The 72,089-nt window shown below is 32.9% G+C and overlaps 4 protein-coding genes across 4 annotated transcripts; all 4 read right to left on the bottom strand.

Annotated features, from left to right (window-relative positions):
- Window positions 1–20,919: 20,919 nt before the first annotated feature.
- LOC144549346 (uncharacterized) lies at window positions 20,920–26,100 on the bottom strand. The gene is made up of 3 exons (XM_078298054.1): window positions 25,975–26,100; window positions 23,615–24,412; window positions 20,920–21,534 (listed from the first exon to the last, which is right to left on the bottom strand). The coding sequence occupies exons 1-3, from the start codon at window positions 26,098–26,100 to the stop codon at window positions 20,920–20,922; spliced, it is 1,539 nt and encodes a 512-aa protein (XP_078154180.1).
- Window positions 26,101–44,044: 17,944 nt separating this feature from the next.
- Window positions 44,045–70,581, bottom strand: LOC144549436 (uncharacterized). The gene is made up of 3 exons (XM_078298172.1): window positions 70,413–70,581; window positions 47,126–47,992; window positions 44,045–44,843 (listed from the first exon to the last, which is right to left on the bottom strand). Exons 1-3 carry the CDS (start codon window positions 70,533–70,535, stop codon window positions 44,220–44,222), a joined length of 1,614 nt encoding a protein of 537 aa, XP_078154298.1. The 5' UTR covers window positions 70,536–70,581; the 3' UTR covers window positions 44,045–44,219.
- LOC144549437 (uncharacterized) lies at window positions 58,802–66,181 on the bottom strand. Its single transcript, XM_078298173.1, has 9 exons — window positions 65,835–66,181; window positions 64,553–65,276; window positions 60,484–60,631; window positions 60,265–60,409; window positions 59,831–60,166; window positions 59,614–59,721; window positions 59,391–59,529; window positions 59,107–59,309; window positions 58,802–59,025 (listed from the first exon to the last, which is right to left on the bottom strand). The coding sequence occupies exons 3-9, from the start codon at window positions 60,627–60,629 to the stop codon at window positions 58,888–58,890; spliced, it is 1,215 nt and encodes a 404-aa protein (XP_078154299.1). The 5' UTR covers window positions 60,630–60,631; window positions 64,553–65,276; window positions 65,835–66,181; the 3' UTR covers window positions 58,802–58,887.
- Window positions 60,739–63,298, bottom strand: LOC144549627 (uncharacterized). The gene is made up of 3 exons (XM_078298400.1): window positions 62,031–63,298; window positions 61,626–61,940; window positions 60,739–61,547 (listed from the first exon to the last, which is right to left on the bottom strand). The coding sequence occupies exons 1-3, from the start codon at window positions 63,281–63,283 to the stop codon at window positions 60,746–60,748; spliced, it is 2,370 nt and encodes a 789-aa protein (XP_078154526.1). The 5' UTR covers window positions 63,284–63,298; the 3' UTR covers window positions 60,739–60,745.
- Window positions 70,582–72,089: the final 1,508 nt, after the last annotated feature.

Here is a 72,089-nt window from a genome sequence, read left to right as displayed (position 1 = left end):
TATTGCTTGTATAATTAGAATGTTACTTTATAATAGAGTTTAATGAACTGAGCATGAGTATACCCTAACTCGCTCAAACTCAGTTCATTAACAGTCCTAACTCAATTGTATATCGGTCCTTGAACGATTTTTTTTAAAGAAATCAATGTTTAAAAATTAGAGTCACTCCCTAGCTAAATTAAAACTTTGCAGCTGTCCTATATATTGTTATCATTTTTATAAGTATTATGAAATAAAATTATACTACATTATATTATTTAGTCTTCAATCTCAATTTTCAATTTTTCTAGTTCCACCTCAGCATATGCAGAACTTAATAATAATTCGTTGGTCATTTTTATAGTAATGTTTATTGTATGTGATCTCATATCTTACATGCCCCACTCAAGAAAGAAGGATATTAAATACCATCACCTCACAATTTTAAATGTATCTCTTTTATTACTAAGCAAATTATATTTATTTTTTATTAGCTACTTAATTTTCATAATTTTTATCCCTTATATATAATCAGGTTAGTAAATTTATGTTTCGTTCTAATTTTTATTAGCAACCAACACTGACTGTTTTAAAAAAAAACTTTTTAAAAACAATCAGTGTTAGCTACCAACACTGACTCTTCTGAAGCCGTCGGTGATTGTAACTCAAAAGTGCATTGCAGTGAATTTTATTTCGCAGGTTTGTAACTCAAAATTTCGAACAGCCGCGACTTGTAATTTTGATTTTCCTTCTAAAAACCGCGAAGCATATATACAATATTCATCTTCCCTGTGCTCTCCGCCTCAGCTTCCTCAAGAAATCTTCCCTTGCAATTTCAATTTCGTGTAGAAAATTCATCTAGAAGAGTGCTATTGTCACGACATTAGGCTCAAGCCCTTAAAATTTCATATATATCGTGTAGAAAATTCATTGCCCTCTCATTTTCACCTTTCTTGCACAGCCCATCTAAAAGATTTTTATAGGTTACGACATGAGGCTCGTGCCCTTAAGACAACATTTAACATAGAAAATCCGGTGCCTTCTCAATTTCACCTTTCTTGCACAACCCATATCATGATCAGCACTTGGTTATGTAGCTCCAAATCTGGTATTTACATTTTTCTTGATACTTTTTATAACTATGCGACATTATTCTTAATTTTTTTTGAAATTAATGCTTCAATGTACATTGAATTATGAGCTAGTTCCTCATTGTAGTCAATCAGGCCAGAGGAACTATTACTCTTAAAATTGTCACTTGTCCATAATTTGTTTCAATTGAGGAATTTTTTTTTTTTTTTGAAAGTCAGCTGGCAATATATTGATAAAAAATTAATTGAGGAAATTTGCCCAGCCAACAATGAATGTTTCTTAATTTTGTCAAACCTTTACTGATACTATTCCAGCTCCTTTATACTTAACCTGACTGTGTTTGTGTTGAAATCCCCTGTGGTAAAATTTCGTTACTGTGATTCTACAGTAAGATGTGTTGCATAAAATTGAATTCTTATTCTTTAAAGACCTCCAAGCATGAATGAATTCTGGCAGAATTGAGGTGTGAATACTCGTACAGGTACCACGCGAATGGACACACCAAATAACAACTCTCCTGTTCTTTTTATTCGGAATATGGTCGCTTTGGGAAGGATTTACTGAAGATGGGTATGGTTATGCTAAATTTTATTATAAATTGAGACAAGAGATTTTGAAGTACTGAATTTGCATGTCTTAAGGATGATGATGAGTTGGCAGAAGTGGAAGCCAAACTTGTATAAATCTTCTTTTACTTTTTAGCATGTTTGATTAGTTTTAGCACTCTAAGTAAATTTTGATACCTTGGATCGATCTTACAATCTCAGTATAGGTGTTGCAGCACCTACCAGTGACATATATATAATGAGCTTTCAGTCATTGAACATATGCTACAACAAATGAGAAAATTGTTGAAGTGCCACAGAAGATCTGGAGTATACCAGAATGGAAGGTGGTACGAAATATTTGGAAGGCAAGCTGGTGCGCAATATTTGGAAGACAAGCTGGAGATTAATCTTTGTTGTATACGATTATTATTTGTTGCATTATAATATTGGGTAATTATAATATCCCTCATCTATCCATCTCCCATTTCATCCCCCAACTAACTCCCATTTCATCCCCCAACTAACTTTCTATTTTAACTATAACTATAACTACTATTTCTAACAACCTTTATTTCTTTCCTCTTTCTCCCTTTCTCTTCCACCTCTATTTTCCTCTTTCACATCCATCTTCTTCTCCCACCTCCGCCTCCGCCTCCCACCTCCCTCTCTCACCTTCACCTCACCTCACCTCCGCCTCTACCTCCCTCTCCCACCTCCGCATCCCACCTCCTCCTCCACCTCCGTTTTTCCATTGATAAGCTCCCCTCCCTCTCCCACCTCGAAATGATAAATACAATAAGCTCCCTCCCTCTTACACTTTCGCCTCGGTTTTTTACCTCTATGCCTGCTGCTCTTGCTCTAGCGAACGTTCTGCCGGAGATCATCCATCACTCCATCCCAATCAAGCACGCCTCTGCCAGGAATGAATACTTCAACGTGTATGAATGAATACTTCAATGTGTTTGAATGAATACTAGAGCACGTCTCTACCGGGTCAGATCCGTCACTGTCGATCGTATCAAAATAATTTTGTATATGTATATGCAATTAATTTGTTTCATGTTTATGTTCTCCTTCCTCATGAAGTAGTGAGTTTTGCAAAGAACAAAGCTTTATTAATGGTGAATTAGGCCACTGCGTATTAAATAAATGACATAAAAACAAATTTTGAAAAAAAAATAGAGATATATGAATGAATACTTGATGTCTTAGATATGAATACTTCAATGTGTATAAATGAATACTTAATATCTTATGTATGAATACTTGCGTGACAAGATATTAATACTTGTACAACAGACAACTCGAAAGTATGTCATCATGGATCTCATTTGAAAGATAAAATTGTGTAGAAAACGTTCGTGGTTTTAGATTTGCAAAATTCTTCCCAGATCGTCAGAAATATTGGTTAGATTGAACGGAGAAAAAAAACCCACCTCTAAAAACATGTAAAAAATGGATGAGTGGTGTATCCAGTTTTTATATTTACACTTACACGATGAGGATTAATACTTTCTCGATAAGAGATGAATACTTGTGCAACGGACAACTCGAAAGTATGTCATCATGGATCTCATTTGAAAGATAAAATTGTGTAGAAAATGTTCGTGGTTTTAGATTTGCAAAATTCCTCATAGAAGATAAAATTATGTCAAAAACATTTATGGTTTTAGATTTGTAAAATTCCTCACCGATCGTTAGAAATATTGATTAGATTGAACGAAGAAAAAAAATCTCACCTCTAAAAACATGTCCATTTTTAAAAAAAAAAATACCTGATATATTATTAGGTATGAATACTTGATGTGTTATAGATGAATACTTGATGCATTATAGATGAATACTTGCGCGCGCCAGTTGTAAAATCTTTCAAATATTATGTGGTCCCCAAATAGTAAGTGGTCCCCCTAGGTAGTTAGTAGTTATTGAAGTAGTTAATGACTGGGGGATGGAATGGGGGATTGTTACGGGGGGATAGCTAGATGCTCCCTATAATATTATGTAAACATAGAATTAGTCAAGCTAAGTTTGGAAAATAGAATAAGGCAGATTGTTGCCTTCCTACGTATGACTCCTCTATATATTGATATATCTCCTGTAAGCAATGTACACAAGAATTATTATTTCATTAAATAAAATTGGGAGGGAAGAGAGTTTCATGGGAGAGCTGTGTTCTTTATCTTTATTCCGTTAAATTAACAAAAATAGTTACCCTTTTGTATATGATATGATGTGAGACAACCATGATGGACCTCAGATTCGCTTTTTGTCTCGAGATGGTCCCCATCCTTCCACCTTTTTTTAATATAAAATTGAACTAGATGCTCAGTGAGCATATTTCTGAATTCTGTGACGGTAAATATGTAACTTCTGAATTGTGTGAGCATATTTTTGAATTCTGTAATGGGATGCAACAATGAAAAGATGCTTCAATTTTTTCTAGAAAATATATTGGTTAAGGATGGAATAGTTAAAATTGCCGATTTGGGGCTAGCAAGTGAACTTTACTCGGAGCCTCCTTATACTGAATATGTCTCTACGAGATGGTAAGTTCATAATTTTGTTTCACTAAATGCTTTAAAGTTTGACCCTTGAAATTCTACTGGTACCTCAAAAACCCCAAATGACCTTCTGTGACAGATCAGCCAGTGCAGGCTGATTAGAAGTCCAAACCAAAAATTCACATGAACAGTCAGATAGATAACTCAAAAACACACACTTTAGACCCAAATTTTACATCCATAGCATTTTTCTATGATTTACTAGCTATTTTTAAAGTTTGCTTTCTGAATCTCCAAAAAAATGCTGCTTTCTGCATCATTTATCAATCTGCCCCTGCATTCAAACAAAAACAGTCAGTGTTGGCACCAACAGTGACTGTTTTTAGAAAAACAGTCAGTGTTTTTAAAAGCTAGCACAGTTCGAACTGTAATAAGCCCGGGATTTTTCATGTCCTTGTATTGAGGAAAATTCTTGCGGACAATCCATCTTTGAATAAAAATGGCTTCCGAGATGCACAGTTTTTACGAAAATAAACAAGGTAACAGTTGTGCTTAGTTCAAACTTATAAAATGGCGCTTGGTACCTTTAGACCAAAATTAAATTGATAGTCCAAAACTGTTATTATTTGTTATATTAATTAACTTCATTTATGCATTGTGTATATTTTGTAAGATATTTAATAATTAAGTTTAATTGTTTAAATTGAATTTATAGATGCAATAAATTTTTATCGTTGTAATTCATAAAATATAAAAATAGGATTGGAATTTATTTGGTAAGACGTTCGTTGTATAGTGCTTAAAAGTTTGTTAATGATGGAATGGAAAACCTAGCTAATACAATGTAAATTACTAATTAATTGTTTCATCAAAAAATTGTAATGCGTGTTTATTAGAATGAACATATTCTATTTAATAAGTATGATTAGTAATTTACATGATTAGTGAAATTTAGACAATTTTGCATCAAATTTTGACTTTAATTTTAGAAAATATTTTGTAATGAAAATTATATTAGTAATATTTATACAATAATTAATGTTATAACATGTTTATTGCTTAATTAAATGATTTTAACACATTATATTATATAGCATTACATGCATATTGCATATATGACTCACATCTTCTATGCATGAACATGAAACATAAACTCTTGTTTCGTGAGTTAATGAAGACGCACGGGAATATGTCGTCCTTGGGTCGATCGGAAATTTATGTGGGTTGAATTTTAGTTAAAAGTAATAATATATGTATTATGAAAATTTTGTAAGATATTTAACAATTATGTTTATTTTTCATATTTTTGTTTATTTCACTTTCCATTCTAATTTAAAAATTTTTCCTTAATTGTTTTTTTTAATATAATAATTAAAAATATACTATTTTGGTTTGAACATTTCATTGAACACATGTAATACATTAATTTATTAATAAAATCAAGTTAACACTTCAAATATTTCAAGTTTTTAGAAATACGAATTTAATAATTACAAGAAAAAATGCAAGAAAATGGAGAATCTTAAAGATATCATAGAATATAAACAAAATATGGTTAAATCTTAAAATTGTAAAATAATAAATTAACAAAATTAGATCATAGATATAAATACAATATGAAATTAATTAATAAATAATCACTAAACATACTGATGCAATAAAAGAGATCACTATTTCCAAAAAATCTTACCAAAAATCTTAAGCAAAAATCTTACCAAAAAAATGTGATTTCCAAACCATACAATAGTTGAAAAAAATCACCGACTGATTTTACAAAAACAGTCAGTGTTGCTGAAGGACAAACAGGCAAGGAGGTTTTGCTAAAGGACGCTATCTGTGGGAGCGGATTTGGTTTATGACTTGGGGTTTAGTTAGTCTCCTTTTGGACTCGCTCATTTTCTGTGACCTAAGAAGTACTGATACTGATGCTGTCATATCCTGACTTCAAAAAATTTAAAAAATATGATTCTATATTTTTTTTATTAAGGATAGTTCTACATGAGAAGGTTATCAAACTACTGATGCGGTGCCAAAGCTCATGACACTGAAGAAAATTTGATTCTATTTATATACATATGCAAAATCTGTTTTATTTATGTGGCTTTTTTATGTGGCTTTAGTAGCCATATTAGATGATGCTTGGAAACATGTGGAGTCAAATTAATGATGTTTAGTAGCTTATTTTATGTTACTCTTTATATTTTACAACTTATTTAGTAGAAATAACTTAAATTAATTCATTTAATGGAGTAAGATGTTGAAAAATAATGGGTCTACAGGTGGAGCAAGTTAACTCACTTCTTACTTCATCTTTCTCTTTGTACTTTACTTCTCGTTTGATAACGGAAATATAAAGTAAGAAATTTACTCTAACTCTTACTCTATAATTAAACATGACCACAGAGTATAAGTATAAGAGATCATTTGCACCTATTTTAATTTTTTTTAATATGATTTTTTTTATATATAGTGAGGATTAATCGCCCGGTTAATATATAATTTTACATGAGAAGAGGTATCAAACTATTGGCACCAAAGCTCGTGATGCAGAAGATGTGACACTTTGCTTTGTCCTAACGTGAAAGAATTTGCATTTTCAATTCTGCTAACATTGAGATTGTTTACTTTTAAATCTGAATAAAGATTAGAGGTACAATAATCTAACTATTTAATATTCAAAATTCATCTAGATTTCTAACCTGTGACTTTGTAATTTATCCTTTTAAATTAATAATCTACATAAAATATCTTGTCGTCAGCTTCCAATTAATAGTAATAGAGGTTAAATCTTAAAATTGTAAAATAATAAACAAAATTAGATCATAGATATAAACACAATATGAAATTAATTAATAAATAATCACTAAACATACTAATGCAATAAAAGAGATCACTATTTCCAAAAAATCTTACCAAAAATCTTATGCAAAAATCTTACCAACAAACGATTTCCAAACCATACAATAGTTGAAAAAAAATCACTGACTGTTTTTGTAAAAACAGTCAGTGTTGGCAGCTAACACTGACTGTATTAAAAAGATTTGGAGCCGTCGGTGATTTTGAATAAGTGATTTTGGATCAGCGCCGCTGTGAATTTTATTTCGCAGGTTTGTAACTCAGATTTCGATCAGTCGAAGATTTCCCTCTGTGCCAAATAAAAATCTTGATCCGCTCCAAATCCTCCCGCCTCCTCTCCTCTCCTTTCCTTTCCGACCCAAACCCTTCCTGCGTCCTCTCCTCTCCTTTCCGATCACCTCTAGACCAAAACCCTTCCCGCCTCTATGCTCAATCCCCGCCTGTCCGCCTCTCCGCCTCGACCTTACTCCTTCCTCTCCGCCTCTTTGACCTTAAGGCTGCAGCAGCGTGACTTCGGCTGGTGACCACACCGTTCCCTCTTCTCCACTCTGGCGGTACTCTCTATCCGTCTGTGGAGCTCCGTAAGTCAAGGAAAGTCTCATCTCTCTCTCTCTCTCTATCACTTTCTGGTACGTACTAAGGCTTGAATTTAATTGGGAATTTTGCAAGATTCTTGAACATTAATGGCGGTCATACCTTTCATCACCCATTGCATTGTATCTTTCTCTATCTCGTTTTATTTCGCTTTTTGTGGTTCGTAACACTCTCATGACCACGCGTCAACACAGTGAAGAGAGAAGAGAGACGCACGCCTGATCGACCGTCGAATACGGATCAAATGGTTGAGAAAGAGCCAGCACTGAATGAACAGTGTAAAACCCATCCAAAGTTATATATATAAAATAGAGTGAGTCTATGGTAATACGCATATTACGGTCTTAGGTGTAATACGAAATCTGAGCTCTTGAATTTTCATCAAAATTCGTGCTGTGAACTTACGCTGGATCAAACACTAACGGAGCGACTCCGTTGAAGTTTGAAATGGTCCGTCTTCTCATTTTCTCTCCAGCGCGAAACTCTCCTCTTGCTCGCACCATCTAGGTTTTCTCTCTTCTCCTGCACTCCATTGCTTTCGTCTCTCTCTCGACCCCCCTCCGCCCCTCCGCCTCTCTCATAATGGAATCAAACTCCATTGCTTCTGCCTCTCTCAGAATTGCTTCCCAAATTTGGTCCGTTCAATTTGCCTTTGCATTTCTCCCTCAGAATGGAATCGTGTCGTCACGCTCTCTCCCTCAGAATGAGAAAGATAGCATGGTCAATTAAGCCTAATTTGCTAAATGAATGTATGTGTTGTCTCAAAATAGAATGTGGTTAACTACAAAGAACGTTCTGTTTACAATATATTTTGTTGTAATTTAAATTGCTTGCTGTCTCTTTAATTTTGGAGATTTGATGGATATATATTACAAGCTATTTTAGTTGTGAAGTACAAATGGAGATTTTCTCTAATTTGGAAATATTCATTTGTTGGGATGTTTGCTCATATTTGTTTCCAATGTGTATATTTGTTTGTTTCCAGTGTGTAATTTTGAAACTTCTTTTACTTGTATATACAGCTCATAAGAGTTCAAAACATTCACACAGTTCATAAATTTTGCTCCACATGTCTTAGTTTTCCAAAAAGTGATACATACCTTCTCATATATATTTTTACAAAAACACACACACACCTACATATCAAACTTTATAACTCTACAATTGTTTTTTGGTTCTTATATGGCTCATAGGCCCTTGTACAAATCATCCATCGGTTAACAAAATGTCTTTGCATGCTCTCTTTTCTCTCAGAAAATAAGAATTGATACAACCCATTGCAAAGCATCCAAATGCAACCCAGGGGCTAAGCATTGATACGTATCGGTATCGGCCTACCCCGATCCAATCCTGAGCCAATCCTCACGTAGCAAATCATAAAGAAAACGAAAAAAAAACCCGATCCTGAGCCGATACCGATCCAATACTCGGATCCTGATACCAATAATTCCTACTATGGCTCTAATCGTTGTCTGCTGCCTTGCTGTAAAAAAACAGAAAGAAAGAAAGAAAAAATTAACAACAAACAAATAAATTTAACAACAACAAACAAATATATACCATCAGGTCAAAATTTAACAACAATAAACAAATAAATATATCACCTGGTATCCGCACCATGCAAGTACCGATTATGCAGGAACAGCTGAGAGAAGTCCCTTGTTGCAAGAGATTAATGTAAAAGGTGCACAAGCATGATCAGGTACCTCATAATTGAGTGATACGGTATCTCTGAGAGCTGATTCGACCTCATCCACTCGATCATCATCAAACCTGGAATCACAATCACCTACTCGTGATGAGCTTGCATTGGCCGAGAACTCCCTTGTCACAAGAGATTCAGATGACCTAGGCAACCAATAAAATTTAGGAAAGCTAGAAAACTCAATTAGAGACAAGGATTTGAATAAACAATCAACAAATAAGAAAAAATAGTTTTGAAAATACACAAGAAATGCACAAATTAATAGTCTCTCTATAAGGCCATGACACACCATCCCATAAAGGGTCTTCACCTTCCACTATCTTGTGCCTATCCAAAATAGTTGAACTTTAGAACTGCTATTGTATTGGTACAATCCATTTCTGTACCTTGACAGAACTTAATTTGTTCAAAATTCCAAATAAACACAGTAGAAGGAACCAAATTTGGGAAAAGCAAAATGAACACAGACTAGTTTTTCAGGTTGCTCTGGTAAATGTCTTCTTTGATGAAAGCTCACCTAAAAGTTCGTATTACACAGTAGCTTGGTGTTAAACCAAAATTTGCTTGTTTGCCCCAAAATTAATAGTTTCCAGCAATAGAGTGAGAGAGAGAAAGGTGAAGAGGGATCGATGGCAATTACCAAATCAGGAATTACAAGATGAGGAGGCTGTAGCGCGTCGAGCAGCCTTTCGACATAGGGAGTGGGACAGAAAGGGAGCCGTTGCGGACCTCGGGACCTCGACTGTCGGAATAGATTCAGTGAGGGAGTGTCGGCGAGATTCCAGTTGAACGCGCGCGAGAGAGCGTGACGACACGATTCCATTCTGAGGGAGAAATGCAAAGGCAAATTGAACGGACCAAATTTGGGAAGCAATTCTGAGAGAGGCAGAAGCAATGGAGTTTGATTCCATTATGAGAGAGGCGGAGGGGCGGAGGGGGGTTGAGAGAGAGACGAAAGCAATGGAGTGCAGGAGAAGAGAGAAAACCTAGATGGTGCGAGCAAGAGGAGAGTTTCGCGCTGGAGAGAAAATGAGAAGACGGACCATTTCAAACTTCAACGGAGTCGCTCCATTAGTGTTTGATCCAACGTAAGTTCACAGCACGAATTTTGATGAAAATTCAAGAGCTCAGATTTCGTATTACACCTAAGACCGTAATATGCGTATTACCATAGACTCACTCTATAAAATAGATTACTGATGTTCTTGTCTTTTCGGCATAAATTTTGTCTACTCTGGTGTACTTTAATTATAATATTAATGGAATTGTTATTTAAGTGTGTTTCTAACTAGGAAGCAAGCAAACATTTGCTCCCTCTCCTCTCTCTAGGCGTCTCACCGACAGTCTCCCTATAGGTAAGTACCTTCGGCCTCCTATTAGAAGCCCTAGGAGCTCGAAATTGGGAGTTTTCACGCCTCCAACTGTGAGTTCAGGTATATAAACTTGCACTGTCATTTTGGGTAATGTTAGTTCACCTAAAAAATTTAAGCAGTGGATCGCTATTATCTGAATCACTTTTTTGCATTTTGTACTTTGGGAAAAGGGAAAATAGTCATACCAATATTTATACAAAACTCAATGACATAATTGTTAAATTTGTGTTAAAAGAGTTCTGATTTCTATCTGTTCCCTTTATTTGGGTGGTTTTCACCATTATATCTTGGTAAAAAAGTCATGAGAGCTAAAATTAACAAGGCTTGATTTTTGAGGGTAAATTGAAATGGAAATAGGTGTGGGGAGTAGTTGGATATGTGAAATCCAACAAGGCGGCTGGGAAATTGACTATACCAAAATGGCTTTGACATGTTCTATTTTCTAAATTGATATAATAAGGAAACATGCATGCGGCATTTCGATCACCAATCACGCGGAGTTGTATGAAGAATTAAGAATGTGAACAGATTTGCTTCACTTCATATTGTTATTATTTTCTTGCATGCATGTAATTAGTTAGAAGAATTGTTGCTTCCCCTACCAACTTTGTTGTGTTATGATTTAGATTGTATTAATTTTAAATGTTTCACCTCAAGTTATTTTGTTTGTTATGAAAGAAAAAAAATACAGAAATCTGGACTGTTACTTAATAGTTACCAATAAGGCGCTTAATGTGTAATTAATACAAGTGGACCCTTTGTAAGCAAAGTGTAATTTTGTTACTAATTAAACAAGAAGTCAATTTGATACTAAACCAAGTTAATCTTTTCCTCTCTGATTCTGTTTCAGGTCAAGAAGCAATTTGTAATCCTCATTTCAAAACTGTCATATGTAAGAGATGAAGCTCCTTATCAACTTTTGCAATAAGTGATCCTATAGGAGGTATTACTCTGCACCTATTTCATTTTTATCTATGTGTCATTATATCAGTAAATGGATATATGTTTTGGCACCTTGCCATGTGCATATAAAGCTTCTCAATATTAATGGGCTGAATTGCATAATATACTTTTCAGAATCAGTTGCAGGATGAGAGAAATTCATGTCCAATTTATTGATTTTCATAGGCATGAGATAAATTTGAGAGATTTTGGTTGGCTTTTTTTTGAATTATTGGTATATTTGTTAATAAGACCAATCTTTTCAATTTGTAGGGTTTTATAGGGGAGATTAAAAGAAGTTCAAAGTATAGCCGGATAGCCCACTGTGGTACATTTCTTTATCAATTTTTTTTATTTTTCATAAATCTGAAATTTAGAACTTAAGAGCACAGGAACAAATTCGCAAAATTAGCATATTAGAAAGTTTCCAAACCCGACCCCTATCTATGTTAGATCGTTAAAAATATATATACATATGACTATATATGTTTTGCATAAAGTGGTGATGAATCTCATATCAAAGAGACCTAACATGCATGCAGACAGTAGGTCTGAAATTTTATTGGTTTTAGGATCAGAGCTGATGCAATTTCTTAAAAAAAAAAAAAAAATTCTCTGTCTTAGAACTATGCTGTCTTCACAAACTATGGTATTGCATCAATGTTTAAATTAGGTATCAGTAGCCATTAGTGCTTACTTAAAGCTTGAATTCTTATATTTCTTTCAATTTCATAACTTGATTCATATTTGTTTGGATAAATATTAGCAATGTCTGTTTAAGTTATGTAAGGTTAGTTTTTTTTTTTTTTTCTTCTTACAATGCTTTTATTTTTTTGCTTAGAATGTCTGTTTCTCTTTAATTTATGTAAGGTTAGTTTTATCAAATTAGAAGAGCTGTTGTTTAAGTTAGTCCTTTAATTTACCATGTTTTAATGTAATCCTATGTTGAATCTGTTATTTCTCAAGTAAGGGTTAAGTAAATCAAGCAGGACTAGTTATGATAGTTAAACAAATTATGAAAATTTGGAAGCCTTAGATAATAATTCTTTTATGTACTAAAACTAATTTTCTTGCAATTTTCTTCTCTTTTGCTGATGATGTAATTTCCATAATTTGTCAAAGAAGTCAAAGAAGTCAAAGAAGTCATGTATTTGATTTAGACAAGTGATCATATCTGTTTAAACAAACATATATACTCTTTTAGATATTTGAATAATAAATCTGGAAGTTCAACATGCAAGAAGAGTATAAAAATGTTTAACAAGCCGAACCATGACATACCTAGCACTGTTGTCAAGTTTGTTCTTTAAAAAACTTGTAGAAGTTATTTTTTATACGATGATTTTCTGATCTATGGGACGTTAGCACCTTTTCTGATAATTTTTATTTACTTTTGAGCACATAAAATAATTTGTTAAATATATGGTGCTTATTTGCAGTTTAGTTTAGGGCCTTGTCAGACCAATTCTACCATATGCTAGAGCATCACAAATTTGTCAGAGAACAAGTTATCAATCAGGTTAATTAATGTTATTGCATTGCATTTATTGTGTTCAATTACTAAGGTACCACCTGATATATAGCTGTTTTAGGAACCAATATTTACTTTGAAAGTTTGGTAGGAACTGTTTAAGGAACCAATATTTACAAAGATTTTCTTCAACAGCCACCTCTCTTCCTATTTTAATTATCAACAATAAAAGAATATTAATCTTAGTTATCTGGTGTCTTAATTTGTCAACAATGCAGCGAGAACATTATATGGAAGACCTTTAGCCCAACAACAATCAACAGCGGTTGCGGTGCAGAGTTTGAGGTTGCTGTGATTGCTCTGTTTCACCTCTTAATAACCCGAACCGACAAGGTGTGGGCCCTACGCGAGGCCTTCTATCGTCAGAATCTCTCCATTGTTACCAACCTCCTCGCCACTTGTAAACTATTTACTACAAATGCAATGTTATTAATTTCAAATGCATATTTTGTTACTATGTGTTATGTAAATTTTGCTATATATAGTGTGGTTTTTTGTAAATGAATATGTTATGTTATTAAATTGCGTTGTCTTTTGTTTATGTTGTCTACGTTATTTGCATGATATTTTATTTAATGTCAATGAATGTCGTATATTAATATATATGGCTAGCAAAAATATGGAAGCTAGTCCCGATACAATTAGAGCCATGCCAAAAATTTTACGCCAACAACGACTGTTTTTAGGATGTACACTGACTGTTTTTTAACCATCAGTGTAAGGTACCTACAGTGACTATTTTTAAAAAACAGTCAGTATAGATACCCTACACTGACTGTTTCTAAAAACAGTCACTGTAGGTATCCTACACTGACTGTTTTTAGAAACAGTGTAGGGTACCTACAGTGACTGTTTTTAAAAACAGTCAGTGTAGGGTAACCTTCACTGACGCCGCTATAACAGTCGGTGTAGGGGTATTTAAACAGTCAGTGAAGGGGTTTTTTGTACTAGTGTAGGGTATTCTTAATTTCACCAAACCACTCAACTCTAAAACCTATTGGATTAGGTTCAAAAGACGAATTCAAACCGTTGAAATCCTTCTACCTTATGAGTGATACATCTACATGCAAAAAAAATTAAATTAAAAATTAATTTTGTATAGCGTCAGGTGGTCAAAAGGCGTCTAAAAAATGAATGCATTAAAATTAATTTATAAACCTTCTAATTTTGTCCACTTGACGCTAGTTAACAAATTTTATCAAGAAAAACACTAGCTAGTTAACTAATCTTATCAAGAAATAATTTTATAAAGTGTTTGTTAATTTAAGCATACCTCATCAGTTTTAAGTTGCCTTGCGGAAAGTTCGAATGGTGTACACCCTTCATTGTTTTTGGCATCGATACCCATCTTCTTTTTCCAAATAGCTTCCATGATTGACTTGTGGCCCTTCATTGATGCAATGTGCAACGGTGTATTTCCTTCATTATCAATTTGTGCCATCATTTGTCGCATATCAATGTTGCCCATGCATGCAGATACATGAACCGGAAACATTCCATCTGAAAATGGAATGCATGCCAGAGTATGGTCAACTTCTAACATTTCTTTTACCATCCTTGTATAATTCTTCATTATAGCTATGTATAATGGGCATAGCATTTCGTTGTTGACCCTTTGTGCTAGTATTGGATCCCACTCCAATTAACTGGGCATAATTCGGAGGCCATTTCACTTTCAGATTTAACACTTTGGGAGGATGGCATGGGCCAATTAGTATCACGCTTAGCTTGAATTGCACTTTTTTGGCGGAGGAGGATATTGTTGGGGAAGGTTTTATTGTGCATGTTAAGAAGAAGGGTTTGTCTACAGTACGTGTAGCAAAGTATATTTTTTTTTATCTGCAATCTAAATTTGCTATCTAGTATTTTAATGTGCGGTCAAGATTTAGTGTTTGCGCTATTCCACAAAATAAAAAAATAAAAAATTAATAAAAGATTTTGGAAAATATTTTTCCCCTTACGATTTTTTTTAGTGTGCAGTCAAGATTTTTAATTGATTAATTTTTCTTTTCTTTCAAGTTTAAGTTCCAGATTTTGTTGAATTTGATACCGAACTTCTTCAACAGGAGCCAATTTGATTTTTCACTATTTATTTTGTATGCTTATTTAAATAATTTATTTCAATTGGTCTTCTTTCTTTTTGGTCTGCCTTAGGATTTGACTGTATGAATTTTTTAACTTTGGTCTGACTAGTGTTTGTCAGAAATTTTCTGGTTAATTCGCATATAATTTTTCATTAATTCTTTGTAATTGATGTAATTGGACATCGTTCTATTCTTAGCTGTGCACTTGCATTTTGTTCTCAGACGAACAAATTTTCAAAGAGCAATATTCTAATTGGATATTGCGAGCTAAATCTCACTGAAATACTTAGCCAGGTTAGTTTTTGCTTCCTTTGTTGATTGGAACTGTCCTTGTATCTACTGGCTGGTATGGGTTGTCTACTGACAATTGTGTGTTTGAATTTCCCCCCTTAACTCGCGGTTAATGCTTACAGTAAAGTTCTATTAAGAATTTAATTCAAAATTTCTTTGAAGAAATCATTGACATGTTTAATTGGAGTTGTTACCCAATTAAATGTGTTAATCTCTAACAGACTCATGAAAGCCTTTTTCAAGCAATCTATGGAAAGAGAGGAGGTAGAGGTTGCGATCCGCTAGCGTGTCACGACCTTGTTTCCGAAAAATTCACGAGAAACGGAAATGAGATAGAGTAGAAGGGATTGTATCATTCGAATGATTAACACAGAGAAGGCAATTAGACATGTTACGTTGTATTCAGATTGAGTTGGATTCGTATGAAAGACTTATGTTATCTGATTTTGGTATCTATTTTAGGTATTAGGTATTTTTTTGTTTCTATGGAATTCTCCACTATTTTTCGAAGAGTTGGGTTCGCATGAGTTAGATATCACATCATTGTTGGATTTTGGGTCGAGTCCGATTGGATTTGGATCAGTTTATGTAAAATTGACCTGCTCTAAATTCATTATAAAATATAAGAGAATTAATTATCTGAATTGCTTGACGTGTGAAAAAAAAAATAACTTTATATAAATTTAGAGACGCAGTTGACTTACTTTTTATATTGGGATGCAAATATCAACTTTATATAAAAATGTGGGTCCCAACTGTCATCGATTTGCTGGGAAGAGGCTTTCATTTTAATAAATACCTTTTGCCTGGAGTTTGATGGTCCTTTTGGTGCCCTTTCAAAACTTCTGTTTAAAATTGAATTCCTTTAAAGCATTTACTTCTTCTTTTGTGTTTACTGTCTCTTTGGGCCTCAGAATTTTTGCTTCCAAGTCCAATATTTTCTTTAACAAAATTCAAGCCTTTCAACGCGGCCCATTAAAAAATTACAAATACAAATGTATAAAAGTAATGTGCAATCAATATAAAATATAAAAGCAAATAGCCTCACCTCACACAGGATACACAAAAGGAAATAGATCACGCCTACGGGCTTACCCATCAAAAAAAAAAAAAAAAAAGGAAATAGATCTGCTGTTATTGTTGAGATATAACATGAACCTGCGATTCCAATCTCATCCGTTGATATTGATTGAGATTGGAATCGCCGGTTAATTAGAAAGATGTCAACGGATGGGATTGAAATTGCAGGTTCATGTTATTCCTCAAGAATAACAGCAGATTTGTTTTCTACACAAAAAGGCAATCAATATTACTAACATTGCCTAGCAAGCTAACTTTGTGCAGCAAGCAACTTTCTTTGTGGAGAATTCTAGCTAAGGGTCTAACGAATTCATATCTTCTGCATTAACTCAAATTTTGAGTTAAAATATAGACCGTCCGATTGAGATCTGTACTAATATTAAAGGGCCCCGTGTGTTATAGGCTTGGGCCGGATTGGCCCGAATTCTGATCGTACGGTTCAGAAATTAACTCAAACGGTACGTTAATGCAGAGGATACGTGTCCAGGGTCTAACCCCATAACTTTTCTGGTCCAACCTATAAACATGTCCTTGGACTTGAACATGCCGGGTAAGCGGCCTGAAACGGTCATAAACAGGAACTGTGCATGACTAGCCGATGTTTTAAACTCGACAGAGCTCTCTGAAACAGAGTCTAGGTCTACAGTTTGCTCCAAAAGCACCTCAATTTTCTTGGATTTCAGCCATTTCATTGCCTTTGTGAACCAGAGTCACCTTTTTTATGGGGGAAGTCGGTTACCATCTCGTAGCTAGTTCAATCACCAAAGGACATGTTTATAGGTTTTAGATCAGAGTTGAAGACGGTCACAATTTTTTTCTAACATAGGCACTTTAACTTCAAAAAAAATGACAATGCTTTTCAAGATGTATGAATAAGCAAATATTATTCCAGCTTACCTTCATATATATACCTTGTGCATCATCTTTTCTATCCGGAAAGGAAAGGAGACTGTGGATTGATGTTTTTTCTAATAAGCAAATTAAGGAGAGTACTATATATGGGAAAGGTAACTTGGCCTACACACTGTTTATGGAGAAAAAAAAAATAGTATGTAGATGGAGAATTAACTGAGTAAATTATATATAACTCTAAATAAATTATAGAACAAAGCAAAATCACTATATTAGTTAGCTCTTGAAAAAAAAGTAAATGATGCTCTTTATTTTTTATTTTTAATTTTCAAAAACATTAAAAATATGGTTTAAGCATCCATGGTTAAATTTTTTGTTGACTTTGTAATATTTTGTAATATTGATACTCATTTTTGAATATTAATTATTATAAAATAAAATTTTCTAATGACGAAATTAACTGACTTTAGAATTAGAAACTTCAATAAAATTTTTGAGACCCTAAACTATATTTTTTATTTTTACAATTATGACTTCATCGACTTGCTGGGTGTCTCGATCGAGACTTTAGTCCAGACACCAAGCCCTTCATCTCTTCGCGACCTTTAAGAATCGTGGTTAAACGTTCAAATTAGAGTTTCATACTAAAAGTTTTAATCGTTTAATGTTTGAAAATAATGTATCTATGTTTTATTGCAAAAATAATCATAATGCACAATGTTTTAGATCCTGATTAATTCCAATACAACTAGTGCATGCATTGATATTGCATTGCAAAAACATCAATAAAGCGTTGATGCAAAAAAAAAAGTACTTTTAAAAAAAACATCGATGAGAAAAATCACCAATATATATTTTGTTACTAATTTAAAATATTTTTGTCGAGCATAATAGAATTTTTTTTTTTTTTGTATTGGATTTATGATTTTTCGCGCGCAATGATCTTACTCGTCTAGTATTTACACATTTTCGTAAGGATAAAGTAAAAATTAAACTGTTCTTTCTAATCACTTAAAAATAAATATATTAAAATTTGTGCAATATTATTAGTTCTCAAATAACACAAAATTTGATTCAAAATGTGACTTATAATCCAAGACATTTTGGACGTAATTGTTATTTCGATTAATATTAGTGACACAACAAGGTTATATTTTTTTTAAATATTAACAATTGTTATTTTTATTGTTAATATTTTTAAATAAGTTTGTGTCAATATTATTACTATATTTAAATAAGTTTGTTGTCAATATTATTATTATTATTATTATTATTATTATTTTTAAATAGTATGTTACATTTATACTTAGGGCTGCACAAAAAATTTGTATTTCGTGATTCGATTCGAAAAAAGTGCGCAATTAATTCGATTCGAAATTAGTTTGTTATGAAACAAATCAAATTAAACAGTTTGGTTCGAATCTTATTCAAATAAAACTCAAACTGGGTATAATTCGTTCAACATTTATTCGCAAACTATTTAGGTTCTAATCTCAAATAATGCAACTAATAGATTCAATCATCAATCCTTAATAATGCAGGACCAAACTTATATTAGAGCACAAATTTGTTAATATTATGGTAACCTATAATAGGAAAATGTTTCAGCAACGTAACAAATTAATAATGGAATAAGTTTCATTTGACTAGGTCTCTATGACGTGATTCTAATTAATCCAGCAACGTAAAACATAAGAGAATCTTGAGCTGGCCCATAATTTATCAGTGTGAATTCATAAAAAGTAAAAGAAAGTGTGCTATCAGTTCTAAATATTTTTATTATTATTTGGGTCCTTGCGATATATATAGAATTATGGGATTCAACTCCTCTTCAATACTGTAGATGATGGCCTCACTTTACAGTTTGAGATTAAATCTCATCACTTTGAGATTCGGGCTAGCATAAGGTATTGAGCTTTGAGATGCATGCCAAGTTAAAAAGAACAGTTCAGATTCATTAATTGTAAAAGATTCTCTTGTGCAGTATTGGAGAGGATGTGAATTCCTTCAGAGATCATGCATGAAGGTTGAATCAACAATTTGGGATTCTGGATTGAGCATGAGGGCAAAGTATTAATTGGAATTCGGATCTCAAAATTTGATACTTTGACTTTGAAATCGGACCGTCGTCCGATAAATTTTGACCCGAATATTAAATAAACCTACAAATTACAAGTCGGACAAAATTAATTAGTTCAAATTTTTGATTGAATAATCCAAATTCAAACTCATATTTGAGTTATTTTAGAGAATCCGGACTCATTCCATCCAAGAGCAGGGAATCACATACACTCAAGTAATTCACACAATTTGATTTTTGATTCAGATCATTTGTTTATGATTGAATTAATATTAAAAGAGTCCGTAAAGTTTCAAAATTAACCGAATTGATCGAAACTATTTCTACAATGATTGTCAAGGTTTCTACAATTTCTAATTTATGACAAGGTTTAAAAAAAAATGAATTGTCTTTTTTTTTTTTTAAAAAAAACTTTGACATTTCTAACATTAAAATGATTGTCTTTTAATTTTTGATTGTCGAAACTATATTGAGAGAGTTTATTGTTTAGTACTTCACGTTATTTTTTGTACCCAAAAATTTAAAAAATAAAAAGAAAATTGTTATTATATCACGGTAAAGATCAGAATTATCATTGTAGCAAAAGGAAAAATAAAGTTATGAAGCATGGTCACATTGTTTTTTTTTTCTTTTTTAATAAGGGAAATAAATATAGCGAATAAGTACATCCTGCTGTTTCGATCCGTTTTCGTATCATTTAAAAAAAAATCAAGATATAATCCATTACTCAATGTTATTTTCACATATTTTTAAACTAACATAATTGAAATAAAATACTTGCGTTTAAATCGAATATGACATTGAAAATCCAATGATACTTAATTGCTTGCATGTATGCTTTGTATGTTGTAGTTCTCATGATCATAGTAACAATACACGTGAGAAATTCGCAAATTATTCGCGTTTTATTTGTTTTTTTATGTTTCCGAAACAAATTGCGAATAAAATGCAAAAAAAAAAAACGTATAATACGTTTTATTCCCGAATAAAATGTAAATCATGAATTATTTGCGAGAAAAATGCAAAAAACAAATTAAATTTTATAATTTTTGTTTTATTCTTTGTTGTATCGAATCATTCCGAATCACAAAACTTTGACTCTGCCAAACCGAATCTGAACTATTATTTATCGTTATGAAGAATGGAGCCCGTACATATTGGCGATAACTAATATCTAGAAAGACAATTAATTTTCCAATGTAAAATAACAAAAGCTTCTGTAAAAATCCGGCTCATACAGGGACAAATTCAGTAAAAAATAACAAAAAAAAAACATCAATTATGAGAAAATCTAATTAAGTGAAGTAGTACAAATGTTCCGTTATATGTCATAAATAAAACAACATAAAGGAAAAAAAAAAAAATTGCATGATGAGCCCGACATGGATAGAGAATGGAAATGAAAAATAAACTACAGTAAAGCCAGGCAGAAAATGAGCAGGAAAGGAAATGTAAATAGTAGAAGGCCACAAATGCCCGAACATGTGTTTAGTCTAGGACTTATGGATTTCAGAATATCTGGTCCACAGTTAGTAGTCAAAAGTATCCCGAGAGGAGACCCAGTAATCAAAGTGATAACAAGGATTAGAACAGCAATAGGATAGCAAATTGGAGCAAGCGTCACATACATTCCCAATCCAAATGCCACAACCATACTACTCGCTGCCAATAGAAGAAATGTTGTTGCAAAGTCAAGGCAAGCGCGAACGCTTTTAGATTCCCAAAGAAGCACCGATAAACTTGCAAATCCTTGTATAAATGCAAAGGTGTTTGCTAGAATAAATGCCCGAAACATATATTTCTTCCCTAAAACTGGTGTACCGTTGTTTTGGTCATAACCTCCCGGAACTGTGAAAGTGGCAGCAAATGCTACAGTTGTAATAAGTACGGAGCCCAGTCCGAGAACTTGAATTTTCTCCCATTTATCTTTTTTCAATGCTGGATTCATTACATCGTCAAACCACTCTCGAGTAAACTTAGAACCATTATGGGCCACGTGCCAATTAATGTCAATATTGTCAGTATCCTGTAAGAGACAAAAAAAAATGTCTGTTATAAGATTATTAACCAAAAGAGCATTCATTTACCAGTACCAGCAGTTCTAATGAACAATGATTAGAAGCATGTCTTCATCATCAATATATATACATATAGGTATATGCACATATACACACACCTGTATACACACATGTACATAGGGTGTGATGTACTCACCAAGAGGGATTGGTGAATGGTGAACACCTCCAAAAGTCTATTGCATTGTCTTCAAATGACGAATCTAAACCGTTAAAATTCATCTACTTCATTAATTAGCGATGCATGTACATGAAACTTTTTGATGTTTCAGATTCATTTAGTACAATGTTAAGCGGTAAAAAAAAATAATAATATGAAAATGAATATAAAACAACTTATAAAATAACTTAAAAAATGAATTTTAACCGATTAACTTTGTACTAAATGAATCCAACATATATATACATACATACATACATACATACATACATACATACATACATACATACATACATACATATTGCGTGTATGTTGGTGGGGGGAGGGGGGGTATTGGGTGATACTCCAATAAACTTAAAACTTTTAGAAAATCCATATTAATCAATTCATAGAACGATTGCAATCTTCAGAATAAGTAGATAAAATATAGGCAGGACCGGTAGAACGATTGCAATCTTCAGAATAAGTAGATAAAATATAGGCAGGACCGGTACAATTCACACGTGTCTAGCTAGCTCTAAATTATCACAATTAAATTTAATATATTTGTTACCAATAAAGCCAAAAATTGAATATTTATGTTAAATTGGCATGGATAATCGAACAGTTGAGATCAGTTAGAATATTTTTTATTAAACAATGGTGTACTACAAGTAAAAATTCATATACATTCGACTTTTCAAAATCCTAACGGTCAATCCGAACTGTTCATTTTGTTCTCCATATTAATATGTGTTTGGAGACCAGATTTTACATTTTTTGAAATATTTTTACTATTTTTTTAGATCTATTGAAAATTGTTGTTTTCAGTATAGATATGTATGGATGTATATCATAGATATGTATGTATGTATATACATACATAGATATATATATAGAGTCCGGCTAATTTGCTGCCGGCAGCATTTTAGCCGGAGGTGCTACCACTGTATTTTTAATTTTTTGATGTCCAAACAACAAATCCAAACCGTTAGATATTTAATCTATATTATAATCTGGACTTGGCTACGGTGCTATGGATAGCTAAGAGGCCTCCCGTGCTACGGCTCAATATTCGACTTTTCAAAATTCTAACGGTCGATCCGAACCGTTCATCTTGTTCTCCATATTAATATGTGCTTGGAGACCAAATTTTACATTTTTTGGAAATTTTTTACTATTTTTTTAGATTTATTGAAAATCGCTGTTTTTCAGACAAATCTGGACCATAAAAAACAGCGATATTCAATAAATCTAAAAAAATAGTAAAAAATTTCCAAAAAATGTAAAATTTGGTCTCCAAGCACATATTAATATGGAGAACAAGATGAACGGTTCGGATCGACCGTTAGGATTCTGAAAAGTCGAATATTGAGCCGTAGCACGGGAGGCCTCTTAGCTACCCATAGCATATTAGCCAAATCCATTATAATATAGTTGGAGACCAAATTTTATATTTTTTGGAATTTTTTTACTATTTATTAAGCTAGTTTCAAAACCGCTGATTTCAGTAAATTTCTGCAGCATTGAAATCAGCGGTTTTCAAACCAGCTTAATAAATAGTAAAAAAATTTAAAAAATGTAAAATTTGGTCTCCAAGTAGATTATAATATAAATTAAACATCTAACGGTTTGGATTTGTCGTTTGGACATTAGAAAATAAGAAAAGCTCCGGTAACACCTCCGGCTGAAATGCTACCAATAGCAATTTAGCCGTGCCATGTGTGTGTGTGTGTGTGTGTGTAGTACGTATTTGGCGGCACAATTCAGTCGCCTTGCATCGATGTTGCCTCGGATCGAAAGTTTGTGTGCTTGGTAGTTCAATAGTTGGTAGGAACACACAAGTTAACAATTTTTATCAAGAAATAAAGTGTTTTTTAAAGTAAGCATACCTCATTAGTTTCCAGTTGTTGCCTCCAGGAAAGTTGGAATGGTGTTAACCCTTCATTGTTTCGGATTTCTTCGGCCTCAATACCCATCTTATTTTCCCAAATAGTTTCCATGATTGACTTGTGTCCCTTCATTGCTGCAATGTGCAACGGTGTATTTCCTTCATTATCCGTTGCATTATTCATTTGTTTTATCATTTGTCCCATATCGGTGACTTCAAATAAAACCATAAAACAAATTGTTCGGTTCTTTTCCGCAGCAATATGAAAAAAATTTCTTCCACGTGGATCCAACAATTTAGCACAATTAGGGTACTGGATTATGAAATCTATTACCAGCTCAATGTTGCCCATGGATGCAGACACATGAACCGGAAACATTCCATCTGAAAATGGAATGCATGCCAGAGTATGGTCAACTTCTAACATGAGCTTCCGGACGACATGCACATGACCATGTTTGGTAGCAACGTGAAAGGGTGTATCTCCATTTTCATCTATTTCTTTCATAGCATCCTTCACAATAACAGGATCAAGTTCATTGAGTTTGCACATGAACTCCCCATTTCCGACCTTCGCAGCACAGTGCAGGGGAGTTTCTGACATCTTGTTGTGTGCATTCAACAAGGACCTATCTCTTTGGAAAACCTTCAAAGCGAGCACGTTGTGCCCGTGAGTAACAAGTACGTGAAGAACCGTGTCTCCAAAACCAGTTGCACTTTGGAGTTCAGTATTTATTTGTTCACTTTGGAGTTCAGTATTTATTTGTTCGGGAGAAGAATGAGTGGCCTCTATTGTCATCTGATTAAAAACCATTGTAAAATTTCATTAAAGCATCGAAATTGAACATATTTGAAATATAACGTCTTCTTAGATTGAGAAAACAAGATAGTGGAGCTAATTAAGGACTCATCTATTGCTGATCTCATAATTAATTAAGTTGGGTAACATTCCAATTAAAAAGCTAATCCACATGACAATTACTGAGCTTAGGAGCATTAAAACCAATTATCCCTATATAAAAACAACAACCAACCCATTGTACGCTTTTCGAAAAGTACTCATTCACCAAAAGTTTTAAGAATAACTCCTCTTAAATCACAAAATACTGTGAAAAAGTCAGCTGTACAAGACACAGACACATCGGATCATAACGACAGCTTTCAATGTACACCTAATTTATTAGTAAGATTGTTAGTAGATATTTAAAGCTATTAATCTTTAGAAAAAGCAATTGTAGCTTTTTAATTACATGTAATTGATAGATATGTTATATGTGTAAAGTGACTAGAAAAAATATTTAGAAGCTTTAATTTAGAACGTATACATGGTTGTGTTATGAAAAAGCAAGATGAAAGTACCTAATAGACATACTGCATGAGTATCGATCATAAAATGAAAACTTCCATTGCTGGCATCATAAATTTAGACATAACAAATTTGACAATAATGATATTTGAACATGCATACGCATTAGTAAGGAACAGTGTTCTAAATAGCACGCTATAGTGTTTTCAGACCTTAACGTTAAGCTATGGGATAAAAGTGCGCTATTTCAGCTACAACCGTTATAGCGGTCCATATTATAGCTTAGCACACATTATGCTACATAGGCTTTTATTCTAAGGCCCAAACTGAAAATTATAAATAATTTATGACATGATTCTTAGATTATTTTAAATAAAAAATAATTAGTTTATGTCATGATGCTTTGTTTATTTTGAATAAAAATAAAAAAATAAACGATTTATGATATTACTAGAGATATTTTGAGAGAAATTTGAATTTTGCACTAGTTCAATATGAATATAAAATATTTCAGTGATACTAAATTATTTTACTTGTACAAATCGATTCATATTTTTTTTTCCATTGCTAATTAAAATTCGTTTGGGAAATGTTCTTAGTCAAACAAAGAATCAAGTAATATTTTGTACAACATAGGCCATCTTTGTCTACTTGATAACTTGCATGGGCACATCTAATTTCTTTCCAAAACCTTTTCGATTAACTATGAAAAATCCAAAATTGGTTCAATTGAACTACCAAAACGGTGTAATTTTTCTCTAGAAGCAAGAGATTAAGTGAAAACTTCAATTTTGTCAGTTTTATGTAGAAAATTCGTCCAACCGGGAAAACTCAAAAAAAAAATTGACTCGTCTCCGGCCGATTCCGTTCTGATTCGGGTAGTCGCCAGAGATAGGCAAGTATGTTTTTCAGGAATAGGCAAGTCGGAATTATAACCAGATTCAAAAAAACAAGAAATTTCTAGATATAAGCATTTGCTTACCCCTGTACAATGTTACCTTCGCCACTGTTGCAGACACCACATAACAAGAAATAGTTTGAGAAATATTAATTACCTGAATTTGATCCGTTGTTGGTTCTTCATGCTGTAGTCCGAGACGTGGTATTAATAGATTGTTGTTGCCTTCTATTGCTGCCATGAAAAGATCAACTGGCATAACTGGGCGTAATTCAGAGGCCATTTCGCTTTTAGATATAATGTTTTGGGAGGATGTAATGAAGCAATTAGTATCACGCTTAGCTAGTTTGAATTACACTTTTTTTTGCGGACGAGGATAGATTGTTGGGTGAAGAATTTATTGTGCCGTGCTATATTTATATGGAAGCAGCTAACAGTCCCCCAACTCCAGTCCCCCAAAAATCCCCGGAGATTTTCAACTAATTCTGTAAACATCAATACTAAATCCTGTAAACTAATTCAACAAATCCTGTAAACATAAAAATGCGTGAAAACTGTTAAAAACGCGTGAAAGCGGTTGAAAACGCGTGACAGCTGTCGAAAACGCGTGACAGCTGTTGGGGACCACCTTCTGTGAACATACACATAATATCCTGTAAACATACACATATTATCCTGTAAACATACACATATTATCCTATAAACATACACATATAATTCTGTAAACATACATAGTGTACTTAAAATTATAGCAGTTGAAATCACTAGTGGAAAATATGGAATCAGGATCGGTTATATACACATATCAGTAACGGAATCCAACCGATCCTGATGAAGGCGATACTGATACTATCAGGATCGGTTTTATATTTTTTAAAGAACCGTTCCAAATAGAAACTAATAGGATCGGTTTTTTCATAAAACCGATCTTAATAGTAGTTATCTAGATCAGTTTTTGAATAAAAACCGATCCAGATAGGAACTATTAAGATCAGTTTTTATATAAAAACCGTTCTTGATAATATTTTCGAATATTTTTTTTTATTAAAAATTTCATATCTATATCAGTTTTTGAATAAAAACCGATCCAGAAAGGAACTATTAAGATCAGTTTTTATATAAAAACCGTTCTTGATAATATTTTCGAATATTTTCTTTTATTAAAAATTTCATATCTAGATCAGTTTTTGAATAAAAACCGATCCAGATAGGAACTATTAAGATCAGTTTTTATATAAAAACCGTTCTTGATAATATTTTCGAATATTTTTTTTTATTAAAAATTTCATATCTAGATCAGTTTTTAAATAAAAACCGATCCAGATACGAACTATCAAGATCAGTTTTTATATAAAACCGATCCTGATACTTTTTTTTTGTTGGAATGAGGATCTGAAATCTGGATCGGTTTTTAAAAAAATAACCGATCATAATAGTAGTAATCTGGATCGGTTGTTTAAAATAACCGATCCTGATGTTTTATTGAAGCTAAAAAAAATATTTTTATTTATTTAACCAGCTTCCATATATATTTTGCTGGCCAGCATCCTAAATATATTTTTTTTTGCACAGTAAGAAACAATAATCAAATATCATATACACATCATAAATTAAATATCATACACATCTTAAATTATTACAAAAAATTCATGTTCATACAAAGTTTTGTGAAGCATTACATATTATAACAAGAAATTTAAATCCAAAAAAAATTAATTAACAAACATACAAGTGACTAATTGAGCTATTTCTTCAATTAACACACATTTATGCAATTAATGTAAAGCACAACAATAAAAAAATCAATAATTACCTCTTTTGCAATCACATCACTTGAGATTAAAAAAGATCCTAAAAATAAAAACAAATGTAACAATTAGATGGAAAAACATTTTACAATAAAAAATACAAAAAAATGTGTTTTTAAAGCATAATAATGAGAAAATTATATAAAGTTAATACCGTAATAGTTGATCGGCCGAGCCGGAGGTGCGAGAGGCTCGGCTTTGAGAGGAAGAGACGGAGAGAAAGAGAGAGAGAGACACGGAGGAGAGGGAGAGACGGAGACAGAGAGAGAGACACAAAGAGTACAGAGGGAGAGACGGAGACAGTGAGAGAGACGCTAAGTTGAAAATGAGAGGCGCGGAATGAAAATAAGAAGAACCCTAAGCAGGTTATATAGGGAGTTATCATTAGGATCGGTTGTTTATAAAAAACCGATCCTAATAGTATCAGGATCGGTTTTTTATAAAAAACCGATCCTAATACTAATTTTTTTTTGGCGGGACTAACTTTGAAAAAAATAGTATCAGGATCGGTTTTTTATATAAAAACCGATCTTGATAAATTTTTTTTTCAAAATGGGTTCTGCAAAAAAAAAAAAAAAATCAGGATCGGTTTTTTATAAAAAACCGATCCAGATACTATCAGGATCGGTTTTTTATAAAAAACCGATCCAGATACTATCAGGAACGGTTTTATTGCTAAAAACCGTTCTTGATAATTTTTTTTTTTTTTTTTTTTTTTTTTTTTTTTTTTTGCTGCAGAACCAACTTTGAAAAAAAATAGTATCAAGATCGGTTTTTTATAAAAAACCGATCCTGATACTATATATAAGAAAGATCACTGCGGTAAACCCCACTCATATTGATGGTCTATCAACCATCAAACGGCTACCATTTATTTTCTTTTCTGTTGATAATGCATGTACACAGATAAATATTAAGAAAAATGTGAAAAATATCAAATTTATTTATTTGTGTTTGTTTGGCCAAATCAACTCTACTATGATCAATTTTGTACAATTTTATTATTATTAATGGCATCAAATTGTTAAATGGAATGCAGACCGTTCATTTCTGCATGATCATCCAACGGTGGGTCTGTAATTAAATGACATGTAATAATTTTTAAAATGATCAAGATATAACATGGAACATTAATAACGTAAAAGTGCCGAAGGCCCGACAACTGTAAGTTTTGATCCAACGTAAATTATTTACGGCCGTGCGATGTTGCTATATTGTTTTGCTTTGATGAACTAGTACACGAATCCCGAATTGTATCAAATTTTATAATGGTGAAATTAATATGACATTCTTTCATTTTAACGGTTCCGATCGACCAAATGCTAATATTCGTATTCGTTCCTTCACAACCCCACACAACAAGGGTTCAAGTCCTATGTATATTATTATATGGCACAAGTCATTGATGCATCATGCATGATTGTATAAAAAAATTCAATAGTCAAAATGACTTCAAAATGAAATATCAATGTCAAATAACTAATTATATTATCACATAAATTTTAATAATGTAAATTACATTAATTTTCATCAAAAAATATTTATAATTGAACCATATGCCATATACAACAACCATATATATATTCTATTAATCACCACACTAATTACATATACAACAACCATATAATTGAACCATATGCCATATACAAAAAAATAGTATTAGAATTGGTTATTTGAAATAACTGATTCTAATACTATTTTATTTTCAAAGTTGTTCTTAAAAAAAAAAAAAAAAAAAAAAATATTATCAAGAACGGTTTTTAGCAATAAAACCGTTCCTGATAGTATTTGGATCGGTTTTATTGCTAAAAACCGATCCAGATGCTATTTTCTGATATATATTTCATTTGTTATATGTATTTAAGTTATCTGAGATATATATATATAACCAGAGATTATTTAAAAAAAAATAAACAACTTGTTTGTGTTTGTATAATTGTTTGTTTAATTATTTATTTGTTATTTATAAATTAATACCATAAAATTAATTGCTTAATTGATGTCATGAACAAATGGAAACGAATTCATATTACCTGAGATAACAAAATATATATGGTTAGACCAAGACCATATTGATTCGAATTTTATCAGACGGTTCATATATAGGATGTACATAGGGAATTAAATATCTTTAATTTGACATCTTTAAAGAAATTAATTCAATTATAAACCTCTTTTTAAAAAAATATATATACTTGAAAGCTGACCAGGTTTTACAATGCTACCTTTAAAAAAAAAAAAAAAAAAAAAAAAAAAAAAAAAAAAAAAAAAATTATCAAGAACGGTTTTTAGCAATAAAACCGTTCCTGATAGTATTTGGATCGGTTTTATTGCTAAAAACCGATCCAGATGCTATTTTCTGATATATATTTCATTTGTTATATGTATTTAAGTTATCTGAGATATATATATATAACCAGAGATTATTTAAAAAAAAATAAACAACTTGTTTGTGTTTGTATAATTGTTTGTTTAATTATTTATTTGTTATTTATAAATTAATACCATAAAATTAATTGCTTAATTGATGTCATGAACAAATGGAAACGAATTCATATTACCTGAGATAACAAAATATATATGGTTAGACCAAGACCATATTGATTCGAATTTTATCAGACGGTTCATATATAGGATGTACATAGGGAATTAAATATCTTTAATTTGACATCTTTAAAGAAATTAATTCAATTATAAACCTCTTTTTAAAAAAATATATATACTTGAAAGCTGACCAGGTTTTACAATGCTACCTTTAAAAAAAAAAAAAAAAAAAAAAAAAAAAAAAAAAAAAAATTATCAAGAACGGTTTTTAGCAATAAAACCGTTCCTGATAGTATTTGGATCGGTTTTATTGCTAAAAACCGATCCAGATGCTATTTTCTGATATATATTTCATTTGTTATATGTATTTAAGTTATCTGAGATATATATATATAACCAGAGATTATTTAAAAAAAAATAAACAACTTGTTTGTGTTTGTATAATTGTTTGTTTAATTATTTATTTGTTATTTATAAATTAATACCATAAAATTAATTGCTTAATTGATGTCATGAACAAATGGAAACGAATTCATATTACCTGAGATAACAAAATATATATGGTTAGACCAAGACCATATTATTTCGAATTTGATCAGACGGTTCATATATAGGATGTACATAGGGAATGAAATATCTTTAATTTGACCTCTTTAAAGAAATTAATTTAATTATAAACCTCTTTAAAAAAAAAAAAAACGTACTTGAAAGCTGGCCAGGTTTTACCATGCTACCTTAAAAAAAAAAAAAAAAAAAAAAAAAAAAAAAAAAAAAAATTTTATCAAGAACGGTTTTTAGCAATAAAACCGTTCCTGATAGTATCTGGATCGGTTTTATTGCTAAAAACCGATCCAGATGCTATTTTCTGATATATTTTAATTTGTTATATGTATTTAAGTTATCTGGATCGGTTATTATGTATAGACCCGATCCAGATGCTATTTTATGATATATTTCAATTAATAAGATTTATTTGAGATATTTTAATTATCAGGATCGGTTTTTGTTGGAAACGGATCCTGATACTATCAGGATCGGTTTTTACTAAAAACTGATCCAAATGATTGAACTATTAGGATCGGTTCTAAAATAAAACCGATCCTGATAGTATCAGGATCCGTTTCCACAAAAAACCGATCCTAATAGTAATAAACTAGGATCGGTTGTTACTAAAAACCGATCTGAATAGTTTTTAGGATCGGTTTTTTTAAATAAACCGATCCAGATACTTATTAGGATCGGGTGTCCATATAACCGATCCAGATAGGCCGATCCTGATTTCTGTTTTTCCACTAGTGAATATCCTGTAAACATACACATATTATCCTGTAAACATACACATATTATCCTATAAACATACACATATAATTCTGTAAACATATATAGTGTATTTAAAATTATAGCAGTTGAAATTATGGCAGTTGTGGCAGTTAAAAACGCGTCAGAACTAAGCTAGAAAGGAAAGACTTTTATACAGGAGATTTTTGGAGGACTGTAGACTGGGGGACATTACCTTTTCTCTATTTATATAACTTACCGCATGTGCAGTCTGAAGGTCAATAATTAATGTGTTTAATTATATTTAAAACTAAACTTCTGACCGCTACCATGTTGCGTCACTGGGGTGGCGCTAGCATGTTGCGTCACTGGGGTGGCCTTAAATGGTGGATGGACCATTCGTCTCTCTCCTTGTTTTTTAATTTCTGTCAACTCTCAAATTTAAAGTTTTCTAAAGAATAATAATTTGTCTCGTTCAAATAAAAAACCATCTAAATTTTACCTTATATATAGAGGATTCACACTGTATATTAGCTAGAGAAATCAGCTTGTGTCAGTTACTTTTGTTAATTAGGGCCTGTTCGGCAACATAGGAATTTTAACATGGGAATGGGAATTTCAATTTGTCAAAACTAAAGTTATTTAACCCATGAAAAATTTTAGAATATAGGTGTTCGGCAAATGCATGGGAAATTTGTTAGGATGTTGGTTGTTATTTTTTTTTTATAGAATATGTAATACTACAATTAAACTATATTAAGTGTATTAATACTAATAACTGATTATGATCAATATAATTGTATATATCAGATTCTAAAAAAAATTAAATATTTAATTAACTAACAATTTTAAATCTTTAAGTAACTAACAATTTGTAAATCACTGCTAATTAAAACATTTAGTTAATTAAAAAATGAATTAAATTATGAAGACATACAATAAACTAACACAAAAAAATTAAAATTTATTAAATGAAATTCGAAAGGTAAATCAAGACGTTAGATCCGAAATGAATAAGGGATAAAAAAGAGAAACACAATAAGATTAAATTTTGCCAATAAGATTTTCATAAAATTAAATTTTACCAATAAGATTTTCATGCAAAAAATTATAATTTACAAAATATTAGAAATAAGTAATTTTATAAAAATATAAATTTGGTGACTTGTTAAAACGAAAATTTTTATAACAATAGTGATGCGGCAATTTTATAACAATTTACAAAAAAATTATAACAAAAGATTATACACAATTTACAATGGTGATGCGTTGTACAAGTTAATTTTAAATAAGCATTGATTAGTACAATTTCATCTTTTAATTTCATCCGTCTTTAATTTGAGTGCTGTCACAAGTCAATTTGGGAAAAAAAACGGAGGTTTGAGTGAATTTTTTTTTCCCAACAAAAGCTAGTGTAAAGAGCATGGTGGGTTTCAAAATGGGTACAATAATGGATATTTTATCAACCAACCGAACACCATATAGGTAAATATACCATTATCTCTCTTTTTCCTTAGAATACCCATGGGAAATGGGGTTGCCGAACATGCCCTTAATCTGTTTCTCTGATGGTATCTATTACACTTTTTCCTCTTTCCTTTTGCTTTGATTGGGTCCCGAAATTTTTAAAAATATCCTCTAAAAAAATAAACCAAAAGAACACTGATTTTTAGAAATTCCAGAAATAGATGCCGCATTTGTCGTTGCGGACTCCATTCTGAGGCCACCATTGTCGTTGGCCCCCCTTACCAGGACCACAACAACAAATGGCGACCCTGGCGCTATATAAACAGTTCTCCAGGGGAGAGAAATCACAATTTGCAATTTTGTGCCAAATCTCTTCGAATTCGGGTAAGTTGTCTCTTATTTTTTGTTTCAATTTTAATTTAATTTAGTAGTAATTTAGATAGGTTTAGGATATACGTTAAAGGTTTAGCAATTAAGATTTTTCTTCTTTTCTTGTTTCAATTTGCAATTAATCTGCAGGATGACGATGAGGACGAGATACCATATTATATCATCTCGACAAATTTTTGGACCTAGCCAGGGGGATGTACTGTATTCCCAAAATTACTGTCCAACTCAGACGCTACAAACTTGCCTATCATTCGGGATATGTTCAGACAAAGCCCATCCTGAAGTTTTGTGTGTAATAATTATTAATGATTAACAACGCTATACTAGTCTTGGTTTTTTGATTTGTATGTAATAATAATAATAATAATAAGGTGATTTTACAGTTTACTCTAGTAGAATTATAGGTGGAGATGCTAATTGCTGTAAGCCAAGAATATGGAACTTTTAAGTTTTAGATGAAATCTTTCTAATAATCTCAAAATATATTTATGGCACTCATGTTTACCCGTATACGACATTGTTACTAATCTACATACGTGATAACGCCAAAACAGATCCATCTTTGCAACCTTAATAGCGGCTACCAAGTATAATTTGCATTAAATAAAATATAAAATTACATTCATCATCCATCGTTTTACATCTATAACTTCATCAACATCAAATAACTTCAACAATCTAAAACTCATAACATCAACACCGAACAACACAACATCAACATATAACAACAACATCTAACAATGCAAAAATATAAAATAGCATAGAGACGACTGGAGAAAGTAACAGCATGAGATGTCAAATGAGAGAGAGGCGGAGGGGCTACGCCTCTTTCCTCGACCATCCCTTTCGCTACTTCTTGTAGCTTATTTTATCATGTTATATGTAATTTAATAGCTTATTTTTAAATTTTTAATGTTATTTTTTTAGTAGCTTATTTTATTTCATGTTACAAGTAATTTTCAAGTTATTAAGTTAATATAATAGAATAATTTTTAAAATAGCTAATATACTAAAGTAATTTTCAAACTACTTAATATACTAAAGTAATTTTTAAAATAATTTTCAAGCTTATTTATAAAATATCATACACATAAACATCCTATTTTTAATTTTTTTTAAATAACATACATACACAAATATAAAACACTATCTGGATCGGTTTGTAAGTTAGGAACCGATCCAGATAACTTATTTTAATTTTTTTAAATAAATAAAACAACAGTATCAGTTCCTAGCTCAGAACCTAACCAAATGAACCCCCCAAACCTTATTTCACACTCAACCACCCATAACTCAAACATTTATGGCAAAGAAGAAAACTAACACATCCACACCTAAACCTTATTTCACACTCAACCACCCATAACTCAAACATTAATGGCAAAGAAGGAAACTAACACATCCAAATGAAACCCTCCAAACCTTATTTCACCTTTATAGACAGTGCCCCACACCACAAATAATGCCACCCCCTCTCCTAATCCGATCTATGCCCATGTTTCAAAGGCAAGCGCATTCAACAATCCCGCCATCTCTCCCCGTTCAAACTTTTTCAACAAGAACCTGTTATTTCAATCCGATCTAATACCTCATATTTTTTTCTTTATATGGCTCTAAATATGCACATTTCTAATTCTTTTTTTTTCATTATGCATACAGTGGTGCCTTTTTCGACTTGCAATCTTGAGATGAAGCGGTTCAGACCCCGACAATCTACAAAATAAAAAACATAAATTATACATACTCTCTAGGATGAAGTACATAGTCAGGCAACTCGAAAATAATGCTGCAAACTCAAGTGCCGGTCATATGTTGTTTGATATGATTGAAAAGCTGCACCTTGCTTTCAGGCAACCAGCTTTTTTCCGCTAAGGTCATCCCACAAGGGCACATCCATGATCCCGATATCACCAAAATTAGGGAAATCATTATTCGAGCTTATTACTGTTTCTTAGGTCTTTTTGGGACAATCCAAAATCTCGTGGAAATACACATGGAAGTATAATTCCTTCCTATCAGCACCTAGCTGCAGAGGAAGAGCTTGGAATGTGGGTCTGTCTTCTTTCTCAAAGACTTTTGAGTTTTCTCGAGGTCTTTAATGGTGAAAGGTTGTTGATACAAGGAGGGCAAAGGTAAAGAGTGTGAGAGCAGCCATTGTTTTAGGCATTACAAGTGACGCTATCTTTGGTATTACACTATTCTATTGGTTAATGGAAAGAATGGGAAATTGTGGGTGTATTATTTTAGTTTTAAATGCACAAGGTATATAACAAAATAAAGTTTTATATTGTAAGTAATTAACCATATCTTCGTTTTCAAAGTCCAAATTGTCGATCAGAACCGTTTTCAAAGTCCAAACTGTTCGGATCGACAATTTGAACTTTGTAAACGAAAATATAAAATATGAGGTATGATGAGGTATGAAAAAATGAGGCATTGGAACTCTTCTCACTTTTTAGATGGAATGTTTGTTATGTTGTGTTGTAGTTGAATTTATTAGTTATGTTGTAAACTAATTTGTACTAATTTATTATAAATGTATGGCCTGAAGTCATTTTGAGATCTCACTAAATCTAAATTTGATTTAAATAAAGATCATGAAAATCATTAACACTCAACAATTTTAGTCAATTATCAGTCATAATTTGTAATTTAATTCATTCGATTGAATTGCACTATTGAATTATCAAAGGACAAAGATAGACAATCTAATTTCTAAAAGTAGACAGGACCAACATATTTATACTATTTCATACTCTATTTTAAAATTTCAGAGATTGACAATTATCCACCCCTATGGTCGCTCTGTCAACTGGTGCTCAGAGGATGGGGTTTTGGAATTAAAGACTTGGTGGCAGAAATGAGCTGGACAATAAATATTAAAGCATCTTTTAATTGACACATGCGTGTGAAGACAATTAGCTAGATCTGAATTATTCGTTTCATTGATTAATGAGATTTTGTTATTTTCTCTTCAAATGGGATTAAAAATTAATGCTGAGATAGAAGTTGGATAGTGATTAGAGAAATTCAAAACGAGTCGGTCTACCTACGATTAAAATATTCATAAACTAAACATCGGTCTCCCACAACCCTTCCATATTAAAACAAAAATCAGTAGAGAAAAGGATGACAGCTCTTTTTTTCTTTTTCTTTTTTTAATTGATTAGTTTGGCGGTTTGGAAACGTGAAGACTTTGGTAGTTGGCACATCAAAGATCCACATCTTATACTAAGAAAAGAGAGAACAAAATACAAGGTGGTGGATGCAACATTGCAATCAGTAAGGCGTGAGCTATGGAAAAATTAACGGGGAAATTATATTAAAACAGCCGACCAATCAGTTGATGGGAACTTATTAATTAGTTTTTTTTTTTTTTTGCTCCTCAAACAAAGAAAGCTTTTTTTACTACAATCACAGAAAAAGATATTGCAAAATAAATAGAAATAGATAAAAAGGAAAAATAATTTTCCATAATTGTGTATATATATATTTATTTCATGGGAAGGGATATATTTGATAGCTGCCGGTCACTGGTATAGAAATGCAGTATTCTGAGGGGTAAAAAATGAATCTATACTATTCTAGGGATTTGGTTCGGTTATTTCGAAAGTGAAATAATTTTTTTGGATATTAATAAAAATCTAACAGGTAAATATATGATTCATTTGTTATAATGTTAAGAATATTAATAATCAAACTTATATATGAGATTTATATAAAATAGAAGTTATTATTATTTCACTAACAAATTTTGTACATTTTAAAATTTGCATGGTTGATAAATATGTCTTTAATTAAAAGCTAAATTTATTTGTAACATATAATATAACTGAATATTATGAACAATTTATTAACTATAATTAAAAAATAAATAAAGATGTGTCTCAGTGCCCCCCAGCTCAGTTGAAATGATCGAAGCAAATTATGTTGGATTTATTGCCAGCTTTATTGGATTTAATGCCAACATTGAGCATATATGTAATCTAATTATGGATTGTTTACTGTCATATATGATTGTCAATTAAAGTGATCAAATACGGTAATAAACAATTAATATATTCATTAAGATGTAGTCTATAAATGTGTAGAGCAATTTAGGCAAAGATCAAATTATTGATGGACTGATTTAGAAATTTGCAATTCAGAAATCTGCCTTTATGGAGGGTTGTGCTGTCCGTACGGATATCAATGCAGTCACACAGTTTTTTATGCGTCAACATGGTTTTTGATGCACAAGACATTATATCTTTTTCAATTTGGCAGATAACCATAAAGGTTATTATATATAATGATTAGTTCCTAAGGCACAATGTAACCAAGAAAAACACAGAAACTAAATATATGTTTTCCCTTAAGAAAAATACAGTTCTGTGTGTCTTCTCTTATTTTTCCTCCATTAAAGAATAGAGAAGAGAAATCTATTAGGAAATATGGAGATGATTTCTCAAGGGCCACACATTTCTGTCTTGGAAGACTTATTCCTCGATACGACGACAAAATGCGAGAATGACTTCTTGTCATTGAAGACTTGTTTTATGATCACAGAGACGGCTTGTTGCGCTATGGCTTTGGTTATTCCATGACAAATGACATGGAATCAGGTATTATGTTCCGCACTTATGATTTATGTTTTGGATCTCTTTGACATATGACGATCCTTAGGTTAAGGTGTGGAACTGTTTCTCCTTTTCTAGGATGTAAGTATTTGACCCCTAAATGAGATGTAATTGTTTGATCTCTAAATAAGACATAATTGTTTAACCTTTATGATTCTCTAACAAGTTAAACCAGGGGTGGAATTTAAAATGCAAATGTAATACCGCATGCTACGCGCCAAACAATGTGAACTCCGTCTTCGTGGAAGAAACCACGCATTTACATTAAGACTTCAACTTGAGGTGACGAGGCATTCATTTTATTTTGTGTAATTAATTCAGTTAATTGGTATAATCGAGTTGATCAGGCATCATCGGGCACCACCAACAGCTCATTAATTTGTATCTAATTTATTAGTCATACTCAATGCCCAGATTTCGAGTACTACTCTATTTATTTAATTCATGATTTAGTGTAGGTTAGATGTCACATCTGCAGCCAAATGCTCAATTGTCCTAATCAAGAATATAAAATGACTTAACAAAGAGTTGTTGGATGGGTCAATAATCTTCCTCTTCATACGAATTAAAATACTTAAATAAGTTCTATTTAAAAAATGCATAAATAAAAATTATTAATTTTGTCATGTCTAAATTTATAAATGCGCTCTCCTATCTGAATATTTTCAAAAAACAATTAAAGATGTATTAAACATGATGCTTTCAGATGGTATGTCTTTTTCTCACATCTTATATATGGATATTTAATTATGACCGTTTTTATCCAGTACTTCAGTTTAAGGTAGATTTTTTTTTTTAAAAAAAACATCTACGGTTTTCTCCTTTAGTAAATTAGTTATTTTCTTTGTTTCTGTATATTTAGTAATAAGGTTAATAGGAACAATTTGAAGGGAATTTGTTATGTATTTTGACAATTTTATAAATTTTTTTTCAAATTAATGGAATGATTTCTGACGTAGAAAATCAATAAATATTGTGGTGAAGAACATTAGAAGAAAATCTAAAAGTGAAGTACCATATCAAAACTCCAAAAAAAAAAAAAATAAATAGCCAGACAAAACGAATTCGTATCCTCTGCATTTAATTTAAAAGGGAAACTTCTAAGTTAATGTATCTGAATCGTCTAATTCGCTTTAAAATTTCGTGCGGACTAGATCTACACTAATATTAAAAAGTCCATGTGTTAAAATCAGACGATTAAATTAGTTTCATATAAAATCAAACGGCCAAGATGCATTACCTCAAAAGATTTCCTTTTAAGTTAATGGAGAGGATATGTGTTCAGACAAAATAGAGGTTCTCTCATCGTCTATCTAGTCGCTTTTTTGAATCCCCAGTGTTAGTTCAGCTCTGCTACCGTTAATAGTATCATGATTCTCTTCTATAGGCTGAGTCTTTCCTTTCCCATAAGGCTTTTACGATTTTACCCATTTCTGTTTACATTTCTGTACATTTGTACATATTTATCATATATAATACATGGTGTCGTAATTTGATGCTATTTTAGATATAAAAATGTACTTTGAAATTGTACTGATGTAAAAATATTCTGTACATAAAAAAAAATTGGAACATGCAATTGATCACCATATCAAAGGCAGTGTCTTTCGGTGTCTTTCAGCGGTGTGAAAAAAAGGCGAAAAGGAAAAGCAAAATTATATGGTGACCCTTTTAATTCTTCAATTGTTGAACTGAATTTCACCTATGCAGTTTGTGAAATAGTCAATCTCATGTCGGACTAGTTTTATTGTAATGGGTATCGTACTGAAGTAACGGCTCAGTTGCAGATGTCTTTTCTTCTGCGGCGACAAAAGAGCGAGTGGTCTTCTTTCTGTAGGTATACCTTCTATTTTTTTTAATGTTGTTTGTGTTATTGTTCGTTGTTGTTGTTTGTTGTTGTGCTTGATTTGTTTGTTCTTGGGTATTTCCTGCTCTCCCTTCTGCTTCTTCTCTCCTCCTCTTGCTATATTAAACTTTTCTGGCTCCAACTCTGATGGTTCTGTCTCTGATAGGCACCTATCCTAGTCTAGTTGATTCTTTGATCAGTGATTGTTTTGATCCGGATGATTGAGTTTTTAATTGGTTTTCAGTGCCTTCTCGGCCGTGCACAAGGACTCGAAACAAAATTCATGATTATGAGGTCGATCAACTAGACCATTTGGTGTTAATTTACAATGATCCAGATGGTTAAAACTTATGCAAACAGAGTACACAAACATGTGTAAACATAATTGCAATTTCTCAAAACTTGGCCTATTCATTTAGATTAAATATTTGTGGTATCGTGGTTGTGCTCTTGTTTCCAAAAAAATTAGTTCACAATGTAATAATACGACCAAAAATAATTATGAAGTCGAGAGGGGAGGAATCAAACATGGAATGAAGGCATCGATCAGGAGAGGGCAATATATCGGGGTTGTTATATATCCAATTAAATGTGTAAATCTCTAACAGACTTATGAAAACCTTTTTCAAGCAATCTATGGAAAGAGAGGAGATAGAGGTTGCGATCCGCTAGCGTGGCACGACCTTGGATCCGAAAAATTCGCGAGAAACGGAAGTGGGATAGAGTAGAAGGGATTGTATCATTGGAATGATAAACACAGAGAAGGCAATTAGACATAAATTATGTAAAATTGACCTGCTCTAAATTCATTATAAAATATAAGAGAATTAATTATCCGAATTGCATGAAGTGTGAAAAAAAAAACTTAATTTATATAAATTTAGAGATGCAGTTGACTACTTTTTATATTGGGATGCAAATATCAACTTTACATAAAAATGTGGGTCCCATCTGTCATTGATTTGCTGGGAAGAGGCTTGCATTTTAAATACATACCTTTTGCCTGGAGTTTGATGGTCCTTTTGGTGCCCTATCAAAACTTCTGTTTAAAATCGAATTCCTTTAAAGCATTTTTTTTTTTTGTTACTGTCTCTTTGGGCCTCAGAATTTTTTCTTCCAAGTCCAATACTTTCTTCAAGTAACGAAATTCAAGCCTTTCAAAGCGGCCCATTAAAAAAATTACAAGTACAAATGTATAAAACTAATTAAGAGTGAGGCTATGGTACTATGCATATTACGATTTGTTACCGTGCTACGGCTCTATATTTGAGTTTTCAAATCCTCGCGGTCAATCCAAACCATTCATCTTGTTCTCCATATTAATATGTGTTTGGAGACCAAATTTTACATTTTTTTGAAATTTTTTTACTATTTTTTTAGATTTATTGAAAATCACTGTTTTTGGATGGTCCAGAATTTTCAGATCAAGTGATTTTCTAAATATCTAAAAAAATAGTAAAAAAATTTCAAAAAATGTAAAATTTGGTCTCCAAACACATATTAATATGGAGAACAAGATGAACGGTTCGGATCAACCATTAGGATTTGAAAACTCAAATTAATATAGAGCCGTAGCACGGTAACCACCCGTGATATGCATAGTACCATAGCCTCACTCTAAAACTAATGTGCTATCAATATAAAATATAAAAGCAAATAGCCTCAGCTCAGACAGGATACACAAAAGGAAATAAATCTGCTGTTATTGTTGAGATATAACAGGAACTGCGATTCCAATCTCATCCGTTGATATTGATTGAGATTGGAATCGCAGGTTAATTAGAAAGATTTGTACGGATTGGATTCGTGCTTAGAAAGATGTGAACGGATGGGATTCGTGCTTAAACCTATAAACATGTCCTTGGACTTGAACATGCCGGGTAAGCATCCTGAAACGGTCATGAGAGGGAACTGTGCATGACCAGATGATGTTTTAAACTCGCCAAAGCTCTCTGAAACAAAGCAATTTTAAGCATCCATGGTTAAATTTTTTGTTGACTTTGTAATATTTTGTAATATTGATACTCAATTTTCAATATTAATTATTATAAAATAAAATTTCCTAATCAACAATTTAACAGACAATAGAATCAGGAACTTCAACTCAATTTTTTAGACCTAAACGATATTTTTTTTACACAATTATGACTTCATTGACTTGATGGTTGTCTCGAGATTTTAGCCCAGACACCAAGCCATTCATCTCTTCGCGACCTTTAAGTAGTTACACGTTCAAATTAGAGTTTCGTACTAAAAGTTTTAATTGTTTAAAGTTTGAAAACAATGTATTTATGTTTTATTTAAAAAAAACAACGATAATGCATGATGTTTTAGATTCTGATTAATCCCAGTACAAGTGCATCGATATTTTATTGCAAAAACATCAATAAAGCGTTGGTGCAAAAACAAAAATTACCTTTAAAAAAAAACATCGACTAGAAAAATCAGCAATATATATATTGTTACTAATTTTAAATATTTTTTTCGAGCATAATAGACATTTGTTTTTTTGTATTGGATTTATGATTTTGTAATGATCTTATGCGTCTAGTATTTACCACATCATCGTAAGGACAAAGTAAAAATGAAAAGTTTTTTTAATCACTTAAAAATAAATATATTAAAATTTGTGCAATATTATTAGTTCTCAAATAACACAAATTTTAATTCCAATTGTGACTTATAATCTAAGACATTTTGGACGTAATTATTATTTCGATTAATTAGTGACACAACAAGGTTATATTTTTTGTAAATATTAACAATTGTTATTTTAATTGTCAATATTTTTAGATAAGTTTGTTGTCAAATATTATTATTATTTTTAAATATTTTGTTACATTTATACAAGTATTTCTCGGTTGGAATAATAAAAGGAAAAAAAAAAAGTATTTCTCGGTGGGAGTACGGATGCAGTAATTCATTGTGGTATTCTGTTCCTTCCTCTATGAAGCCCAATATGTAGCGAGTCAGTTTATTAATAAATTTAGTTGAGTATATAATTCCTTGTGGCATTCTGTTTCTTCCTCTATGAAGTCCAATATGTAGCTAGTCATTTTAAAAAACATGTATCTTAATGATATGTTTACGGTTTTTTTTACCAAAAATAAAAAAAAATAAAAAAATTACTGCAAGAACTAAGAGGCAACACAGTATACCGCATAAAAGTTACTGTAGAGGTTGAAGCAACAATGTGGATTGAACATGAGGGCAAAAGAATGGAATTCGGACTCAAAATTTGATACTTTGACTTTGAATTCGGACCATCCAATAAATTTTGACCCAAATATTAAATAGACCTACAAATTACAAGTCGGACAAAATTAGTTAAAATTTTGATTGGATAATCTAAATTCAAACTCATATTTGAGTTATTTTAGAGAATCGGGACTCATTCCATTCAAGAGCAGAGAATCACATGCTCTAAAGTAATTCACACAATTTGATTTTTGATTCAGATCATTTGTTTATGATTGAACTAATATTAAAAGAGTCCGTAAATTTTCAAAATAAACCGAATTGATCGAAACTATTTCTACAATGATTGTCAAGATTTCTACAATTTCTAATTTATGACAAGGCTTAAAAAAAAAGTTTGTCTTTTAATTTTTTATTGTCGAAACTATATTGAGAGAGTTTATTGTTTAGTACTTCACATTATTTTTGGTACCCAAAAATTTAAAAGCATGCTTATTCGTAAGATAAGTAGAGAATAAAACGCAAATCATGAATTATTCGTGAGATTAACACGATTTTTTTTAATTAAAAAAAATTGGGTTTTTTTTTTAAAAAATTATTCTGCTTACTTGTTGTACCGAATCATTTCCAAATTATATATGAATAAAATTTTTTTGACTCTGCCAAATTAAACCTGAACTATTCATTTATCACTATGCTTGTGATTACTTGCCGAGGCCACGTAGACACCTTTAACTTGAAAAGCCCAAAATTATCTACAGCAGTCAAAAAAATGAATATTGGTGATAAATGAATAGTTCAGGTTAAAGGTGTACTACTCTATTCACAAGCTTTTGTTAACGAGCCCGTTAAATTTTTTTGACTCTGCCAAATTAAACCTGAACTATTCATTTATCACTATGCTTGTGATTACTTGCCGAGGCCACGTAGACACCTTTTGTTATTTTAACTTGAAAGGCCCGTTAACATCCGGCCCTAGCACGAGAATGGAGCTCATACATATTGGTGATGAATGATATCTAGAAAGACAATTAATTTTCCAATGTAAAATAACAAAAGCTTTTGTAAAAACCCGGCTCGTACAGGGAAAAATTCAGTAAAAAAGATTAAAAAAAAAGATACATCAATTATGATAAAATCTAATTAAACGAAGTAGTACAAATGTTTCATAATATGTTATAAATAAAACAACATAAAGAAAAAAAAATACATGATGAGTCTGACGTGGATAAAAATGGAAATGGAAAATGAGCTACGCTAATAAGGCCAGGCAGAAAATGAGCAGGAAAAGAATGGTAAATAATACAATGTCAAAATAGCCCCAACGACGTTTAGGTTCTAGACTAGAATGAATGGATCTCAGAATTTTTGGTCCAAATAATAAACTACAAAGTATTCCGACAGGAGACCCTGTAATTAAAGTGATAACAAGGATTAGAACAGCGATAGGATAGCAAATTGGAGTAAGCGTTACATACATTCCCAATCCAAATGCCACAACCATACTACTTGTTGCCAACATAAAAGATATTGTTGCAAAACGAATGCGAGAGCCAAATTTGGCTCCAGTTCTCCAAAGAAGTGCCAATAAATTTGCAAATCCCTGCATAAATGCAAAGGTGTTTGCTAAAATAAATGCCCGAAACATATATTTCTTCCCTAGAACTGGTGTACCGTTGTTTTGGTTATAACCTCCCGGGATTGTGAAAGCGGCAGCAAATGTTACAGTTGTAATAAGTACAGAGCCCAGTTCGAGAACTTGAGTTATCTCCCATGTATTATTTATGGATTCTGGATTCATTACATCGTCAAACCATCCTTGAGTAAACCTAGGACCTTTAACAGCCACGTGCCATTCGATTTCTTCAGCAATATACTGTAGGAGACAAAAAAAATGTCTGTTATAATATTATTAATCAACAGAGCATTCATTTACCAGTACTGACAGTTCTAATGAACAATGATTACAAGCATGTCACATCTTAATTAATTTATAACAGTCAATAGTTGCAAAATTTAACAATTCGCACTTACGCAACTGATATCCGATTTTCTTTTAATATCCTCAAAATAATATAAAATTACAAAGCTGCCCTCACATTTTCTTTAAAAGGCCCTTACCGTTAGAATTCCTGAGTCCATTTCTTTTGACTACTTAATCTTGTAATAAATGAATTTGAAACTTTCAAAATTTTGTATATACATGCATCACTAATGAAGTAGATGAATTTGAACGATTAAAATTCGTCGTTTAAACCCAACTCACCAATCCCTCTTGGTGACTACATCACACCCTAATTAACTTTGCTCCATATATATGAGTGTGTGTGTACATATGTACATATATACATATATATGTATGTATACACACGTATACATCTAGACACACACACACATACATACATACATAAATACATACATACATACATACATACATACATACATACATACATATAGACACACACACACACACACACACAGTGAATAGCTATGATCAAAATGGTAGTTTCTGAGCCATGGTCATACCAATTCAACCTTACAATTTTTGAAGTCCAAACATTCGATCCAAACTGTTCTACATGATATCTATATTAAAATGTGCTTGGAGACCGAATTATATATTTTTTGAAATATTTTTTACTATTTATTAAGATGGTTTGAAAATCGTTATTTTCAATAATTCAAAAGATTTTTAATATAATTAACGATTTTCTAACCATCTTAATAAATAATAAAATAATTCCAAAAAATGTAAGATTTGGTCTCCAAGCATATTTTAATATAGAGTTCATATGTATGTGTATGTGTATGTGTATGTGTATGTATGTATGTCTATATACATAGAGGAAGGTTCCACTTACAACAATTGAAACTTACAACATTTTACAATAATTCGGTTTTGCAATTTTTAAAGTCCAAATAGTCAATCCAAACTGTTCAACATGATATCTATATTAAAATGTGCTTCAAGATTAAATTTTATATTTTTTTGAATTTTTTACTATTTATTAAGTGGTCCACATTTTATTACTATTTACTATTTACAAAACTGTTGTTTCTTAATGGTTGAGAATTATCTAAAAATAGCAGTTTTGTAAAATACCTAATAAATAGTAAAAAAAAAAAGTTGATCTTCAAATACATTTTAATATAAAGATCATGTTTAACGATTTGGAATTTGAAAATCGCAAAACCAAATTGTTGTAAGATGTTGTAACTTTCAAATGTTGTAAGTAGATCCCTCGTCATATGTGTGTGTGTGTGTGTGTGTGTGTGTGTCTCTCTCTCTCTCTCTATATATATATATATAGAGTAATGCTGGGGTGCTATGGATAGCATAGAGGCCTCTATGCTACGACTCAATATTCAAGTTTTCAAAATCCAAACGGTCGATCCGAACCGTTCATCTTATTCTCCATATTAATATCTGCTTGGAGACCAAATTTTATAATTTTCTGAATTTTTTTACTATTTATTAAGCCACTTTGAAAATCGCTAATCCAACGGTTTTACTGTTTTGTGCAGCCACCGTTGGATCAACAATTTTGTAAAATACTTAATAAATAGTAAAAAAATTCAGAAAAATGTAAAATTTGGTCTCCAAGCAGATATTAATATGGAGAATAAGATGAACGGTTCGGATCGGCCGTTTGGATTTTGAAAACTTAAATATTGAGCCGTAGCATAAAGGCCTCTATGCTATCCATAGCACCCCAGCATTACTCTATATAAATATATATAGTCCAGCTAATATCATAACGTTATAATTTCAGCCTAAGTTATAATGAGTCAGTTTTTGAGATTTCAAAGTTCAAATAACCGATCCGAACCGTTCATCTTGTTCTCCATATTAATATGTGCTTGGAGACCAAATTTTACATTTTTTGATATTTTTTTTGCTATTTATTAAGCCACTTTGAAAATAGCTGATTCAACGGCAATGTTAAAACCAAAAGGCACTGTTGGATCAGTGATTTTCAAAGTGACTTAATAAATAGTAAAAAGGCGTCTGAAAAATGAATGCATTAAAACTAATTTATAAACCTTTTAATTTTGACAACTTTATACTAGTTAACTAATTTTATCAAGAAACACACTAGCTAGTTAACTATTTTTTCAAGAAATAATTTTATAAAGTGTTTGTTAATTTAAGCATACCTCATTAGTTTTGAGTTGCCTCGTGGAAAGTTCGAATGGTGTTAGCCCTTCATTGTTTCGGATTTTTTCAGCATCGATACACATCCTCTTTTTCCAAATAGCTTTCATGATTGACTCGTGTCCCTTCATTGCTGCAATGTGCAATGATGCATTTCCTTCATTATCCGTTGCATTATTCATTTGTTTTATCATTCGTCCCATATTGGTGTCTTCAAATAAATTCGTAAAAAATTTTGCTTGGTTCTTTTCTGCAGCAATATGAAAAAGATTTCTTCCACGTGGATCCAACAATTTAGCACAATTAGGGTACTGTTTTATGAAATGTATTACCAGCTCAATGTTGCCCATGCATGCAGCTAGATGAACCGGAAACATTCCATCTGAAAATGGAATGTATGCCAGAGTAGGGTCAACTTCTAACATTTCTTTTACCATCCTTGTATAATTCTTCATTATAGCTATGTATAATGGGCATAGCATTTCGTTGTTGACCCTGTGTGCTATTTTTGGATCCCACTCCATGAGCTTCCGGATGACATGCACATGACCATGTTTTGCTGCAACGTGAAAGGGTGTATCTCCATTTTTATCTATTTCTTTGATAGCATCTTCCGCAATAACAGAATAAAGTTCAATGAGGTTTCTCATGAACTCCCAATTTCCAACCTTCGCAGCACAGTGCAGGGGAGTTTCTGAAATCTTGTTCTGTGCATTCAACAAGGACCTATCTCTTTGGAAAACCTTCAAAGCGAGCACGTTGTGTCCGTAAGTAACAAGTAGGTGAAGAACCGTGTCTCCAAAACCCGTTGCACTTTGGAGTTCGGTATTTATTTGTTGGGGAGAAGAATGAGTGGCCTCTATTGTCACCTGATTAAACATTGTAAAATTTCATTAAAGCATCGAAATTGAACATATTTGAAATATAACGTCTTCTTAGATTGAGAAAACAATTAAGATAGTGGAGCTAATTAAGGACTCATCTATGATCTATTGCTCCCATAATTAATTAAGTTGGGGAACATTACAATTAAAAAGCGATACTCTCAAAGCTAATCCACATGACAATTACTCAGCTTAATTAGGAGCATTAAAACCATTTATCACTATATTAAAACAACAACCAACCCATTGTACAGTTTGTACTCTTTTCGAAAAGTACTCATTCACCAAAAGTTCTAAGAATTAATAACTCCTCTAAAATCCCAAAATACTGTGAGAAAGTCAGCTGTACAAGACACAGACACATCGCATCATAACAACAGCTTTCAATGTACACCTAATTTATTAGTAAGATTGTTAGTAAAAATTTAAAGCTATTAATCTTAAGGAAAAACAATTGTAGCTTTTCAATTACATCTAATTTATAGATATGTTATATGTGTAAAGTGACTATAAAAAATATTTACAAGCTTTAATATATTTAGAACGTGTACATGGTTGTGTTATGAAATTTGAGTGGCTGTGCAAGATTAAAGTACCCAATAGACAAACTTCATGAGTATCATAAAATGAAAACTTCCATTGCTGGCATCATAAATTTAGGCATAACAAATTTGACAATAATGATATTTGAACATGCATACGCATTAGTAAGGAGTAATGTTCTACATAGCATGCTATAGCGACACTATAACGGTGATATAGTGTTTTCAGACCTTAAACATTAAGTTATGGAATAAAAGTGCGTTATTTTAGCTATGACTATTATAGCTTAGCGCACACTATGCTACACATACTTTTATTCAAAGGCACAAACTCAAAATTATAAACAATTTATGACATGATGCTTAGATTATTTTAAATAAAAAAATAATTAGTTTATATTATGATGCTTAGCTTATTTTGAATAAAAATAAAAAAATAAACAGTTTATGATATTACTAGGGGTATTTTGAATAGAAATTTGGATTATGCACTAGTTCAATATGAATATTACAATTTATTCATCAATTTAATTTTACTTATTGCTCTGTGAGACTTTACATAATGTTGATAATTAGTAGAATTTAATAATATATATTTTATAAAAAATACACTATGTAGGATAGTTTTCATTATAGCTACGTTATTCACGGTAGTTTTGTTTTTAACCTAACCGCGATGACGCGATAATCGTTATTTAGAAACTTGATAAGGAGTTGATAGTGTTGAAATTAGTATTTTGTAAAAATATTAATTTTCAATTATTATTATAATGTGTTATTACAAAATAGTGGACTTTTAATTAATAAGTATTAGTATAGGGATATATTTGAAAATTTAGATGACTTAGATGTAATATTGATGTTAAAAAGGGGCCACATCCCACTTTTGTTAAATAGATTTGGTGAATTGTGCTCCATAAAGTAAAAATAGAAAAGGTTTTTGGTCTATAATGAACCAGGGGTAAACAAAAAGGATAAGGAGGAGCATTTGATCAAATAAATATTTAATATTGATTAACATGCTTCTACTCAAAACTTATCTGTGGTAAAAAGTGGTAATGCTGTAGGCTACGGCCGGGGCTGTGTGAGACAACAAAAAAGTATGTACTGGTTCAAAGTTGTAAAGGATGCATCCATTAATAATTTCATATACATGTATGTATGCAGGAAAGATAGAATAATTTTGAAAATATTTCGTTTGACATTTATTATTATTGTACTATAAAAGTATATGTACGTATAATACAAATCTAATACATATTATTTTATAAAGTCATATTAAAGTTTTTTTTATCTTAGAATACTTAATATTTGTTATTAATAATTCTTCATTAGTTTCTACATTGTCTTCCTTTTATAATTTTGAACAACAATATCTAAGGATTTAAACAGTCAAATACATATTGGATAATGGTTAAACCGTATTTTTATCCGTTACAATTTTTCGGATACAAAATGTAACGGTTAAAAATATGGATACGAATAGGATGTTAAACGAATACAAAGCCATATTAGATGTCGGACGGATACAAATATAGATACGAAAATAATTCGGATAATTAAAAACAATATTGGTAATATAAAATGTTTTTTGAAAATAAAAATGTAATTTGTATAAATAATGTAATTCATTGAAGAAAGTTAGATCTGAAGCAATTATATATAATATCTTGCTCTTTGAAATATTATGAAAAAAACAAAAAAGTATCGCCAGAATTCTGGATACTTCTAGTCCCACAACTCCACAAGAGAACTGTATGAAACAAAGAAGCATATATTACACTCCGAAGTCTTTAGAACTTTAGAATTGTATTATCTGGTCTATTTACATCTATGATAATAATGATTTGGAATATTTTTCAAATTTATATGTACCGGTTGACGGAAATAAATTTGCTGTTATTCTCTATTTGGATGACACAAGAATAGCTGCTACTGCTAGCGAGCTATTCTCACTATTTCACATTTGGGTGAAAAAAACGTTATTCTCAATACAAGGAATAGCTCGGGTTAACTGTTATTCCGCTATTCCTATGAAATGTTGTGTTAGCGGCTATTTCGAATTTGATGATAGCGAGCTATTTCGAATTATTCTCTGTTTCATCCAAACGCACCCTACAGGAACCTATTATTTCAATTCCCAATACCAACCGTTCAAACTTTTCCATACACTAATCTCAGTAAAGATCGATCAATGTGTTGACACTATGTATTCCTTGTTGCTTTTATATAAAAAATATTTATCTTTGTCTATTACAAGATACGCAACGCAAAATTAACTCGTATGCTAAAAATAATGGTCCTAAGTAGTGTTACAGAATAAAGACACTATATAACAAGAAATAATACCTGAATTTCAGGCTGTAGTCCGAGATGTCGTGTTAATACATCTCTGTTGCCTTCTATTGCTGCCATGAAAAGATCAACTGGTAACAAGGCGTAATTCGGAGGCCATTTCGCTTTCTGATCTATTACTTTAAGCTTTGGGAGGATGGAATGGGGCAATTAGTATCACGCTTAGCTTGAATTGCACTTTTTTGGCGGAAGAGGACAGATTGTTGGAGAAGATGGGTTTGTCTACACTCTACAGTGTAGCAAAGTTATTTTGGCCATAGTACCGTACTTGATTTTAATTAAAATCTGACCTTTAATCTCCTTATCAGATAAGGTTTAAGTTATTTAGGGTAAAACTGTCTTTCTACTTTATTTTCCCTGACTCCGTTATCCCTTTCTCACGTAAATAAGACACGTTTACGCTTACATCTCGTTCTCTCATTCCAAAAATTCCAGAAATTTCTTTACCTCTAGCGGAATTCTGTTTTTAATTCCCACACAAAAAAGTTTCTTTCGATTTGCATGGTTCTGATTTTTTTATTGACTTAGAAAGCAACAGTCAAATGAAACACTCGATCATGACCACATACTTTATATTTCCTTTATCTTATATTTGGTCTCATGCTGAACAAGTAGCAAGGAAGAAAGGCCTATGATGTGGATAGCTGCCACTTTCTTTGATCTCTAGTCCCTTCGCTTTTTGTTACTTTGCTACTTATGCAGTAGCAAGAAAGAAGGCCTATTTTAATACTCTGTCAGTGGGAACTGGGAAGATTTCACAGAGCAATTTTGGCCAAGTGTTTCATGAAGTAAAAACTGCTCTGTTAAAATATTTACTGCAAAATAGTGATGTAGAGTGATTGCAATTGGGATGAAAATATATGTGGACATATATAATTGAGTAGAGACATGACTAATCGACAAGATGCCATTAAGCTGATGTATGATCATTATTCCAAAAATTCTGCTTGAATTGAAAAGTCTTTTTCTTTCTTTTTTTCAATTCTCTCTTTCATCATTATTCCAAAAATTAAGCTGAGTAGAACATCTAGCTCAGGAGGCAAAGCTGGAGGCGACACAATGGCTATCAATAAGCAGGGCTGGGGTAGGCTAATATTTAGGATTAGCATGCTAGAGTGATTAATTTCTAAATAATGTTGTAATTTAAATAGTAGGACCTGTGTTCTTGTAAATAACTTTTAAATAGCGGCCCATTAAAAAAATTACAAGTACAAATGTATAAAACTAATGTGCTATCAATATAAAAGATGAAAGCACACAGCCTCAGGCCTCAGCAATCAATGTTACTAACATTAATTGCCTAGCAATTCACTAACATAGCGCACACAAACCACCGGGTCCGAGCATGGAATTCACATCCTTTCCGGTACTGTAATAGGGAATCTTTTTAAAATTAGTGGATTTGTACCATTCTTTTTAACTTGGCACGAATCTCAAAGCCCAATAATACTGCCCTATGCTAGTCCGTATCTCAAAGTGACTGAAAGTTAATTTCAAACCGTAAATTAAAGAGAATCTTTTACAGTATATGAGAGAATATGTTTCCTTGAGGGTAGGGGTGTCAATGGCACCCTTTTACCCGTTTACCCGACCCGTATCGTATCCGAAAACACGGGTAAAGGTAAGATTTTTATTCCGTTAGCTAATCGGGTACGGGTAAGGGTAATTATTTTTTTTCGTTATCTTACCCGTTTTAGTATAAGATAATTTTAAAAAAATAAAATTACATATATAAATATATATTTGTATGAAGATGATACATGATACAATAAATTTTTTGTATTTTATTAAATTTTCATAATACAAATTAGTTGTATTCATTATTATTTTTTCTTATTTTAAAAATTATTTTATCGAAAACACAAATTGAAATGTTAATGGCACTTTTTTATCCGTTTACCCGACCCGTACCGTATTCGAAAATACGGGTAAGGGTAAAGATTTTTTTTCGTTATCATAACGGGTACGGGTATGAAAATGTCTCCACCCGACCCGTATCGTACCCGTTGACACCCCTACTTGAGGGGCAAAAGATTGGAATTCGGACTCAAAATTGTATACTTTGACTTTCAATTGGGACCGTCCAATAAAATTTGACTCGAATATTAAATAGTCTTACAAATTACAAGTCTGGCAAAATTAGTTCAAATTTTGATTGGATAATCTAAATTCAAACTCATATTAGAGTTATTTTAGAGAATCTGGACACATTCCATCAAAGAGCAGAGAATCACATACTCAAAAGTAATTCACACAATTTGATTTTTGATTCAGATCATTTGTTTATGATTGAACTAATATTAAAAGAGTCCGTAAATTTTCAAAATTAATTGAATTGATCGAAACTATTTATACAATGATTGTCAAGGTTTCTCCAACTTCTAAAAAAAAAATATGTTTGTTTTTTAATTTTTGATTGTTAGTACTTCACATTATTTTTGGTACCCAAAAAATTTAAAGACACGCTTACTTGTGAGATAAGTAGAGAATAAAACGCAAATCATGAATTATTCGCGAGATAAACAAGAATTTTTTATTTTAAAAACAAAACAGGATTTTTTTTAAAAAAAAATATTCTACTTGTTGTATTCGAAACATTTTCAAATTATATATGAATCAAAAACTTTTGACTCTGTCAAACCAAACTTGAACTATTTATTTGTCACTATGCTCATGATTGCCGAGTAACATATATAGGCCACGTAGACACCTATAACTTCAAAACCCCGAAATTATCTACGGTAGTCTAGGCCCGTTAACATCCGGAATTTGTATCCCCCCAGGTTACCTGAGTTTGCATAATTGAATTGAACGGTCCGAAAATGTCTTGGCACGCATCTCAAAGCACAAATAATACCACCCCCTACTGCCATCCGTTCACCCACCAACTGAAATTAAATCTGAGCCGTCCATTTCAATTGTGTTGAGTCAGGTACCTGGGAGGATACAGATCCTAACATCCGGCCCTAGCACGAGAATGGAGCCCATACATATTGAGGATAACTGTTATCTAGAAAGACAATTCATTTTCCAATGTAAAATAACAAAAGCTTCTATAAAAAACCCGGCTCTACAGGGAAATATTCACTAAAAAAGAAAAAAAAAGATACATCAATTATGAGAAAATCTAATTAAACGAAATAAGTAGTACAAATGTTCCATAATATGTCATAAATAAAACAACATAAAGAAATTAAAAAAAAAATGAATGATGAGCCCGGCGTGAATAGAGAATGGAAATGGACACCAGTGGAAAATATGGAATCAGCATCGGTTATATACGCATATTAGTATCGGAATACAACCGATCCTGATGAAGGCGATACTGATAATTCAATAATCTGCATCGGTTGTTTAAACAACCGATCCTGATACTATATTTTTTCAAAGATGGTTCTGAAAAAAAAAAAAAAATAGTATCAGCATCGGTTGTTTATAAAGAACCGATGCTGATACCTTTTTTTTTTTTTTTTTTTTTTTTTTGCAGAACCAATTTTGAAAAAAAAAAATAGTATCAGCATCGGTTGTTTATAAACAACCGATGCTGATACTTTTTTTTTTTTTTTTTTTTTTTTGCAGAACCAATTTTGAAAAAAAAAGTAGTATCAGCATCGGTTGTTTATAAACAACCGATGCTGATACTATTTTTTTTTTTTTTTTTTTTTGCAGAACCTCCAATTTTCTTTATAAATGGAGAGTAAAGCTGAAACCAATTTGTACCAGTACATCTAAACTGATAAGTTACCAAATGTAAGTGGTATGGTATATCACCTTGAAATATCTGAAAAATGGAGATTTAACAAGTTCTTGAAGAACTCCATCCAAGACTTCCTTATTTATATGATTGACGGTCTCATAATCGCAACAGCAATCCTCCACCATACCAGAATAATTCCTTGCATCCTATTTCAGAAAATAAGCATGAAAAATTTAGATGAATTGTTGTTAATTCGTGCATTACTTCACAAAATTCGTACTTAATCTGGAAAAGAAGGTTTCACACTTTCACCCACGGGGCATTTACAGCTGTTGCTCGATATCCAAAGCATCGGGAAGCTTCTAGAACTGATAGCTGTCGCCAAGAGAATCGCTGACACTGCACCGACCACCACCGTCAGGCGCCATAAACGGCGACTCTGCGGCGTCTTCTCCCTGCCTTCTCGCTGACAAAGAGTACTGAGGATTTTGAGAGGGAGATACGGAGACAGAGAGAGACGCTAAGTTGAAAATGAGAGGCGCGAAATGAAAATAAGAAGAACCCTAAGCAGGTTTTATAGGGAGTTATCATTAGCATCGGTTGTTTATAAACAACCGATGCTGATACTATTTTTTTTTTCAAAGTTAGTTCTGCAAAAAAAAAAAAAAAAAAAATAGTATCAGCATCGGTTGTTTATAAACAACCGATGCTGATACTATTTTTTTTTTTTCAAAATTGGTTTTGCAAAAAAAAAAAAAAAAAAAAAAAAATCAGCATCTGTTGTTTATAAACAACCGATGCTGATACTTTTTTTTTTTTTTCAAAGTTAGTTCTGCAAAAAAAAAAAAAAAAAAAAAAAAAAGTAGTATCAGCATCGGTTGTTTATAAACAACCGATGCTGATACTATCTGGATCGGTTCTTAGTTAGGAACCGATCCAATTAGTTCATGTGCTGTGCTTTCATTAGCTTTTAGTATCGGTTTTATTGATAAAACCGATCCAAATAGGTATTAGTATCGGTTGGTTCATACAGCCGATCCTAATATGCCGATCCTGATTTCTGTTTTTCCACTAGTGGGAAAATGAACTACGCTAAGGCTAGGCAGAAAATGAACAGGAAAGGAAATATAAATAATGCAAGTACAATAAAGAACATAAAAATGTCCCCACGTTCTTTAAGTTTTAGGCTAGAAATAATGCAGTGCTCAAGAATTAGTGGTCCATAGACTGTACTACAAGCTATCCCGAGAGGAGACGCTGTAAACAAAGTGATAACAAGGACTAGAACAGCGATAGGATAGCAAATTGAAGCAAGCGTCACATACATCCCCAATCCAAATGCCACAACCATACTACTCGCTGCCAATAGAAAAGATACTTCTGCAAAATTAAGGCGAGCGTGAAGGCCTTTATTTCCCCAAAGAAGCGCCATTAAACTTGCAAATCCTTGTATGAATGCAAAGGTGTTTGCTACAATAAATGCCTGAAACATATATTTCTTCCCTAGAACTGGTGTACCGTTGTCTTGGTTATAACCTCCTGGGATTGTAATAGCGGCAGCAAATGTTACAGTTGTAATAAGTACGGAGCCCAGTCCGATAACTTGAATTTGCTCCCATTTATTTACGGGTGCTGGTTCCATTACATTGTCAAACCAGTGTAGACTAAACCTAGGACCAACAAAAGACCGGTAGCTTTCAATGGCATCATCATCAATATACTGTAAGAGACAACAAAAATGTCTGTCATAATATTATATATTAACCAAAACAGAGCATTCATTTACAAGTACCAACAGTTCTAATGAACATGGATTAGAAGCATGTCACATCTTAATTAATTTATTACAGTCAATAATTAAAAAATTAACAATTCGCACTTTTACGCAACTGATATCTGCTTTTTTAATATCCTCAAAATAAATGACACAAAATTACAAAGTTGCCCTCACATTTTTCTTTTAAAATGCCTTTACCGTTAGAATTTCTGAGTCCATTTCTTTTGACAACTTGATCTTGTACTAAATGAATTTTAAACTTCTAAAATTTTGCATGTACATGCATCACTAATGGAGTAGATGGATTTCAACAGTTTAAGTTTGTCGTTTAAACCAAACCCGATAAACTTTTGGAGTTGTACTCACCAACCCCTGTTGGTGATTACATCGCACCCTAACTTCGCTCCATATATATGTGTGTGTGTGTGTGTGTGAAGGGGCGGATCCAGAATTTCAGTCAGGGGTAGGTACAAAATGCACACATTTCCAAATTTGAAATTTATACATGAAAAAATAGTTATCTATACGAAACTAGCATAAAAAATAGACAATTATTTATCTTTAGTTTTAAAAACATAACGTGATTATTTATGTTGAAATTTATTTAAAATTCCATAATTTAAAATAAGTTATATATTTTTTCTTTTAAACACACAAGATATTACATACATGATTTGGAGAAGCTTGTTTTGAACTAAAAAAATAAAAAATTGGTAAAAAAAAAAATTTGTCAAAAATAATGTTAAGACAAATTATTACACTCAACAAATTGGTCTATTCTCTGAGGTAGTGCCCTGTGGTTGTTCCCTTGTATTGATTGATTGTCTCAAACTTTTCAAAAAAAAAATGTTTTGTTTTAGAAAAATAAGAAATGTTTTATATAATTTTAATTTAATAATACAAAGGGCAAGACTCGAATATTTACTAATATAAATAATATAGAATTAAAATTAAACTACAAAATTTTATATTAAATGAATAAAAACTAATTCCAATGCAATGTGCCTCTAGATTGTTGAGCCCGAAGGACTTGTGCACCTAGATCAAAATTGAAACACAACACTTAAAATAAACATTAAATTAGATATCACCCGATATAAAAATCAAAAGTTGGTCCATTAAATTAAATTGTAAATGTTGGTCCCACATGTCATATTCTTCTCTTTTCTTTTGTCTTCTTTCTTTTTATGAACAAACAACGTATTCTTCTTCATTTTCCTCCAACTTCTTCCCTTTTCTCCTGATTTTTCCTCGTTCATGGTGCAAATCTCAACTGGACCGTGTTTCTTTTTTTCTTCTAGACCAGGAGTAGGCACTAACATTGTTTAGGGGTAGGCACTAACATATAATGCTAGTATATCTCCAAAAAATTTCATAATCAATGGGTATATAGGCAAGTGCCTACCTTTGGCCCTCTTTGGATCCGCCCGTGTGTGTGTACATATGTACATACATATATATGTATGTATACACACGTATACATCTAGACACATACGTACATACATACATACATACATACATACATACATACATACATATATATAGGTACACACACACATATTAAAATGTGCTTCGAGATTAAATTTTACATTTTTTTTGAATATTTTTTACACTTTAGAAATTGGTCCACATATTTTTACTATTTACTATTTACAAAACTAATGTTTCTTAATGGTTCAAAATTGTCTAAAAATAACAGTTTTGTAAAATACTTAATAAATAGTAAAAAAAATGAAAATTTTGATCTTCAGACAAATTTTAATATAAATATCATGTTTAACGGTTTGGATCGATTATTTAGACTTTGTAAATTGCAAAACCAAATTGTTGTAAGATGATGTAACTTTCAAATGTCGTAAGTGGATCCCTCGTCATATATATATCCATTTCATTATTAACCACCACTACAACAGAACCTACTTTCAGCGACCGGAATTCCGGTCGCTGAAAGTTGTGACGCCGGTCGCTGATAATAATTCCGGTCTCAGAAAGTCAAAACCGGTCGCTGAAAGCCCGGTCGCTGAAAGCCTCGTCGCAGATACTCTTCCGATGACGTCGCCGGTCGCTGAATGACGTCATCCGGTCGCTGAAACTTTTTCTGCGACCAAAGGTTTTTCCTCGCTGTTGTTTTTTGCTGACGTCATGTAACGTTATCAGAGACCGTAAATAACGGTCGCTGATAGTCTATTCCGGTCGCTGATACTTATTTATCAGGTTTTTAGGGTTTTTGTTATTATTTACATTTGCACCATTTAATAATTGGTATCACACGTACCAACATACAACATACAAACAAAAATAAATATCGATACACACTCAACATACAACACAAGCATACAAACAAATATAAACATAAAGATCTGAAAATAGTATATCATCTCATCAAACATAAACAGTAAGTATAAATGCCAAACTGTCCCATCAACACCATAAACATAAATATCGAGTACATAACTGTGCCAGTAACATAAACAATATCATATGACAAGTCATAAATATATAAAAAAACCTAAGCAGTACCATCACCGCCAACATCCGACCAATGCTCCTCGTCATCAGTGTCGTCGTCATCCTCGTCATCCTGAGGAACGGGCGGCGAGGCCTGGTGTGAGCCCGAACCTCCTGGCTGTGAGCCTGAACCTCCGGCCTATGAGGTTGTAAGAAAGTAGTTAAATAATTAGGAATAGTTTACGGTTCACAATTAAAACATACTTATCGAATTTTATACCTGAGTAGCTCTCAACCGAGCCTCCAACCGAGCATCCACCCGAGCCTCGATCTGAGCCTCCATCTGACGAAGTATCCGAGAAGATATCCTGTCGATATCTTCTTCTGAGAGACGCTGACTTGGCGGCATAGAGGAATATGACTGTGAAGAATGCGATTGAGAACCGCTAGACCCTCCGGAGCGAAACATGCCTCTCGTCTTGCCTGGAACATTAAAAGTAAGACAATTAGTACAAAATGACAAAACTAAAATAAATTTCAAATTTCAAAGAATGTTTATTTTACCTAAAGCACCGAGACCATAGTTGTCGCCGTGGACATTCTGATCATCAATGCCCGTAGAGTACCAGAGGTCGGCGTCGTATGCGGGCCATGCGCCTCTATCCGCTCCATACTTCTCCGTCATAGCTTTCTCATATTTTAGCTGCAAATTTTTTAAAATATAACAATAATGTTATGTACAACTGGAACCAATTGGTGTAATCTAAATATTCAAAAGTATTATTACCTGTGCGTTTTTAGCCTTGACATTAATGTATTCCCCCGTTTCCTTTCTCGTATGAGTAGGCTGAAACAACTCATCCGACCATCTGGGTTCGCGTCCTTGTGTTTGCTCCTATTAAGAATTTGAAAAATCATTTCATTTAAAAAAAGATTATCAAGGTTAGATCGATTAGATTCAATTCGTGCTTAAAATAAATAAATTTAATAAAAAAGCAACTTACGAAGCGCTGTTTGTGAACAAGCATGTTCACAGAGCCCGTCGTGGCACCTGAACCTTCGGCATTGGCCCTATTTTCTGCATTCCGCTTGCTCCTACTGGTAAAATCGTCGCTGCACCAATGATCAACGAGTCCGGGCCAGTATGCCGGCGTGATCCATTCGCAGTAGGGGCGAGGAGCAGCCCCACGCTCCTTCCACTCAACCATTGAATCTCCATACTGTTTGGTTGCTGCCCCCTTGCACTTATTCAGCATATCCTTCAGCCGTGCATTAGCTATCTTTTTAAATGTAGACCATGCCTCACGCTCATCTACATCAGGTGCAAACTGATAGTGCTTCTGCAATGCATAGTAGATAATTAATATCATATGTTAGCTTTGAAAAAAAAAAGAAATAAGTAATTATTAGAGGTTTTGTTTCAGAAAATTTTAGTTACCAAAAACTCCGCCTCGATAATATCCTTAGTATTCTGAGGGAAATCATTGTATCTGTAGTACGGGCCAGGATAATTATTTCGTACTTCCTGCGAAATAATTTTTGCAACATCCTTCGTCTTCTCCGAGTGCCCTGCATCAAAAGTCCTGCAAATAAAAATAATTATTACAATCACTACAATTAAAGCATAATTACAACATACCAAAAAATTGAACATTACTTGAAACCCGCCAACCGAAGCACTGGTCGCAAACTCAGATCTGAAGGCGGCGCTTTGTATGCATTTCGACCGCGAACATTTTTCGAACTTGACTCTCCTTCGTTTTCCGCCGGTGCCTTTCCCTTTCCTTTTCTACTTGGTGCCATATCTAGAATTGAAATGATAAAAATCAATTAGTTTCACTCAAGCGAATTGAAAAAATACAAGTAAATATAAAAATTGCTGCAACTTAAAGAGAAAGATATTAACCTAATGTTCCAATTTACGTTCTTTTTTTCTTTTTTCTTTTTTTGCTACTATCTTTTTTATTATTTCCTTGTAATTCTTGTTCTTCTACAATCTCAGGAACAGCCCCATCAACGAAGAAACTTGGGTCATTCAGTTCATATGCAGCACGCACTACAAAATCGGTTGGTGGACCATCTTCCTGAAAGAACTCGGTCAAATGTGGGTTGTTTTCCACAGCCGCATCTTCATCAAATAAAATAAGTGGTTTTCTTTTTCCTTTTGTCTTAATGGTAACCCACCAGTCTTGTCTCTCTCGCTTTGATGATGCGTAAGGCAGGTAATAAACTTGCTTTGCTTGACAGGGAAACACAAAATGCTCGTCCTTTTGAAGAAGCCTTGTATGATTTATCTCCACTAATCCATGCTCCTTATCTACCCGTAACCCCCTATGTGTGTCGAACCAACGACACTTGAACAAGAACACTTTGTTGTTCACGCCACTATATTCCAACCGAATAATTTCTTCAAGTATGCCGAAATAGTCCCTTGATGAGCCTTCCCAATTCTCTCCTTCAACACAAACACCGTAATTTGTTGTTTTTCTGTTTTTCCCATATGACTCAGTGTGAAACCGAAAACCGTTCACATCGTACATGTTGTACCGTTGAACTCGTCGTGTGACTGGCCCACGTGCAATTTCAACAATCCTTGAATCTGCAATCTTACCACTGAGCGCCGATTTACGCATCCACATACTAAACTCTTTCGAACGGATTCTATCGAGACCTGATGCGCTTATTGTTGGTCTTTTTTCTCTAATTTCAGCATCGAATTGTCTGCAATATGCCGAATTTAGTCACAGGACGAACAATGCAAATAAAGTCATAAAAATTAGAATATGTAAAGATTCTCACTCAATGAAAGGGTCCAATTCAGTGCGACAATTAGTCATGATATAATAGTGTGCCGCATTTAACTCTTCCTCCGTAAGATCTCTAACGGGAATTGAACCCATTGCACGTCCAGGATAGCTCATAACAGGAAGCCGTGCGTCATTTTCGACAAATCCGCCGTCGTCGTATCGCTCTGGACGATTCAACCGTGTAACTACCTCATCTTCAAAATATAAAGACATAAAATTGGTCATCTCTTCAGCTATGTATACCTCCACAATTGAGCCCTCGACACGTGCCTTATTAGCCACCTTTCTCTTCAGACGCCCTATGCATCTACAATATCATGTAATGAGAATAGAAATACATCTCATGAAATGTTATTTAACATTGAAATAAATATACTCCAAAGAATTGAATTTCAACCTTTCAAATGTATACATCCAACGAAATGAGACGGGACCACAAACTCGTGCTTCGTAAGCGATGTGTGTAATTAGATGTTCCATTGAGTCAAAGAAACCCGGCGGAAATATTTTCTCTAGCTTGCACATTGTAACAATAATATCCTTTTCAAGCTTCTCAATATGAACAGGGTCCAATTCCTTGGCACATATGTCTCTAAAAAAGTTACTAACCTCTGTTAATGCCTCCCATATTGGATTAGGAAGAAAATCTCGAAATGCTGTAGGTAACAACCGTTCCATAAAAACATGACAGTCATGACTTTTCATCCCACTGAATGAACCATAATCAACATCCACGATATTCGACAGATTAGAGGCATACCCATCGGGAAACTTTAAGTTCTTCACCCATTCACAAACTTCACGTCTCTGTTTTTTGTCTAAGCAGTAGGTTGCGTGTGGTTTTACATAATTACCCTTATCGTTGGTTGCAAGCTCTAAGTGTGGACGACTACATAGTTGTGCCATATCGAGACGAGCCTTTGCGTTATCTTTTGTCTTTCCTTTAACATCGAATAACGTGAATAATATATTTTTAAAGAAATTCATTTCTAGATGCATAACATCTATGTGGTGTCGTACCAGATGATCTTTCCAGTATGGCAACTCCCAAAATATACTTCTCTTTTTCCAATTATGCGTTTCACCAAAACCAGGAATGTTCTTCTTATTTTTGGTGCCAAATGTGACTTGCTGCAACAAAGAAACCCGATCGAACAATTCTTGTCCGCTCAAGCGTCGCGGAGGACCATCAGTCTCGATTGTGTTCTTCTTAAATGCATCTTTTTCAAATCGAAATTCATGATCAGGGGGCAGCATCCTTCTGTGATCATCAAAAAATGAGATCTTCCCTCCCTCCTTAAGTTGGAAAGCCTTTGTGTCTTCCATGCATACATGGCAACCTAGCTTTCCCTTCGTCGACCATCCTGAGAGCATGCTTAAGGCCGGATAATCACTAATAGTTCCCATTAGGGCAGCTCTCATGGTAAAATTTTGTTTCTTGAACTTATCGTATGCTAGCACTCCATCCTTCCACAGATTGTTCAGCTCATCCACGAGAGGCTGCAGGTAGATGTCTATGCTTCTAGTAGGACTATTGGGCCCTGGTATCAATAGAGACAAGAATATGTTGCTGTCACGCATCACCAGAGCGGGAGGAAGGTTATAAACGACTAGAAATACTGGCCAATTGCTGTAAGACCGACCTCCCATATTGAAAGGAGAGAAACCATCTGAACATAACCCAAGACGGACATTTCTGGGGTCTGCTGCAAAATCTGAATTCAGACGATTGAACTCTTTCCATGATTCAGCATCAGCAGGATGAACCATGACTCCTTCCTTTTCCCGCTTTCCTTCTTTATGCCAACGCATTTGTTCAGCGGTAGTAGAAGTTAAAAAGAGTCTTAGCAACCTCGGACCGATTGGAAGATACCGCACTTCTTTGTACGGCAAACGTTTCGTGGTGTTTTCACGGTTGCCGGGTTTGAAACGATTATGTCCACAAACATCACACTTCTCTTTAGAAATGTTATCATCACCGTAATATAACATGCAATCATTCGGACAAGCATGGATCTTCACGTGGCTTAATCCCAACCCTTTCACCAATTTCTTGCATTGATATTGATTTGGAGGCAACCTATTCTCTTTCGGAAGCCACTTCTTCACGGCCGATATGATGCGATTGAATCCCTCCTTGGTTATGCCGCAGTCGGCTTTAATGCTGAGAAGTTCAGTAACACATGCAAGGACAGTATGTTCCTTGTCACAACCATCCCATAGCGGTTCGTCTGCCGCTTTCATCATGTTATAAAACTCTTGAGCTTGTTGATTCGGGGGCTCGTCCGCAGTCCATTCGAAAGACGAACCTGCAGCATCAAGAAGCATGTCCACCATAGCATTTGGCGACTCCACCTCGAGTTGGCTCTGTTCGGGTTGGCTCGGTTCGGGTTGGCTCTGTTCGGGTTGGCTGTATGCCTCACCATGCATGAACCAATTGGTGTAGAAAGGTCGGAATCCAGATTTCATCAGGTGTTTTCCGATAGTTTCTTTATCCAACCATCGGGTACACCCACACTTGGCACATGGACACCTAATGCGATTACCACTAGTAATATTTTCTTGAATACTAAATGCATATTCAAAAAAACCCTCAACACCCTTAACAAATGTGGGATTCATTCGCTTATTCACGTAACGAGGACCGTACATCCAACTACGATCACCCTCCATTTCTCCTAATCATGACATACACATTTATAATTAAGACATTGTATATATACTTTAAGACTCAAACAAAAAAAGAAGTCCAGATCTATACTTTAGACCCTCCAGATATCATCAATTGATAACGGACCCTCTAAAGCAAGTCATGGAAGAAATCACAATCAATTGTTGCATCATCCATGCAACAGGACTTGTATACAGCCATACAAGCGGCTTCTACACTACATAAACTATGAATTTAAACATACGTACCAGATAGAGAGAGAGGACGCTTCGCTTGCCTTGCCTTGACTTGCCTTGCCTTAATTAGGTCTACATAAAATTAAATGCACACGAGGTCAAAACTGAACTTGACGTTATGATTTCTTTATATTCTGACACTTCAATGAAATAATGACATTAAATATAAACAGGTCCAAAGTTGTTAGTCTTTTGGGGCTTACGAAGGGCCGGTGTACAATCCTATCCCACTCTTTGAATGCTATGTCTCAATAGTAAAGAACTGTTTGTGGATTTAGTATTTAAGAAAAAATTCGGCAGCATTTCCCCTTAGTTCCCCGAGTACGCGTTAGAAACACATCATTTTGGACATGTTTCAATACGTACTCGTAGGAACAACAAGGGAAAATGATACCGAATCTTTCTTAAATACTAGATCCACAAACAGTTCTTCACATCCTAAATGAGACAAAGCATTCAAAGAGCAGTCCCAAAACGGGGACTATTCAAAATTAATCCCTATTGGATTAATTTTGAACGGGTATGAGCCTAAAAGGCATACTAAATGTTCCGGTTTTGTTGGATCATAAAACAGTACTATACTAATAACTAACGAATTGTACTACACAATTAATAATATAATTAAATACCATTTCATTAAGAGGGAGAAAACTTGCCTGACTACAAGCAATTATTCTGCTTCTTCCCCGTACCTCTCTTTGAGCCTTTTTTCTTTTGCACCTTTTAATTCAACATGCTATAAAGAATTTAATATATATTATTAGTACAATTGATTACTAAAATTGTTGGATAACATAAGAGAGACCATAAAGAATTTAATCGTTATATCATGCTATAAAGAAGCTCATTATATCATGCTTAATTTGCAGTTTTTTAATAATTATTAAAAGAGAAGTCTCATCATATTTCTATTCTTGAAACTTGAAACTTTTGAGTTTTGACATTTTAATATACTAGCTATATCCTAATTTTTTTTTATATATCAGCACTAAACTAATAGACTATTTGTCTAGTGTTCCATAATATATAATAGAAGCAATTATAATAAACATGAAGCCTATGAATTATTGCCTAGAAAATTTTTCCTTAAGAGTCATCCATCCATCATAAAATGTGAGCACAAATTGATAAAATCAACAATATGAGAAAATTACGCATGATATATTGAATATATCGTGCTTAATTGTTTAGTGCCCAACAATGATTTCAAATTGTTTAAATAGTGCCCAACAATGATTTCAAATTGTTTAGAACAAATCTTAATAAATGTTAAAATAAAAAAAAATTTACTTACTGCACTATCGATCTGAGTTTCATAAAAGATGGGGATTCCAATACCGACAGCAACACTGGCAATCCCAACTGCAATTGCCACAGCCTATGCCAAGACAATTGAAAACGATCGAATATAAACAAAAAGATTATAATTATGAGATTTTCTGATTTGCATTTCTCGTTCAAAGTTAGTACCCCCACACAACTGAGGTACTTGCTTATATAACTTTATTTAACAGAAACAACCATACCCATTGAAGTAACAGAAAAGCCTATTCAAACCCTTACTGAAATACTAATGCAGATTTTACAGGTGAAGATGTGCTTCTCAATTCGAGGACTTGGAAAAAAAAAAAAAAACCAGAAAAATCATTGACACCAGAAAAATGCATAGTAGATAATTATTTTATTGCAGGTGTAGTTCCAAAAACTGAAATTCTGGATAGTGATGAATCAGATCTAATGGCCCAGATTTCGGTACATTTTCTTTTTTATTAATTTACTTGCTGTATTTTTATCTTCTTTCCAAACTATATACTTATTGATTCTAACTCTTCTATATTTATTGTTAAATTTTTCATTGATTGCAGAAATATATGAATGATGACAATTTCCAAGGTATGTAAATACTTCGTCACTGTTTTAGGTATGCTTCTTAGGATTGAGAAGCTGATTGGTGGACTTGGTGGAGATTCGGCACTGTTTTAGGTGCTTTTAAATGCACAGCTCTAAAGGAAATTGATAAAATCAACAAAAACCATCCCTGGTTATGTTCAACTGTGATTACGCAGAGAGGCTAAAACCACAAATGAAGAGAAAAATTGATATGTTAACCAGAGTTCATCGATTTCCCAAAACGAATATAATAGATAGCCCAGCAATTTCATCCACCAACCGGATAAATCGTAAATGGGATGCTACATCTTAATAAAAGACAGCAAATCTAGTGAAATTAAACAAACCTCAAAACGCCACGTGGCAGCCTCGAGGGCGAGAAAACGCGAGGCGATGCGCTCGGAGCCGAAGCCGGAGGCTGCTCTCCTTCCCTCTACTGGTTCACCTATTTTTCAGAAAGAAGAGGACAGTTAGTTGATGAGAAGATCAAGACGAGAGAAGAGGGGTTAAATTGGTCGATGAGAAGAAGAGGATATAGGAGAGAACCGGTAGTTTCGACGGAGACGACGGCTCTGGCGCAAGGCTAGGGTTTTTGGGTCTGGTGAAGAAATGGAGACGAAGACGACGGCTCTGGCGCGAATGGGTTTTGGGGCGAAATTTTCGCAGAAAAAAATTTTCAGCGACCGGCGAGGGCGCCGGTCGCTGATACTGTCGCTGAAAGTTATCCTCGCCATTGGTTTTAGTTTTTCTTTTTTTTTTCCGGGCGGGGGGACTTTCTGCGACCGGCGTCAGCACCGGTCGCTGATACCGGTCGCTGAAAAACCATTTTGTTGTAGTGCACGTTGGGTATCCTATCCGCCAATGGCTATGATTGATTGATCAAAATTCGGATTTAATATGAGCCCTCCACTCAAATAACATGTCTTCTTTTAATTTAATGTTTGTTTTAGATGTAGAAGTCTATATTTAATTAAAATCATATCCGCTATACATATAGCACACGGTATGTCAAATTAAAATTAAGAAAAATTGCCTAGCGACTTCCTTTTCCTTGGAATTCTGATCAAAACGACTTGTACAATTAGCAAAAAAAATAGTAATTTTAATCTGGAGATCAACATAAACTATTCAGATCAATGTTTTGAATTTTCAAATTGAAAATATAAATGTGAAGTAAAAAACTCGCTTTACTTCACGAAACATGTACCGTAGCCCAACTCTCTCTCTCTCTACACACACAGACACACACATGTGTATGTACATGTGTGTGTCTGTGTGTGTAGAGAGAGAGAGAGAGAGTAGAACTAGGGTGTTCTTAAGTTCACCAAACCACTTGGTGAACTCAATTCTAAAACCTGTTAGATTGATCTCAAATAACGAATGTATTGAAATTATTTTATAAACCTTCTAATTTTGACCACTCGACGGTAGTTAACTAATTTTATCAAGAAACGCACTAGCTAGTTAACTAATTTTATCAAGAAATAATTTTACAAAGTGTTTGTTAATTTAATTAAGCATACCTCACTAGTTTTCCCTTGCCTCACGGAAAGTTCGAATGGTGTTAATCCTTCATTGTTTCGGATTTTTTGGGCATCGATACCCATCTTCTTTTTCCAAATAGCTTTCATGATTGACTTGTGTCCCTTCATTGCTGCAATGTGCAACGGTGTATTTCCTTCATTATCCGTTGCATTATTCATTTGTTTTATCATTTGTCTCATATTGGTGTCTTTAAATAAATCCGTAAAAATATTTGTTTGGTTCTTTTCAGCAGCAATATGCAAAAGATTTCTTCCACGTCGATCCAACAATGTAGCATAATTAGGGTACTCTTTTATGAAATGTTTTACCAGCTCAATGTTGCCCATTCGTGCAGATACATGAACCGGAAACATTCTATCTGAAAATGGAATGCATGCCAGAGTAGGGTCAACTTTTAATATTTCATTTGCCATCGTTGTATAATTCTTCATTATAGCTATGTGTAATGGACATAGCATTTCGTTGTTGACCCTCTGTGCTATTTTTGGATCCCACTCCATGAGCTTCCGGATGACATGCACATGACCATGTTTGGCTGCAACGTGAAAGGGTGTATCTCCATTTTCATCTATTTCTTTGATAGCATCCTTCAAACTAACAGGATCAAGTTCATTGAGTTTGCACATGAACTCCCCATTTCCAACCATCGCAGCACAGTGCATGGGAGTCTCTGACATCTTGTTCTGTGCATGCAACAAGGACCTATCTCTTTGGAAAAGCTTCAAAGCGAGCAAGTTGTGCCCGTGAGTAACAAGTAGGTGGAGAACTGTGTCTCCAAAACCCGTTGCACTTTTGAGTTCAGTCTTTATTTGTTCAGGAGAAAAATGAGTGGCCTCTACTCTCACCTGATTAAAAAACATTGTAAAATTTCATTAAAGCATCGAAATTGAACATATTTGAAATATAACGTCTTCTTAGATTGAGAAAACAGGATAGTGGAGCTAATTAAGGACTCATCTATGATCTATTGCTCTCATAATTAATTAAGTGGGGGAACATTCCAATTAAAAAGCTAATCCACATGAGAATTACTCAGCTTAGGAGCATTAAAACCATTTATCACTATATTAAAAACAACAATCAACCCATTGTACTCTTTTCGAAAAGTTTCTCATTCACCAAAAGTTCTAAGAATAACTCCTCTAAAATCCCAAAATACTGTGAGAAAGTCAGCTGTACAAGACATATGTACAGCCACATCGGATCATAACGACAGCTTTCAATGTACACCTAATTTATTTGTAAGATAATTGTTAGAAGATATTTAAAGCTATTAATCTTAAGAAAAAACAATTGTAGCTTTTTAATTACATCTAATTTATAGATATGTTATATGTGTAAATTGAATAGAAAAAAATATTTAGAAGCTTTAATTTAAAACGTATACATGGTTGTGTTATGAAAAAGCAAGATGAAAGTACCCAATAGACAAACTGCATGAGTATCATAAAATGAAAACTTCCATTGCTGGCATCATAAATTTAGACATAACAAATTTGACAATAATGATATTTGAACATGCATACGCATTAGTAAGGAACAGTGTTCTAAATAGCACGCTATATATATAGTGTTTTCAGACCTTAACGTTAAGCTATGGGATAAAAGTGCGTTATTTCAGCTAGAACCGTTATAGTAGTCCATTAGAGCTTAGCAAACATTATGCTACATAGGCTTTTATTATAAGGCCCAAACTGAAAATTATAAATAATTTATGACATGATTCTTAGATTATTTTAAATAAAAAATAATTAGTTTATGTCATGATGCTTTGTTTATTTTGAATAAAAATAAAAAATAAACGGTTTATGATATTACTAGAGATATTTTGAGAAAAATTTGAATTTTGCACTAATTCAATATGAATATAAAATATTTCAGTGATACTAAATTATTTTACTTGTACAAATCGATTCATATTTTTTTTCCATTGCTAATTAAAAATTCTTTGCTAATTAAAATTCGTTTGGGAAATGTTCTTAGTCAAACAAAGAATCAAGTAATATTTTGTACAACATAGGCCATCTTTGTCTACTTGATAACTTGCATGGGCACATCTAATTTCTTTCCAAAACCTTTTCGATTAACTATGAAAAATCCAAAATTGGTTCAATTGAACTACCAAAACGGTGTAATTTTTCTCTAGAAGCAAGAGATTAAGTGAAAACTTGGTTGATTATTTCGATTCAACTTCAATTTTGTCCGTTTTATGTAGAAAATTCGTCCAACCGGGAAAACTCAAAAAAAAATTGACTCATCTCCGGCCAATTCCGTTCCGACTCGGGTAGTCGCCAGAGATAGGCAAGTCGGAATTATAACCAGATTCAAAAAAACAAGAAATTTCTAGATATAAGCATTTGCTTACCCTGTACAATGTTACCTTCGCCACTGTTGCAAACACCATATAACAAGAAATAGTTTGAGAAATATTAATTACCTGAATTTGATCCGTTGGTTCTTCATGCTGTAGTTCGAGACGTGGTATTAATAGATTGTTGTTGCCTTCTATTGCTGCCATGAAAAGATCAACTGGCATAACTGGGCGTAATTTGGAGGCCATTTCGCTTTTAGATATAATGTTTTGGGAGGATGGAATGAGGCAATTAGTATCACGCTTAGCTAGTTTGAATTACACTTTTTTTTTTGCTGAGGAGGATAGATTGTTGGGTGAAGAATTTATTGTGCCGTGCTATGTTTATATAAGTTACCGCATGTGCAGTCTCAAAGTCAATAATTAATGTGTTTAATTATATTTCAAACTAAACTTCTGACCGCTACCATGTTGCGTCACTGGGCCTTAACGGGTCGGATCCCCTAAAGTAACCCAATATTTGAGTTTTGGATGGAGACCGTCCGATTCGAATCCATCGCTCGAGATTGCTTTGCGATTTGAATTCATCTCTCGGGATGTGTGCGCTCCACTTCGGATAAATTATCACGGATTCAAATCAGACGATCCCAATTTAAAACTCAAAAATTGAGTTAGTTCACTGGATCTGAACACAGACGCTACAATCTTACCTATCATTCGTCTTGGACCATTCGTACATCCATATAGTTTCCAAGAAACCTAACTAAATTGAACCATTCGTCTATGTAGTTTTCTGAGTTGGACTATCCCGAATGGTCCAACTCAGAAATCAGACCACTCAAAATTTCTATAGACTATATATCGTTTCTTGGAAATTTCTCCAACATTTGATTCGTTGAATGTTGAAACTTCTGAGAAGTACGTCATTGTTAGGAAGCTCATCAATACAAAGTTTGATGGCGAAATTGTTTATGAACAACAATTATAAATTATAGTACAAATTTAGGTTTCACTTTCACTTTCTTGACGAGTTAATTAATTTATTTTTTCTCTCCTTTTTTAATACAAAAATCTATTTAATTTATCATGACTTGAACTTTTAATAATTTAATATATATCAATATTTTGATAATTTCATCTGAAATTATTAGAATGGATTCAATTTTAATCTGATGCATCCAAATTGAAATGTTAACCAGTTCATGGCCGGGCAGTGTTCACTAAATTATATTTGAATGTTTTCTCAAACAAATTATCTTTAAATGTTAAGGCTTTGGTATATATATATATGGATTACACTCGTATGAAGGGTCCCATGATTTTCATTATTAGTCAATTATTAGTGTTCTAAAATATATTTTTTTTTCTTTGAACTGTATTTCAATTGTGGACAGATGGCTATTGTTGACCATCTCCTAGTCCGAAGTTAAATATTCTCTTACTTCAAATACCTGCAAATGCAATACCCTTTGCATCTTACCAGAGCAAATTAAGAGCGAGAGAGCTTATTACAATCGAGCAAAAATAATTTGAATAAAAGTACAATAGACAAGATGACTGATGCGATCGTCTCCGCTGTGTGGTAAATAAGTTAGCAGACCTAGTTGTAGACGAAGCCCGCTCTGCGCAGAGTTAACAACACGAGAAGCTTCAACTGGGTTAAGACAAAGGGAATCTTGAGCTGGCCTCATAGTTTATTAGTGTGAATTCGTAAAAAGTAAAAGAAAACCGTATCAATTTTGTTCCGTGCAAAAAAAATAATGCATAAACTATCGATATAATATAAGACTACCAAAAACATTT

The sequence above is a fragment of the Carex rostrata genome, chromosome 35 (genome assembly GCF_964058835.1).
Source record: "Carex rostrata chromosome 35, lpCarRost1.2, whole genome shotgun sequence".
NCBI lineage: Eukaryota > Viridiplantae > Streptophyta > Magnoliopsida > Poales > Cyperaceae > Carex > Carex rostrata.
This window is presented reverse-complemented; position numbering and strand designations above follow the sequence as displayed.

Excerpts from the sequence above, each read along its gene's own strand:
- LOC144549346 (XM_078298054.1), bottom strand. The coding sequence starts at position 26,100 with ATGGCCTCTGAATTACGCCCAGTTATGCCAGTTGATCTTTTCATGGCA. Across the intron at positions 24,413-25,974 it reads CAACAACGGATCAAATTCAG|ATGACAATAGAGGCCACTCA; the intron begins GTAATTAATATT and ends GTTTTTAATCAG. Across the intron at positions 21,535-23,614 it reads AACAACTGGAAACTAATGAG|GATACTGACAATATTGACAT; the intron begins GTATGCTTACTT and ends TGTCTCTTACAG.
- LOC144549437 (XM_078298173.1), bottom strand. The coding sequence starts at position 60,629 with ATGGCACCAAGTAGAAAAGGAAAGGGAAAGGCACCGGCGGAAAACGAA. Across the intron at positions 60,410-60,483 it reads CTTCGGTTGGCGGGTTTCAA|GACTTTTGATGCAGGGCACT; the intron begins GTAATGTTCAAT and ends TTTTATTTGCAG. Across the intron at positions 59,026-59,106 it reads CTCGGTTGAGAGCTACTCAG|GCCGGAGGTTCAGGCTCACA; the intron begins GTATAAAATTCG and ends ACAACCTCATAG.
- LOC144549627 (XM_078298400.1), bottom strand. The coding sequence starts at position 63,283 with ATGGGAGGTCGGTCTTACAGCAATTGGCCAGTATTTCTAGTCGTTTAT. Across the intron at positions 61,941-62,030 it reads TGGATGTATACATTTGAAAG|ATGCATAGGGCGTCTGAAGA; the intron begins GTTGAAATTCAA and ends ATGATATTGTAG. Across the intron at positions 61,548-61,625 it reads GAATTGGACCCTTTCATTGA|ACAATTCGATGCTGAAATTA; the intron begins GTGAGAATCTTT and ends GGCATATTGCAG.
- LOC144549436 (XM_078298172.1), bottom strand. The coding sequence starts at position 70,535 with ATGGCCTCCAAATTACGCCCAGTTATGCCAGTTGATCTTTTCATGGCA. Across the intron at positions 47,993-70,412 it reads AACCAACGGATCAAATTCAG|GTGACAATAGAGGCCACTCA; the intron begins GTAATTAATATT and ends ATGTTTAATCAG. Across the intron at positions 44,844-47,125 it reads GGCAACTCAAAACTAATGAG|TATATTGCTGAAGAAATCGA; the intron begins GTATGCTTAAAT and ends TGTCTCCTACAG.